The 72,089-nt window shown below is 31.9% G+C and overlaps 4 protein-coding genes across 9 annotated transcripts; 3 read left to right on the top strand and 1 right to left on the bottom strand.

The window, feature by feature from the left end:
- The first annotated feature begins 515 nt into the window (after nucleotides 1-515).
- Nucleotides 516-6,550, top strand: LOC112686841 (bleomycin hydrolase). The gene is made up of 9 exons (XM_025559301.1): nucleotides 516-788; nucleotides 3,280-3,437; nucleotides 3,508-3,660; nucleotides 5,113-5,205; nucleotides 5,290-5,427; nucleotides 5,482-5,730; nucleotides 5,791-6,020; nucleotides 6,090-6,210; nucleotides 6,291-6,550. Exons 1-9 carry the CDS (start codon nucleotides 770-772, stop codon nucleotides 6,498-6,500), a joined length of 1,371 nt encoding a protein of 456 aa, XP_025415086.1. The 5' UTR covers nucleotides 516-769; the 3' UTR covers nucleotides 6,501-6,550.
- Nucleotides 6,551-8,502: 1,952 nt separating this feature from the next.
- On the bottom strand, nucleotides 8,503-36,882 carry LOC112686843 (protein expanded). The gene is made up of 11 exons (XM_025559302.1): nucleotides 36,243-36,882; nucleotides 21,930-22,098; nucleotides 21,114-21,213; nucleotides 17,832-17,911; nucleotides 16,854-16,933; nucleotides 15,670-15,859; nucleotides 14,983-15,225; nucleotides 13,968-14,033; nucleotides 13,009-13,174; nucleotides 12,732-12,892; nucleotides 8,503-11,507 (listed from the first exon to the last, which is right to left on the bottom strand). The coding sequence occupies exons 2-11, from the start codon at nucleotides 22,047-22,049 to the stop codon at nucleotides 9,000-9,002; spliced, it is 3,714 nt and encodes a 1,237-aa protein (XP_025415087.1). The 5' UTR covers nucleotides 22,050-22,098; nucleotides 36,243-36,882; the 3' UTR covers nucleotides 8,503-8,999.
- A 13,992-nt stretch (nucleotides 36,883-50,874) lies between these two features.
- LOC112686828 lies at nucleotides 50,875-52,599 on the top strand. The gene is made up of 2 exons (XM_025559278.1): nucleotides 50,875-51,268; nucleotides 51,343-52,599. Exon 2 carries the CDS (start codon nucleotides 51,862-51,864, stop codon nucleotides 52,366-52,368), a length of 507 nt encoding a protein of 168 aa, XP_025415063.1. The 5' UTR covers nucleotides 50,875-51,268; nucleotides 51,343-51,861; the 3' UTR covers nucleotides 52,369-52,599.
- A 4,286-nt stretch (nucleotides 52,600-56,885) lies between these two features.
- LOC112686827 (RAC serine/threonine-protein kinase) lies at nucleotides 56,886-66,093 on the top strand. 6 transcript variants are annotated; one of them, XM_025559271.1, is made up of 9 exons: nucleotides 56,886-57,062; nucleotides 58,090-58,226; nucleotides 58,291-58,525; nucleotides 63,842-64,031; nucleotides 64,101-64,298; nucleotides 64,363-64,554; nucleotides 64,617-64,883; nucleotides 64,949-65,113; nucleotides 65,212-66,093. In XM_025559271.1, exons 2-9 carry the CDS (start codon nucleotides 58,136-58,138, stop codon nucleotides 65,440-65,442), a joined length of 1,569 nt encoding a protein of 522 aa, XP_025415056.1. In that variant the 5' UTR covers nucleotides 56,886-57,062; nucleotides 58,090-58,135; the 3' UTR covers nucleotides 65,443-66,093. The 6 variants fall into 6 exon arrangements, with proteins under 6 accessions (XP_025415056.1, XP_025415059.1, XP_025415061.1 ...); XM_025559274.1 differs by lacking the exon at nucleotides 56,886-57,062 and adding an exon at nucleotides 57,254-57,704; XM_025559276.1 differs by lacking the exon at nucleotides 56,886-57,062 and adding an exon at nucleotides 57,254-57,700.
- The last annotated feature ends 5,996 nt before the right edge of the window (nucleotides 66,094-72,089 follow it).

The raw sequence follows: 72,089 nt of genomic DNA on the forward strand, positions 1-72,089 counted from the left end.
CCCCCCTAAAATACGCCCGTGCCAACGGTATTGCCCGAAGACGCGCGTTTCGCGATAAATAATTCGCGTTTCGCCGACGATCACGACCAAAACGAAACCGATTAACGGTGCGCGCTTTGTATTCGAAAATAATCAACGGGAGGTGCAAAAGTGATGTGCGAGCGCGCGCGCGGAGGCAGATGAGAAAGGAAAAAAAAAATCCAAAACCAGAAAAACCGACACGTTTTCGCCTCCACGAGGTCGTACGAACGGTAAACGCCACGCCCGTGGCCTCCACACAGCGCGTACGGCGGCAGCGGCGATGACATAGCACCGCGAGTAGCATTCCGATCGTACGGCCGGCGACGTCCCCACCGCTTTCCCGAACGCACGCGCACGCACAACGTGCGGCAGAGCTCCTCCACAGTGTTCCCGTTTTGTTTTTGATTGTTTTTTTTTCTCTCCCCGCGTTCTTCTTTCGTTCCTCACCCGGTAACCGTTTTCCACCATTTCTCCATTTAACGCGCGCACCTATCGTCATCCTCTCGCTCACACTTACAACCTTCTCTCTCACTCTCTCTCTGTTCATTTCGCGCACGCGCACCCGCGCGTTTGGCGATATTCCTCTGCGCAGTCATCGTCGACTGTTCCCGATGCACCGTTCATTATCGCCGCAACTACCGCCGCAACTACCGCCGCAACTGTTGTACTGCCAATCCACAGTGCCGGAGCTATTCTTCCATTTTTCACCAGTCATCCGACGCAAGTTTTCATCCGCTTCTACCGAAACATGGCGAAAACATTCACTTGTAAGTATCTAACGTATTTACGTAAGCCGGTGTCGTCGTCCTCGTCCCCGAAGGGTATACGCGTTCCGACGGGACTCCGCGTGCGGTATCGCACCGTTGCCGTGCGAACCGGGCACGTCGTGTTCTTTTCCGTCGCCGTGTAACCCTCGCGACTCGTCCTCACCTAGCTCCTCTGCTCGTTTGTACATCGTGTCCGTAGAGATAGGGTCGTTCGAACCTCGCATAACTGTGTCAGTCCTGCACGAATGTTGATCGCAGCTGAAAACACTTAACGCTCTTCATTGGTGAAATCACTGTGGAAAGCTGTTCTCGACATTCCTTTTTTATTTTTCGATTGTACTCGTCTATCAAATCTGTCACTGCTACAGCGTTATCGTGCTTACCAGATGTACTGAAAAAATATTCGGTTCGGTACCGACTGAACCATGATATACCCCATATTATTTTTAATGTAAATGCGAGTATAAATATTCTAATCGACGATTCACCCATCACCATTTTTTTTTCTTTATCGTTATAGCCTAAATAACGTAAAATGTGAAGTTATAAATCGTCAGCGAAAAAAAACCACTAGACGTTTTGAATGGGCTGATAACAGTATTGTAGGCAGGCAGTCTGAGTAAACAAACCATGTCCATTTGTTTTTGTTTCTTAAAAAATATTATTCTATGACTAATATTTCTTATAACATGTTCATTTTTTACAATGTATAATTTTGTTTTATTAATGTGTTTACACATTCTCTTGTTTTTATCAACAATAATAGAAAGTAAAAAAAATGTAATGTTATTTATTTATGATCTTTTCTAGTTATTGAATTTCTTTATTATTTAAATATTATTCTAGTGTTTACAAATTAAATTGTATCCTTTTATCTTGAACGTTTGTATGTATATATATTTATTTTTTGCTATTTGTAAAAACTATTAGAGCTTGATATATTTATTTAATATTTTTATAAACCAAAGATAACACCAACTACTATCAAAGGTCAATAACTTTTATTAAAAGCTGATCTATATTACTTATTATACTGGATTATATATAAAATAAAATTAAAGTATTATTATTGTGATCTATAGACTTTTTGTTAATTCTAAAATTAAAAACTACCCAATTTTTGTATTAATTATATTTCTTTATCTAGTAAAATACTAAAGTCAGTGGCTCAGATAGATTATTTTGAACTCGGTTCCTGTTACCATTGCTAAAATAAACAATTTGTACATGTAATAAAATTAATTATATTTATTTTTAATTAGTTAAAAATGTATGACTGAATTCTAATCAATGGCATTATATGTATTTTTGTAATTCTAAATAGAGCGTTTTAAAATATTCTACAAACAATAATATGATTTTCTTCTGATATTCTATACAAATATTATGCACTTGTGGTTAATTTTACTGATTCAACTTTATTAAAACACAAATATAATTATACCTTCAATGTTTAAGATTTATTTTTAAATACATTTAAAATTAAGAAGACTCATTAACATTTGTAATAATAACATTATTATATTGTGTCATAAAATAACCTTAACTTAATCATAAGTATAAGTAAAATTAATGCCAATTCTATTAATACAAGGTATTACCTTTGACACCTATAAAAAGAATATTTTTAATTTTATTTTATGTAAAACAAATGTTATTAATTTTAAGAAATTAATTAGTTACTTAAAAATATTATTTATTTGGTAGAGCAATTTGATAAATATACACTATAAATATGAAAATATAAATGTATTATTTAAATTTAAAATTTAGTTTTAATATTTATTAGATAAATATCTTAAATATTGTTATAGTCCCTTGTAGATTCATTATTATACATGTATTGTACATAAAATATAAGCAAATATAAATTGCTTCTTCAATTGTGGTATGCAATATTTCTATAGATAAAAACTTTATAATAAAACTAATTTACCGTTACTGTGTCCAATAGGATACAGTGAACCTATATGAAACATGCACTAGATAACAATGTTCATCGTCTTTGTAGGTAGTTTCAAAAAATACAATCCTTTTGATAAGTTGTTGCATTAGCTGCGCATAAATTCGGTTTTGTTATATTTTCAAGAGTTCAAGGTTGAATACTATACATATATTGTCTTCTCAGTGAATTTTGTTTTGAAATTCTTTATAATTTGTTTGTTTTGTTCTTTAATAGCTTATTTGCTGTTATAGAATATAGCTATACTGATAATGTTATTTTAACTATATTTTATTAATAAAAAAAAAATTATCCTATGAATAATTAATAACCTGGTGAAATAAAAGTATTATACATCATACATAATTATACTAATAACAATTGATAGCTTCCATATGCTATTTATAGAATATTATGTGACTTTTTTTTTATTTGTTATTATTGTTACTATTTTTATTTTAGTCTAAAATTTTTATTCTTGTGAATAATGTTAAAAACATTATGCATTTTTATAATTTATAATTTTGATTTCTATATTTTGTATTTTAGCCACCATCAATGTAAACAATTTATTAAAATTCCGTGAGGCATTCTATAATGATGCTAAAAACGTGCTTGCTCAAAATGCCTGTTCTCGTGTAAGTCCAACAGAAGTAAGCACATCAAGAAATAGAGTTCAAGAATGCCATCATTATTATACAAACAAGGTTTGGCTGATTAATTTTTATTTTAAAACCCTATTACCTTTTTTTTTTTATCTTTTATTATTTTGTCTAGATTGAATGTGAAGGTAAACCAGTAACTAACCAAAGAAGTTCAGGTCGCTGTTGGATATTTGCATGTTTAAACGTGATCAGAGTTCCATTCATTAAACACTTCAATTTGGAAGAATTTGAATTTAGTCAAGCACATGTATTTTTTTGGGATAAGGTATAGTTTATGTGAAAATGTTAACAAAAATTCATGGTATTCATTATGGGGAAAAATAAGTATTTGTATGACCTTGGCCTCGTTCAAGGATCATGTTAACAATAGGTGGTCCCTTTTACACACCTGCACTTCATTTGATTTGTATTTTGTTGTCAATAGAACTGGTTTTGTTAGGGATACAAGATGCATCCCAATCACAATGAAAAAGGTTCTTACCATAGAATACATTGAATGTTCAGATATTTCAAACAATTTTTCATGGTAGTTGTCATGATGCTTTATTTGAGAGTATACATGTTGTATAAGTCCAATATATAGTACATACCACTAAATATTTTGATATATATTAGTTTCTTATATATTTCAGTAATAATGTTTTGAAAATTCTTAAACTAAGTGATAAAAAAAATTAAATATAATTTATCTTATCAATAATCAAATAAAAGTACTTCAGTGGTGAATTAATCATGTTCTGTTAGTCATTATATTTTTATAAATTAATTTTAGTTGCTTTTCTTTTATCTGGGGCAGTGACATAATAATTCAATATAGGTAATTGATTCTTAAGAACTACTAATATTTTTTTAACATTATAGAAACTTGTACGGTAGAAACTGAAATTATCTTTCATTTTTAATTAATTAAATAATTAAATTTTTTTTATTTATAAAAAATATACATACTGTACATTTTATATGTAGTTATGTACAACTGAAATAATATAAATAAAAAAAATGGGAACAAAAAAATATATCCTTACTAAACCAAGACATTCCTTTAATTATATAGATAGAAACTCATATGATATATATAGTAGTACTATAGTTATATGTAATCAATAATATGATCAAGTATTAAAATATTTTTGAAGAAACAAAACAATTCTAACATTTCTCTGTAGATTCAAATAACTGTCAAGTTCATCAGTATTTTTTAAAATTATAAAAGTAAATAATTTTATGTATTTATTTATTTCTTTAAAAAATTAAAAGCTCTGTTAATCAAAAGGTACTGCTGTTCAGTGGCGCACACAGGATTTTTTTTCGGGGGTCAATGTAAAAATATAACACATTTTACAATTAACAAAATTATGCAAATCCTTAATATATTTTGGCTTAAATAATAGCATTGATAATAGAATAGACTATTCTATAATCAATGATACTAGGTATTCAATACTACCTCTTCATATTTCAAACTTGTAAAATTTGTAAATTTTAACCTAGACATTGGAGAAAATTTCGGGGGGGGGGATACAACCCCTTAATCCTCCTGCGTGTGCCACTGCTGCTATTAAAATAATTGCATATAATTTATTAGCTATAAAAAAACCAGTTAAAATCGCGTTCCAAGTAATATTTATTACTAAATTATGTTGTTTACTTTTTTATTAAAAATATATATTTTGCTTTTTAAGAAACTTTTTATATGATACTTTATTATTATTTTTAGATTGAAAGGAGCAATTATTTTTTAAATGCAATTGTACAGACAGCCAAGCGAGGCGAAACAGTTGATGATAGAACTACTGCTTGTTTACTTTCTGTAAGTTTATTGATATTTGCTTATGTAAAAATTATTTATAAAACGAAAAACTTTACAACTTCTTATTGTTTTTGTTGAATTAAGAAACCTGTTGAAGATGGAGGTCAGTGGGATATGTTGGTCAATATTATCACCAAGTATGGTTTGATGCCAAAAAAGAACTTCCCGGAATCATTCAGTTGTGAAACTAGTAATACTCTGAATGTTATACTTAACAGCAAGGTAATAATTTATCATAACTTTTTTTGAATAAAATAATCAATTTAACATTTTTAGCTTCGAGAATTTGCTATAATTTTACACAAACTTGTGAGTGATAATGCTACAGACAATGAGATTAAAACGAAAATTGAAGAACAAATGGAAATTATATACCGAATCATAGGTATTTGTTTGGGTATACCACCAGCTACATTTGAATGGAATTACTACGACAAATCCAAAGTTTTTAACACTATTGGACCAATTACGCCATTAGATTTCTATGAAAAACATGTTAAACCATTGTTTGATGTTGCTGAAAAAGTATGCTCGTTTATTGAATTTATTATATTTGTGACCATACTTAATTATTTTTATTTTTAGGTGTGTTTAGTTTCGGATCCAAGGCCAGATAACCAGTATGGTAAATTGTATACGTTGGACATGTTAAATAACATGGCTGGTGCCCGCAAAGTTCTTTATAACAATCAACCCATTGAAGTATTGATAAAAGCAGCTCAGGAATCTATTGTAAATCGTGGTGAACCAGTATGGTATGGTTGTCAAGTCAGCAAAAGATTTTCTGATAAACTTGGATTAGAAGATTTAAAAATGTATGAATTTTAAAATAATTTTTTTAAATATTTGGTTAAGTAAAAAAAATTAATGTTTTACTATTTCAGTCATGATTACCAGCTTGTATTTGGTACTGAGATATCAATCCCTATGACTAAAGCACAACGCATGTTGTACGGTGAATCGGCTATGACACACGCAATGGTTCTAACTGGAGTTAATGTAGATGTGAGTTTTGCATATAATATAATGTGGAAATTTATCCTAAAACGATAGTTCATACTAATTAATTTTATAATATTATTTAGAATGGTGCTCCAAATAAATGGCGTGTTGAAAATTCCTGGGGTGAAGATCGTGGTGACAAAGGTTACTTGATGATGACCACCGAATGGTTTAAGGAATACGTATTTGAAGTGGTTGTGGATAGGAGTTTGCTCTCGGAAGAGGTATTGGCTGTTTTCCAACAAGAACCTCAAGTACTACCCATTTGGGACCCCATGGGAACATTAGCATAATGTATCTGAATTATCATTTTATTATTATTACTTTTTTTTTTTTATCCCTACAATATTTCATTATATATTTATAATTTGGAAACATTTTATACTTTTTGTATATATGAAAAAAACGTTTCAAATTATTTATTGTACCTTATAAACATGTGTTATTTTAATTATAATACACACTCATTGTACTCAAGGATAATATTTGTTCATTTTTACACTCAATTTGATACTCTCTGACTTGATTATTATATAAATATATATCAGTAGAAAATAAAATAATTGTTTTCGCCTAGTGTTGCATGAAAATAAAATCTACGATTTTTTTGATTTTATTTTCATATATTCAAAGTAATGTTCTTGATATTCGTGTGTTGCAATTAAAAGACATAAGAAGACTTGTTTTACAATAGATAATATTTATTCATATCAAAAATAATTAAGTAATATACATTTTTCATTTAGGACTAAACATTGTATGTATAATATAATAATACTGCCGTATTTTGTACTGATGTTTGCATAACTTTAATTTGAAAATAATAATTGTTCTCAAGCGTTTTAATACCTCTTAATAATAATAACATAAAATGTAAAGAATGATGGAGGCACTTTTCGGGTAACTAATAAACACAAGTAGGCACAAATGTGGATACGTTCAAGTATTATAATAATAATAATGGGGTTATAACTTATAGGTCCCATAAATAAAAAAAAAAACGGCAATTCTGGCTATAAAAATATCATTTAGTTTGTTCTGTTAACTAAACAATACAATTGTGGACCAATTTTGTTTTTTTGGCACATTACATTAAGTCTAAATAGTTGATTGAAAATTGTCACAAATACCTTAAATACTAAAATTACAAATATTTCTTATATTATGGCGGTGTGAAAAAAATAATAAAAAAATTCAGGGTCGTACAAATAAATAGGTAATGGTACAAATATGCCATATTATCATATACTATCAGTGCTGTGTTGCGCAACAAGTGCATTACACGTTTACCAAAAACGATCTTTTACGAAACAAGATTAAACACTCGGTCTTATGATTCAACGTGGAACAACAAACGTCGATGGTGGTTCCGTTTTCCGGTACGGCAATAGTTCAGAGTAACCTGGAACACGCCATGCGTTATGCTTTCGTTCCGATCGAACATTTACGTAGGACGTAAACATAAATGGTTTTTTTTTTTTTTTACAAAAATACATAAATATGCCTAGAAATGGTTTGTAATCCGTGCGGTGCGCGCGACGAGAGCATTCTCCGGCGTTCGCCGGAAACGATGGCACGACCCGCGCGTTGCGCGCACCGTACACGAATATACGTCTGGCACGAATAAATAAATATTTTAAGGTAACAACACTAAGCTACGGGTGCGAAGGGTGTCGGGAGTAAGAACCAGTAAGAACCGGATAAGTCCTGGGTAGGTGTGTGTGCACACGTTGATGTCGTTCGACCTACCGGTGACGTTGCGCGATCGGGGCTAGATGAATTGGGTCCGCGATAAGTTGGGTACATTTTGAAAGCGGTAAGTTGAGTCCCGGGTTAAAATGGTTGGTAGGTAAATTGGGTCCCGCGGATAATAATCAGAATTCTTTTCAACGAAAAAAAACGTCAATGTAATCTTTGATCACGCCTAATTAAGATACGTATATTATGTTTGGCATATTATATCGGTGCATCAGTTTTCACCGATTTTCATGATGGTTTTTTTTTTTTTATGGATATTTTGCGATTATACGCTAGATACTTGTACCACAACTGATGCTAAACTTTCTCCAAATATTTGATCTCAATTTTCTTCTAACACACTAAGCACAAACCAAAAAATAAAAGTACGCTCGATAAAGAATATAACCTAAGGGAAAAAATGACAAACTATACCTGCTAACAATATGATAATCGGATTTGGGTTTGTTTAATCCATATCATTTAAGTTTTTGCCAAATGTATAATTTATAATTAATTAATTTGTTTTATATCTTTTTTTTTTAATTTATTTTCATAGTTTATATTTTACAACACGCATGTTTTTAATTACATTTTTTTTAGTAGATATATTATTAATAAAATAAATTTGGTTTTGCCGGGACCCGATTCACCTACTTCGTACAAGAACAAGATGGCCGTTCTTTTCGGTAACAGAAGGGTCGCCCTTGGAGTGATGGGTAGTATAAATGCTAGGTGCAGATGTCTCGCGAGTGTCACTGCTGCGTTCGCCGAAGGTTATAAATCATCGGATCAACATCGGACCGGTACGAAAACGATGAGAATTTAGTAAACGGTACCGGGCAGCGAGTGACGGCGCAATGGACTTCGATGGTTATGCGGTTCGTATTGTTTTCGATTGTACACTGTTCGGATATATGGTAATTATGTAAATCACCGGACGACGCGTTCTAAGGGTCTCTCTATCACTTCGGCACACCGTTCTTAGTCCGACACCGTTCCCACGTACACTAACATAAAAATAAAAAACGTATTTGTCCCCAGTACTACTACTACTAATTCACGTTCGTGTTGGTTTTGACGTGATTGGGTTTTGATTTGGCCGGGTTAACGGCTGCAGCGGACGACGAGGAAGCAGAGGTAGACACGAAACTCGGAGGCGGTGGCGACGAAAACATGGACGTGCCGTTGTTGCACCTGGTGCAGTTCGATTTTACCGCGGAACCGTTGGACTGCTGCTGTTCCGCGGACAGCGACGGTGGCTGATGCGATAACGACGCGGTGGCGACACCGCCGTAAGACGACGCGGTGGCGGCACCGTAAGAAGACGCGGTGGCAGCGCCGCCGTATGATGACGCGGCGGCGGTGCCGAACAGTGACGACGCGACACCGACCGCCGAGGTGACCGTTTGCGTGGCTTTGTTTTCCATGGCCAGCGCGTTGGTCTGTTTGAGCAGCGTCTGGTCGTTACACAATGCCGATATGAGCGGCAGGTCGAGGTTCCGGCTCTTTTCCCGCAGCGATTCGATGTCCAACACGGTGAGCGAAGGCCCGGACGACGTGGTCGTCGCGGTAGCCGCGTCAACGGCCGACGGCCTTTGTTGATTGACGACGGCCGTGGGTTTCTGCAGTCCGGTGACGGGCGGCGGCGGCGGCGGCGGTCGCCGTCGGTACAACACTTTGGGCGGCACGGCCGGCGCCGCGGACGTGGCGGCCAACAGGTCGTCGTGCGAACACGTCCTCACCGGCAGCGGAAAGGGGTTTAGTCGGTGACGGTGGTGATGCACTGCCGTGTAATCGGCGGCCGCGGCCACGGTGGCCGGGAACAGCAGGTTCTGATTGGACGCGTACTTCAAGTGCGGTGGCAACGGCGGTAGCGGCGGTGGCGGCAGCGGAAGCGTCTGCTGCTGGTCGAGATGATGGTGATGATGGTGGTACTGTTGCTGCTGCTGCTGATGCTTTTGGTGCTGCTGATGGTGGTGCTGGGACAATGACGACGACGACGCGGACGAAGAGGGCGGTGGTGGCGATACGGCGGCCGCCACGTTCGGCGTGCTCCGGTACAGATGCGCGTTGGCTTGGTACGACGGCGGATCGCGGCCGTAGTACCGGTGGTACTGCTGCTGATGTCGGCGACCGTGGGCTAGCTTAGCGTCCACGTACTCTTGGCGGCTGACCGCGGGGTCTTGGAGTGGATACACGACGAAATCCACGTCGGACCGTAGCTGCTGTTTGTACTGCTCGAACTGCAGATCGAATCGCTTCGGCCTCGGCGGCGGAGGCGGTGGCGGAGGTTGCCGGGCGTGCACGAGCGGCGGCACAGCGGATGCAGCGGCCGTCGGGTAGATGTGATGGTAGAAAGCGGTGCCACTCTTGTGCACGTCCAGATAGTTGTTGCTGTTCACCACACACTGGTGGTGGTGATGATGGTGGTGATGGCCACTGCAGAATTTGATCACGTTGGACAGCAGGTCGAACGAGCGGCGCACGTCCCTGGGGGTACTGCCCATGGTGCCGGTGCCACAGTCGAAGTTGGTCAGCGACAGGTTAGACAGCGACGGGGCGCCCGTGACGAAGTTCATCGGCGGTGGCAGCGTCACGTAGTCAGAGTCCGAGTCGAGCGTCGAGCTGGTGGTCGGCCTGGACGGGTAGAAGCCCTTCCGAGGTGTTTGCAACGACTTGCGGCCGACGATTAGGTCGGACAGCTCGGCGGCCGACAGCAGAGCACCGCGACCGCCCTCGGACGGGTCGCTGCCGTCGCCGCGGAAACTGCCCGAGTTGCTGACCACCGAGCCACTTCGGCTGCGGCCACTGGCGCTGCTACCGACGGCATTGGGATCTGTGTAGCCGTCCAACGCGCATCGACTGCCGCAACCGGTTTCGCCGCACTTGGACGACGACGACGGGTCCACGTCGGACGTAGTGGTCGCGGTCGTGACACCACCGCCGACGCAATACGAACTGTCGCTGGTGGCCGTGGCCGACAGATCGTACAGCTCGTCGGTGCCGCCGTCGTCGTCGCCGCGATGGCCGACCCGGACACCGCCGTCGCAGTCGTCGACCGCCACGGACGCCTGTTTCAGACCGTTGGCCGCCGCCGCATTCTCGTCGTGGTCGTTGCCATCGTTGTCGTCCGTCGACGTGGACGATGCGGCCACTGTGTCGGGCGGTAGCGATGCGCTGTACGCCGAGTCCGTGTCCGCCGGTGCCGTGGACGACAGCGCGACCGATTGACGGCCGGACGCCGCGACCGGCTTGTAACCGCTGCCGCTGTCGTCGCAGCCCACGCTGCTGCAGTTCTCGGTAGTGTACGACGCAGACGCTGTGTCCTTGGACGCCGAACTGTAGCTGGCGCACGTGTACACGCCGCTGCTGGTGTTCGCCGATTGGTTGCTGTTCTCCACGTACGCCGCTCGGGCCCTCGGCCGCCTATATATGAGATACGTGACGCTCCCGTCCTGTATCGATTGCACCGAATACTCCGCATCGGACACGGTCGAATTCTGAGCGGTGTGACTGTATCCCAGCTCCACGCTAGACGATATGCTCCCGTTCGCCGTCATCTATACATCAAACAACGTTACGGTTAGTATGATAATAAGTTATTATTATTAATAACACACATCATTGTCACGTGATTATTAATAGTCCTAATAAAGTAAATAAGTCGTTTTTAAACGTTTTGAAACTTTTGTCACGAAATCGTGTACGACACAGGACGGTTACATATCATTAAACTGTAAAACAGAAATGGCCAACCCGCATGCGGCCCACATTGGAAAGTTAACGGCCCGCGAAATTTATCGAACATTTATAAAAAAAAATAAATATTTTTGTCCCAATAAAATATTTTGGGATGCTCGCACAACGTGGAATCCGTATTATTAACAACGTAATCGCAACAAACTGTTTGATTCATCAACAAAATCTTTGTTCCCAAATATTGTCGATGAACCATGTTATGCTAGTTTATATATTCTCAAAAGAATTGGATTCAGAATCCGTTGATGAAAACAATAATAATTCATTCTGTTTATTGCAAATAATACAACAAAGCTTATTTCATAATAATAATTAATTCTATGTTTGCTCCAAATATTTTTGTATTGGCGCAAAATACTAATATAATTTTATATGTGGCCCGCGGGATCGTAATGTATTTCTAAAGTGGCCTTCAAGATCATTTGGGTTGACCACCCTTGCTGCAAAATGTATTAAACATTCTCTCGTTCTCGAGAAAAATAATAACGTTTATAACCTTTGAACTAGGGCCAGGGAAAATCCAAATTTCCAGTATCCGAAACACTAATTTTATTCTAAATCTGAATTCTATAATTATTCAAACTTTGTGTTAGGATTCTTTATTGCATTACTTATAATTAAGCCAAAATAACTACTTACACATTTTTTTTAATTTAAAGTAATACACCAATTATATTTTTAGTGCGATTTCAAATCTTGTCCCGACTAGTATTTTATCTTAAATCAACAAAATATCAAAACCGTTACAACATTTAGGATAAAAATTGAAACACAATAACGTACGAAACACGAAATTTCGATTTCAAAACTCAATAACCCTGTTTTAGATTTTAAGATTCGGAAGTAGAATTTATTTCACATAATTTCTGAGAACGCGTGAGGAATAATGTTTTAAAAAAAATCCCTTCTTCGCTGTTAATTTTAAATTATTACATTTTTTTTCTACCGATTTCGCTAACATATGTATATGGTTTTAAATACTTTAACTAAATTTATAAATACAACACGTATTTAATAATATGTACCTTTTCCTTGAAAGCGGTAGTTTTTTGATCGGTCGTCGAAATTCCGGTATCGGAACAACCGCCATTCTCGTATTTCTTCCCGTCGGTCGCTGCGCCATTATCGTTGATAGATTTTGATTTTTTCTCATTTGTCCATTTCTGCCCATCACACGCATTCTTATCTACGCACAAAAAATTAACATCAAACCGATTATTATCATTATTATTATTAGCGTGTGCCACCACCACCGTCGGCAGTCATCATCCACTTCTATTTAATTGCATCGCGTGTACTTACCCGGTGCGTTGTTGTTCAAAAACGTATCCAAAAGCTTTGGGTGCACAGTCATGCAAAACTGATGCGTGTCTCTGCACAGCGCTAAAAGTCGCTTACTTTTCTCGTCCGAATTCGTGTAGTACACCAGTCGATCCGCATTCGACGGTCTTAACTCGAATTTCTTACGCTGCAACAAAACATCGTCGGTTAAAACATGAACGTTGTACAGAGTAAAAATGTGTACATATACAAGTGATGGAGAATGAAATCCGGATTCTTCGAAAATCTGCCAAATCAAGATATCGGATTTAAAAATCCGAGATTTGGGTTTATTATTATATATTTCTGTATTCTAATCATATAACTTTCATTGTACCACTTTTTAGTCATTATTTTAACTCTCGGACAAGATGATGGTGGTCTAAATAAGATATCTTAATAATCGATAAACACTTCAAGTCTTACGTACCATTATTTTTGGAAATACAACTAATAATAACTAAAATGTATTTTATAATATCCGACTTATACATTTAATATTACACAAAAACTAGTATATGAGATTTTTAATTAGGTTAGGTCAAAATATTATCAATTTTGAGAATGTTTAATTACTTTGTATTTACTAAAAATAATTCTTGAAAGAGTACTAATTCAATGTTTTCAAATCCGGAATTTCAAACTTCAGCCAATCCGGATTTTCGAAATTTCAAATCTGGATTTTTATTGTAAATTTGGATTCCGGATTCTGAAATCCGAAATCCTAAACCAACAACAAACTAACCATAAATAAACTAACAACAACTAACAATAAGTATCTTAACCACATATAATATATTTTATTAACTTTATATAATTATTTAAATATTGATGACAAATTTTAAAATTGAGATGATTTTGTATTATGATATGTATTGATTATATAATTAGAATAATAGTGTTTTACATGCACACTTGTAATGATAAATATATGTACTTACGTCGAAACATAACTTGACAATGTTATTCCATAAGAACAAACAACTGAGCGCTTGTGACAAACTTTCCTGTAGAACAATCATAGTTTTAATGATAATGTTGTTAACGTTCCTTGTTTTCAATAATGTATATGAATAATATTAATGATATAACGGAGGATGCACATTTACCGGATTGCTTTGCGATGATTAAGTTTTCACATAATTTACGTTAGTTTATTTTATATAAGTTTCCCTAATCAGAGAACTTTGACAACCGAATTTTTTTCCAGTCCCTTCGTCTTTAAAGTGCAATTAAATTTCAAAATGTTTATTGTATTTATGTATAAGACTAAATATATGATCTTGGTGTACATCAAGTGTAATGTGAAAGGAAATAGAACTTTAACGAAATTATCAGCATAAAATTATTATTACTATACTAATAATGTATGTCTGATTCAGACATTACACAAATCTTAATAAAAAAAATTTTATCGCCGGTTGATTGTGATTGCTGAGTTGGAGACGAGAAAGTATTGAGTCGCGTATCAAAGATTCGCATTTACTCGTTTTATTAATCTTTTCGTTTTTTAATCTTATTCCGTGAACCATACACAGGTTACGTAGCCAATGTAACCACGTGTTAATGGAAAAAAATTGATTGAATTTAAAAGTCGTCACTAATTCTTAACTTAATTCCACTCTGGTTAACTTTAGCAGTATATTACACTATATAACACACAGTATACTTCACCGTTGAATTGCAACGAAACGAACGATTATTTGTAGTCTTCGGTCCGCTAACGGTTATATATTTATTATATTCTCGATCCTCGGTCCGGACGACCGTTGTTCGCGTAAACGTTGCGCGTGTAGAAATGTTTAGGAAAATTAATAAACGGACAACCAAATGTCTTGCGGGACCGGTACGCAAAAATCGTTTTTTTTTTTTTTATATATATATACGTCCAGAGGGACCACGAGCGCCGGGACCACAAGTACGGACAACCGTGGTGGTTGTCTGGCGTAAACTCACGTGAAACAACTGTACGCCGTTAGTGCAAATGGCCAACCACACGCTGTTGCACATGGATATCGCGCTGCCCTGCGTCTGTTTCGGCTGAGACTTGTTTAACCGCAACCGGTACAGATGAGACTTGTGCACCAAACCGGCTTCCTGGACGAACATCGATTGCGCACGACTTTTTGACACGCCCTTGTGGCCCTTGTGCAGTGCGCATAGCGTCTGTTTCACCTTGTGCTCGTTGTTCTTGTACACCTAACAACAATTAACACGTTGGCAATTAGTAACAATGGCTGGTTGCAACAATCGTGTGACGGAGGATTATATTTAATTATATTTAATATATTTGCCTCGATTTAAGACAGTGTCGAGTGTACCGGAGACGTTTAAAGTGCAACGTTTTTTAGCCGTGAACAGAGATTTCAAAATTAATTTTGAATAAGGAACCACGCACATATCGGAAGATCGTTAAAAATAAAAATAAAAAGATTGAAATTTAAATGAATGAGGAAATTTTTTTTTTTATTGTTTGTAGTAAACTATTGTGCTTCTTTAGTGAATTAAGTTCACCACTGCACTCCATATACTCATCGTGTGCAACGATATGAAAAACGGTCAACGGCTGTCGGTCTTAAACACGTGTTGGACGGCATACGCACGCGTGTGTTCATCAACGCGCAACCAAACTCGTCGACTTACCTTTGACGGCAGATACTGTTCGAGCAACTCGGACGATATGTCCGTATCGGCCGTGTGGTCGCCAAGGTCCGCCTGCAGGCCGAGCGCCACCAGCGGCAGTACGTTCTGATCGCCATCATCCGTGCTCCCGCCCCTGTCCGCGATGTTCTTGCGCAGTTGAAGGTAATAGTGTTGCCGGGTGATGTCATCGCTGCAAAAGAACTTTTGTTTCACTTTCTCACCGATTTTCCTCTTTGCACGGTCGGTTTACTACAACCGTTCGTTTCTCGTCGAAACACCGCACTCGGCGTACGTATTCGCCGTACAAGTACACGTGCGCGCAAAGGTGGAACTAAGGATTTTCGCGACCGAGAAAAATGTTAAAATTACGCCCTGTCATAAACCAATAATCAAATACCCTTCTCGAGAATTTTTTTCTAACAATCAATATACAATCATACTTATTGAGTTTGATCCTAGTAGCAGTGTTTAACGAAGTTGAAAACATCAAATTAGTTGTAAATAATTACAAAAATTATACCCTCTAAAATTTTAGGCCCGGGGATGAATACCCGTCTTCCACCCCTAGTTCCGCCTCTACGTGCACGTCACATCACGTGTACATTCCCGTAAACCAGAATTCGATTTCGTTACAACCCCCGTGCGGATAAATTCTTCCCAGCTTGTTCGGACGGTTTAAATGTTTAAGATTAGCACTGCACACGCCGCGCACGGAAATTATCTATTTCGGCTACCGAAGAAAACGTACAATCGTACATCGGTATATTTGGTCTCTAGATCGATCCACACCCGTCGTAACAACGACAGTACGGTATTCAGAAATCATTGTACGCGCGCAGTGATAGCGAGTCCCGAAGGTTTTTTTTTATAATATTAATTGTTTAACGCATCATTTACCGGCCATCACAAAGATACAATACACGTATGTAATGTATTCTGCAAACGCATTTAAATAATGTTTATTTTTCTTTTTTTTTTTATTCTTAATAACTTCATGACTCGTTTCATATTTATTCAATCAATTGAAGTTTGTGTAATAAAATATATAACCCCTTATAATATTATATAAGGCTATCGAATATATATATATATATATATATATATATATATATATATAAAACTATCAAGAACAAATTTAAATAAACAATTTATGTATATATGTATTATATATACATTATAATTACCGCAGAGATTTAGTAGTGTCCACGTAGAACTTGACGCGTAAATGCAATTGCAGTAAAGGTTGGCCGTTTTGATCAAGACCCTGAAGCGAAATAAAACAACAAAAAAAAACACAAATAAAATACTTATACGTTTATTTGAAATCAAATCGTTACTTATACAAAAATAAATAACCAACGGAGGAGACAAATAAGGGATCAAACCCGTTTTCATTTGGAGTTACGTAATACTTTCTTGCAATCTTACTTAAATATTTAGCTCGAAGGAACGCGATAATCTAATGTGACCTTGGATCGGAACGAAAAAATATATACCTACAGATACGTATAACATAAATACATAATACGCATTTTTTGTTGTACGTATCAAAACAGCATATCGTTTTGACAACTTAAACACCAATTAATATGTATGCGCGTATTTATATCAACCAGAATAAATCGAAAAAATTGCTAATAAATTTGCTCACTCACCAGTATAATAGTTTACTTAAAATAATCATTATATGTAATTTCTATAATTATAGTAATCATATACATCTATAAGACAACCGGCGGTCTGGAAGAAATAACAAATTTAAAAAAACACTACTTTTTCTACTTTTTTATTTTTATAAAATTGCCCTCTCACTATTACAGCTAACCGGCTACATATAGACACTCTTGAATTATGTATCCGTATCTGGTCATATTTAAAAATTACATGATCAATCAGTAACATTGCACAATAATTATAAATCGTGTGATTTGACATTGATTTTCGTTTTTTTTTTTACTTTCCGACAATCATCATTGTACGTTATAGGTATTTATCGTTTTTATTGTAAAAATGTTTTCCATTTCAAAATAAGACTGAGCATTTATGTCAAGTGACAGCTTTTCTTTGCGTGCGTATCTTTACCTTTACAAGATTGGGAACATGATACAAGGAAACGGGGAAAAATCAGAGAAATATTTTCAATATGTTTTAAAAACACTTACATATGTCGAAGACGATTTCCAACTTTTCGGCGAATACTTGGACAGTTTACTCTCGGGGTCGGTGAAAAAATATTCTTCGTCTGAAAAAAAAACCAAGCACGTCATAAAATTATTAATTTCACTGGCAATTAAGGAATGCTCGAATACATTGTCACATAGTGACAACAACGCCCCTTTAAATTATTATCATACAAGATATGTTACAACAATTAACTAGTCATAAGTCTCGTTCCTGTACTGCTTGTTATTATTGTTGTTATTATTATCATAACTAATACGTGTTCGATGCGACCTACAATTCTATAAATTGGCCGTGATTTATATTACGCACATGTAATTTAATAAATTTCTGTTTAAAAAATTAACAATTATTATTAAAATCGGATTAGATTTATTTTGAAATAATATTAATACCGTATACATGTATTATATATGTTATATGTTCATATATATTAATTTTAACAGTTATTTATCATCAAAATAAACGTGTAGATATACCTACGTGTATACAACGCGTTAATGTTCATAACGGATTTATAGTATTATAAATGGTTTGTGAAATAGTAAAATTAATTTAAATTTAGATTATCGTGTGTAGATGAACGATCGTTTTGAATCGTTATGATGTATAAAAAAACAAATAACAATATTGATAGATTCTTCGATCATAGATTATACGTATGAATATATTATTATATTCACATGCTAGTAACAAGCAACATACCAAGTATGTATACATATATATATATAAGATTCTTTTTGTTTCAAACATAAATATACAGTGCGCAAACGCTAAGAAAACTCAACATCTCTGCGTAGATAGAGGCCCAAAAATTTGAATTATTTTTTTTTACTTGGTTTTTACTCGTATTACATAAAAACACACATTTTTATAATCTTTAAATTTTTTCAACTTAATTAGACAGGCGCATTACAAATTTTTTTTCTTAAAAGGCAACCAACTATTTTAACCGCTAATTATTTTTCGTCTAGTTTTTAATGAACTTTGGTAGCTTAACCAACTTTCCAAGTCTAAGATCGATCAAGTTACAGTAAATTCAAAAAACAACGGTAAGATGCGCGGGATTTTCAGTATTTTTACTGCAATTCTGAAAATAATAGACTTGACATTTTTACCCCTATTTATTAAGGTGAGATTTATACGTTATTATAATTTTAACTACTATTAATTTACACTTATACTAGTGCAAGAATTATAACTTATAGGATAAAAACTGTGAATGAGTTTGTTATTTATTTCATTACATTAAATGCATCTATTAGAATGAACAGAATAATTAATAACAAATTTAATTCTTATTTAAATTATAAATTTATTGAATTATTGATTAATAAAATTATAAAATTAGAATTTAAAAATGAAATGAGAAAATAACAGCAGCATGCAATCAACAGACTGATGAACAAATTACAGCTGCGAAAAATAAAGAATTTATGCTGAATCATGTTTAGTTCACGGTGGACAACAATTTGAACAATTTAAGCGTTAAATTAATTAATAATTAAATAAACTTATAATTGAAATAAGAATTGAATTTTTTATTAATTATTAAATACATTCCATTCATTCCGATGGATCTGTTTAACGTAACGAAATACGTAACGTGTGTTCTCACTGAGAACTTTGTACGAAATTATTTTTACGAAATTATTCAATTTCAAACATTTTTAAATTTAAGTAAGGCATCATTTGATGAAAGTGATAATTTTAGTTTATTAAAACGGTTTTATGAAAAATCATTGCTGAATGTATTCCCAAATATTTTGATTGCTCTTAGATTATATTTAACAATCCCAATTGTCAATTGTTCAGCTGAAAGAGAATTTTCAAAATGAACAAGAATAAAAAATAATTATAGAAGAAGCCAGACTCAATAAAATCTAACATCACTGATGATAATACAACCAAAATATGGTATTCTACAATTGATAGATATCAATGAAACTTTACAACAATTTGCAAAACATAAAGCAAGAAAAAATTTAACTTATACGTTTAGTAACTTATAAAGAGCGTTCTTTATATATATGAGTATATTGTGTATAATACCTAAATCATTACATTAATTTATCTGTCTTACATATATATATATATTTTTTTTTTTATATAGTATAAACTTATACAATAAATAATAAAACAGTCCTTGATTGGTAGTAATATAATTATTTTTAAGTTAGAATTGAAAGGGAACCCACTAAGCGTATTTTGTCCCAGGGAACCAATTGATCCTTAATCCGGGCTTGGTTCTCAGTTAGCGTTTGCACACCGTATAAATACAACACTACCGATAAATATGCTGACTGCCAGATTTATGCTATTATTCGTACGTGGTACGAAATCGTTCGCATTCAATATACGGGGCATGGCCGTTTTCGACCAAAAACGTACCCTTCCTTTTTCGGCCGATTCACTTTTCGATCAAAACAAAAATTTGTATAATAAATTTAAAATAATAAATTAATGATGTACAATTTTTGTCAATAATTATTAAAATGTTTATATAAAAAGGAACGATATTTTGTATCTAGTTTTGATTGTTTGCATATTTTTTTTCGAAAAATCGGAATTTTAATTTTAAAAATGTTAGGACTTCACTCGTTACGCCTGCCGGCTCCACTCACTAACTCGAGTGCCACTGCGTGACACTTTTTGGGAGGATGGGGCTTTGCCTCAAGGAGAATTATAGTTTAAGCCTAACCTAGTTTTTATACAAACCTTGATACTGTTGCAAATGGGATTATGCTCTGTATGTAAACCTAAAACCTCGCTACGCGAGTAAAACCTTGAATCGTCATTAATATATTATAGTAGTTTCCATCATAATCAAACATTGTTTATCATTATTCTATTATTTTAAATTTGTTATAAACATTTTTGTTTTGGTCGAAAAGGGAATCGGCCTATTTTAAATTTGATCGAAAGTTGAATCGGCCGAAAATGGAAGGGTACGCTTTTGGTCGAAAAGTGGATCGGCCGAAAAGGGAAGGATACGGTTTTGGTTGAAAATGGACTCGCCTGATATATGTAAGTGTATTTCAATACAAATACGGATATAATGTGGTCATTCCACGGCCGTGGTACATATCGTTAGGCTCGTCGTCGTCAACGTACGCAAGAAGAGCAGAGATGCGTCGTCATTATTACATTCTATACTCGCACGACACATACCGAACGATGTGCAGAACTCGCAGTATCGCTAAACGAACGTATCCGTAGGTGTATAATATTACGTGTTCGCAGCCACTAGCGTAGAAACTTACCTAAAATGAATGCTAGTGCCAACAGTTCGACGTCCTGCATTCCTTGAGCAATCATATAAGCCGACAGCTGTGAGTAAACTTCTTTCACCCGAGATTTACCCTGAAAAAAACAAAATCGCACGTATAATCATAAATACATTTCTCAAATCGTAACGCCCCGCGTAACATTTAGGTGAAGTCGTAAGGACCATAATACGATTTCATCTCTCCTCACATGCATCTCTCTCGGTCTATTTCTCTCGCGTCTACTCGTTACGATCGAAAAGCATTTCTTGAATCGTCTTTTAAACAAATCACCCAAAATGAATAATAACTAATGCGATCAACATACGACGATATTATTATATACACACGCTTATTTATATTATTTAGGTTGACCTTTTTCTTACACACACACACACACACACACACACGCACATATTTGTATATAATAAAGTGTGTGTATTTTCTGTCACAGATATACCGCGAATACCACACCGGTTTCCAGTGGTCCAGTTCTACCCAACAACGCATTGTGTACACGTATGTGTGTGTGTCGATATTTTTATGACGGTATTACGGTATGCAGTATGGCGGCCTCATAACTCGTGTGAAATAACCACCACAGCTACAATCAAAGTCCGAATTTGCGGACATAATATTTGCCCGGTAAACAATGTACGAGAAGTATAAAATATTTTCTCTTTCATCTTTCTTTCTCGTTCACATACATCTCTCATTTTTCATCTTATTTCATATTCTTCTTCAACAGCTTCTCCTTCTCCTCCTCCTTCTCCTTCATCACCACCACCACCGCAGTTGTCGTTTTACACTCACCTCGACAATGAAATACAATAATTGGCCGGTGAGCAGGTGGACGGCAGCGAACCGGTTTTGTTGGCTGGCAGGCGTTGAAACAGACAGTAGAGGGCCGCTCACTGTGCTGGCGCTCCGCATGCTAGCTCGCCCGACGCCTACATTTCGCGCGCCCACATAATATCTGCAACTGATTAACATGCATACATTACTACGCGAACGTAATCGACACGCTAGCTTTGGCGTAAAGTAAGAAATATTTATGTTTTTGGTGGCTGAAAAAAAAATCAAACAAAAATCAAAGCTTTCTTCAGAGATATTTCTACGTCCATAAACCATGTTCTATTGGTCTACATTTTTCTTTGTGCGTTTCTCAACGTTCCGAAAATGTTAAAAATTTCAAAACTATCTCGCATCGAGCGAACGATAATGGACAAAAGTGCGTATTCGCGTATGCGTGACACGTTTGTTGTGCGCATTGTTTCTACCGAGATTTTTCGTTGACGTACATTAAAGTTTATTCTTGAATAAAACTATTACTACTACGTCTTAGCGTACACCATACAGCCACGTAAAAAACGTTTTACATTTATATGGTATATACCTGGCATAGGCGTGCGCAGACTTTGTGCGCAGGGGGGGGGTCCTTAAAAAAAGTGAACCAAAGATTCTTGTACTAAAGACTACTAGTATTATTAAATATTTTAAATTTTATAAATTATTTATTTAATTCAATATGCAAATATAAAAATAAATACTATTTAAACTTACACAATTTTTATCTAAGAAATCCTTATTTACACATTATTATACTATTTAAAACTCCATCCTTCTGTCCACGGGAGTAAGGTTTTTGAATGTATCAATTACATCTTCAATTTTTATATTATATGCAAGTTCTAATTAGTGTGATTAATAACTAATAACTTTATTAAATTTATTCATAGATATCAATTCTGTACTATGAGATTAAAACTGGCTTTATTCATGTAAAATGTAAAATTTTCGCTATCTTGTATAGTATATATATACATTTATTAAAGAAAAAGCCAAAGTCCGCAGGGGCCGAGGCCTACCCGGCCCCTCCACGTACGCACGCCAATGATACCAGGAACGGCCAAACGGTCGATCGCGTACGATTTTAGAGTCGATCATGTTAGAATTTATTTTTAGGCCACGTGCACGAAAATTAATCGTGGTGGTTATGAACAAATTGTCGATAAGTTTTATCTGTATATCATATTATTTTTAGTAATTAGTAATTAGTTTATAACACTTGATGTATGTTTATATACACTTTAAGCAAGTATGTTTCTTAATAATTATAATTATTTAATAATAAAAAAAAATGTTCCAAGAAAGTCGATCTTCAAAGGTGAAGTATGTTTTTAGTAGATCGTGGCCGAAAAAATGTTTGGTCGCCTCTAATATATACGAAACACCCCGAATAAAATGTCGGAGTCGAATATTTCATCATGATGAATTCTAGTTTATTAATTATATAGTTCACTCGATAGTGGAATAAATTACATAGTTTTCATTGGTTCAAGGTCGGAAACGAATCTACCAGAAAAACAAGACCGAACCCGACGCATATTTTACGTCGAACGCCTGCTAACGTATTTCTATAATGAACGTATCCTGTATACCTGCCTACGTGCCTATACACACCGCGGGTAAATATATACACCCGGGTATATGTGTCCGTTTACGAATAAGTTGGAAACAGAAGAAATCCAAAGAATTATGAATCTCTTCGAGGAGAGACGGAGAGACGGAGAGAAAATAACCGTCGTCGTTTACCTGTTACGTGTGTACAACACGTATTGTGTGGGGGTACTTGTATACTATAAAACTGGTCGTCGAAAAATCTTCGAAATATTTCTCCGCGCTCGTACACACGAGTAATAACGTTATATAGGTGTATAGCGGCGGCGGCGGAATTCCTGTACATACACTCGGCGTCCACTGCAATACACTATTACACAGAGGTATGTATACCTATTCCACCGTACCCGCCGACTACTATAATTATAACGACTCACGCACTTGCACAAACATTACAGCTGTACATTGTTATTAATTTATTGCAGGTTTTTTCAACTTGTTGCGGAATCTTTGAGTCGCGATACGGCTGCGCTAATACTGGTTCGGTGATTTATGTGCTCATGTACGGCAACGATCGTCGCTAATCACGGGCCCCAAAACCGCGTTAAACGATGCTAATATTTCCTGTTGGATGAACGACCGCTTGGAATTTCGAACGTGCCGACGATTATTTGCTCTCCCGCGAAACACAACACCCACGGTTATGCACATGGTTAAGTCGTGTATACATGTTAATTACGTCTAGTTACTTACTCTGCGGTAACGTATTTTGCTTGTTGCACATCCAAGATACCGCCGCTGAGCGCATATAATTGCGCAAGGGGTTTTTTTTTCAAAAAAAAATCCCAATCCCAACTCTCGTTATTTTAACACGTACGGTATAAAACGTTTTCGGATACTACTTCAATAACGTCTGGATCACGTGAAAAATGATACCGAACGTGCTAACGTTCTAATATACATTTTACACCGATCGACGATCACAAATTATTGTTCCGACGACCGAGAACACGAGCAAGCTGTTATATTGTAACTTTAATACCTGCATGCACACCATATAATAATAATAATAACGAGTGTGTTTTATCGTAAGACCATCTTTATCGTCTTCTTCGCAGTACTAGCTGCACCAGATGGGATACAACATTTTTGAGCGCAGTCGTGATTTCTCTTCGATTTCAAGTACAACTCGAATGGTTCGCGAGAAACCACATATTGTAATACCAATTACTAATATACTATGTAATTTATAAATATATATATATATATATATATATATATAAACGTGCAATTAAAAAATTTCGAAAATCAATTTCGAAGTTTTGCGTACGATTATTACGAATATATACATCTATAAGTAACGAACTTGTTTCCACCACGTTTTTATGTGATTATATTTTAATAAACAGCTGAATAAAAACGAAAGTAAACCCGTACAAGCCGAGGCAGTATATGTAGGTAATATGCATACAGTATATGTAAACATATAATACGTACGTGAATAGTAATAATTAGTTTTAAAAAAAATAACCGATACGAGCTTAAATTTAAGCCAATTTTTACCATTATATGTTATGTGATCTAATACTACTACTACTACTACTACTACTATTACTACTACTATTACTATAACTAATGTTACTGATTACCTACTCATCAATTATGTGGCATCAAAACGCGCGGGCTCGTAATTAACAGCATTAAAATACCATAAAAATTGTTTTCTTTTTCTTTTTTTTTCAAATGAAAGTCTTCGATTTTTTTTTATCTAAAATACGCCTCAAGTATGTGTAGCGTATAATATGATATGTAACAATAAAAAAATCGCAGCTAGATGACCCCGCCGCGTCGTCGCCACAACGACGTCTTTATAGAACCATACAATACGTGTAACTATTATGTATATATAGTAGGTATACTGATAATATGCACTCATCGTATCCGGCCAAGGAACGCGTATCATTATTATATTTTCGAGTAATTATTATCATAACGACAAGCGGTATAAAAGTTGAAATAAGGTTAAAAAAATGGGAACCTATATATGCATTAAACGCATAAATACACACACGAATCGTAGAGATCTTTGTTCGTTTCCTGTAGGAATACGTATGTCATAATGCAACACTAAGACGGTATAATTTAATACGAATTAAAAAACATCACATCACTAAATATTTGAGATTATTGAGCTTATGACCAGTGGAGAGTTTTATAAAAAGTTATAAATCTTAAAATCTACGAGTCACGCGTACAACACATACGTATAACATATGTATAACACTATGCACATCATACTTGTAACTGACTTTTAGAGTATTCGTAAAGTATATTTTTATTATTGATGTGTAACCGAATACAAGGTGAGTACCTCATATTATTCTAATCTACAAGTGAAAATAAAATTTGCCGGAAATGTCGGCGGTGTGGGGTAACACACGCGTGCCCCAAAGGACCTATAACACTGATGAGATAAGTATGCGCTCGTCATTGTTAAGATATTTATATGAATATATATGTGTGTGTGTGTGCGCGCGCGCGCGCGTGTGTATAAAGCGGTATATACATTTGTACATAAATATTATACTGGTACCCCTCTAACGCGTCCGCGGAGGAATTCCGTTATTCTAGAACCGATTTTTTTATCTGCGCCGACGACGATGACGCAATGAATATTATACGCTTGTGTGCTGATAAAATATACATCTAGGGTCACCAATTAATATTTTCCTATGGTCACGCGAACAATTCAGAAAATGCTCGCGGACTATGGAAATTAACAGTAAGTACCTACGTATTGCGCAAACATTATATATTTATATATTATAGATTTATTATCGTAATAATGTCGTCGGGTCAAAAAACTTTATTGTTGATATTTCTGGATATAGAAAATAAGACCATGTATAAGACTGAAACTAATGAAATACGAATAAATTTAGTAAACACACGAAACGTTAAAAAAAAAATGATAATAAATTAATATAAATTTTCTAACGAAAAAAATTATAGGTTTTTTCCTCCTCGTATGTGGACTGGTCGAAACGCATCCGCGTGGGCCGCTATTTAGTGACCCCCGATTTACATATATACGCGTACGTCAAAACGAGAAGACGGCCGGAGATAGGTGGTTTAGATACACACTTGTATCGTGATATCATCCGTATGTGCTTGCCGCACAGTAAGCATTTATAAAATATAATATCATTGATCGTGTGTTATTACGTATTTTATACGTACGGAAATCGTGTACGCGAACCGCTGATGACCGACAACAATAAATTATCGATATGTATTCCGGGCATGTCATCTTTACACGCGGACGATAGGCCTTACGTTTTCTATCCGCGCGCGGCCCGTACGCGTCGCCGCCGCATGTACACGTACAATCTATCGGGTAGTACGTAAAAATAATACTTAATAGTAATCTCATCGTCGTCAATTGGGTTTATTAATAACCCATTGTCACGGTTTTTTTTTTTCATTTTTATTATTTATTATTATTATTATTGTGTCCAGGAAGTGTTTGAATACTAATCACGCGGAGTTAACATACTTCGGGAGAAAGTAAAAGACTGGCATTTCACAAATTCCATCGTTTAACCAATACACACACATATATATCTGCAAATATTTACGTTTTATAATCGGAGATCAATATTATATTATTCGATTTCGTATATGCTGACGATGGTTTTTTCTCCTTTTTATAAAACGCACAATACGATCTACATCGCGACGGGGACACCTTGTAGTACGGATTTTTTTTCTTTACTCACTCGTACTTTTCGAACGATTCGTAATTCGACGCGAGATACTTCATGAATTGCATGATGTTGTGGTATGCGCCTTTTTTTATGTTATTTTATTGGGTTTTCCGTGTATAGTTATTAGGTTGATATTCTTTGAAATTATTTGGTATTTTATGACGGGAATATATTTCAATATAAGTATTATATTACATACGTGTATCATAGTAGCATATTTTAAAAATTTTTGTGGCAGCAGTTTTAAATTTTTCTAAAAAATAAATGATTTTATGATTTAAAAAATACATATAAGGTATGAATTTTTATTTATTTCTTATATTATTCTATAATCATTATAAATACAAATTAAAATTTATTTATTCTCTGTACGTTCGTAGCAAGTCATTTATGACTTTTGAATCTTTTTTTTTCTTCTGGAAAATACGCCACTGTGTGTAAAAGTATTGACCATAATAAAATAATTTTTTTTAGCATTTAAATATAACATAAAACGGCTGAAGTGTGTTATAATTTTGATAGCAATAAGAATAACTACGCGGAAAATGTCACAACCTCATTGCAATCACGGGCGGGTTTAAGGGGGTGGTTAAGGAGGCATTATCCTCCCCCCTTGGGACTAAGCTATCTATTTTACAAAGCAAAGTATTACTATAAATTAATAATTATAATAAAATATCGTCAATGGTCATTGATGAATATGGTACCTATTTTATATATTTTTTTTATAAATAAATAGCTCATTTTTGTTGTTAATTATGTGTATTTACCTATATTTTAAAATGGTTTCAGATTAAAATTGATACCAATAATGTAACTATTTAAACTTTGTCATTATTTTGAAAAAAATGACTTACTTATGAGGGACTCATAAACATATTCTGTAATTTAAAAATTGATATAGATTTAAAAAACCAACTAACTACATTTTTAAACCTCCATTAGCCTCTCCCTTGGTTTGTAATAAAACCCGCCCCTGATTGCAATGGAATTCATTGCTATTTAATCAAGAGTGTATAATATAAAATAAAACACGTTTACAAAAGAAATTACTGATACACTGCTTCTGCTTCTGTCACAGCTCCCGAGTGATCGCACCTTAAATTATTATACATTTAATTTACCATTTCCGCGAGTCGAACGTTATTTATGTTATGTTTACAGAATATGCAAATTCTATAAGAGTTTTAAATTTCTTCGAGATAAGAAAAATGTGCACTCTCAAACATAAATATTCTGAGTCGTAAATTCATTCAAACGAGTAAATACCTAAAATGAATTAAATTATTTTTAAAATTAATTACGGTTTTTTTAATTAAAACATACTCTTATACGTATTGGCGTATTTTTTTGCAAACAAATCGGTGAAAATATTTCTTATATTAAATTATTTACCGTTAGAAAAATTAACAATTTGACATTATATGACACTGAAATCAACGCATGGAAAACAATGAAACTACGTAGTAAACCATTTATTATTTTTAACTATCGACGTGTGTAGAGAAAAATATTGAAATTATGATCAAGAACCAAGATAAGTATTTTGATGAATAGCATGAGATAATGTATAGTGAAGTACGCAGACAATTTTTAATTAATTTTTTATTTTTTCATCGTATTGTCTAAAACCTTAAGTAAAATAACCATTACAATAAAAATAATAATGAGAATATACTTGTTTATATACATTAAAACGTAATTGTTCAAATTATATACTGCGTTAAAATTTCTGTTGGCGATCATTAATTAATATTTTAAAACGAACCACCCAATTACTACATAATCTATCTCTACTTTTTGACAAAACTTCGTCTTCACGAGGTTTTGTAGTCGTGTTGGTTTAACTTTCGATACACATATTAATATGTTTTATTGCTTACATATATACATATAAATTTACGCTAATTTATTCGATCTCAGATTATTTAAAGGGTTACCACAGTAACCAGCATCATTTGTTGTTCACAATTAAAAATATTTGATTTGTGATAAATTTGATATTATTATTTTAACAAATAGTGAAGTGCAAGGAATTTAATTCATACTCGGAGATTGAAATCACAACCAATGTTTTTTTTTTTTTTATCTAATAAGATATAATATAAAGGTAAACATTTTTTTCGCTCTTCTCGAATTCAATGTATAATTATATTTTTGTAAAGCCTATGAGCGGACCATAACTGTATTAATCAATATGATTTTTCATTTATTGTTTAAAACGCCCCATGTGATCTTACCCAATGTTATGTAACGTATAAGCTATTAATTCGTCCATAATAATAAGTAGATAATCGCCGCAGGCTACCACCAAGCTATGGCCTAGACCTTATCCGGGAAACTCACATTTCCATCTCTTCATCGCCCGACCGACAGCAAATTGCTTTAAACAGATTTCGAAAGAGTACAGTTTTATAACTTAAAAATTATACACAGTTATAGTCTATGATGCCTGAATACGTTTTAATATGTAGTTTTGATAGTGTCGGAAATTTTATTGCCTACTTGAAATTAGCGCGCAACACGAAAACTATTTGAGAGTAGTAAAGAATTTTATACGTCGGGATATTATTAGTAATATTTTTTTTTATACATACGCCTTTTCTTTTACATGTATCGTTATGAAAAATTCTTAACGTTTTTGTCCGTACCTAATTATATATATAACCCACAATATTGTTTGTTGCGCATTGTTGCGCTTTTATACGGATCGTCGTACGGGTATTTTTTGTGAAACAGTTTTAAACGAATTCGAGCACTGAATCTATTTTAGATTAATTGTTTAATTGTCGAACGCACAACGCACAGTACGCTTGAAAACTCTCGTTCCGAAGCTGTAAACAGTTTTTAATACAATTTAACTATCTTCGTACGCGTCGAAAACCGTTCCAGTTAAAATCTCAGTGTTCGTTTCAATGCGTCTGTCGTTATACTACCGCTGAGTATATAAAGTGCCGTGGAAAAGTAATCACACCGGTATAGGTTATAAAAATGTATAATGAATCACCGTGTAGTGTGTTAAGTGTACATGCGATCATCGCGTCCGACGACCGTTGACATACCAACAGCGTAAACGTACGCGCGCACGGGTCTTCCACTTGACCAAGGTCCCCCATGGCCCGTTGGCTTAACGGATATTTCCAGCTCGTACGCTTGTAACGCGCGTTATTACTTTCTCGAATTCACGCCGCCGCGCGCGCACGGCATTCCGATTTAACGCGTTTCGGGCGCGTAGTATACATTGTATTATAGAAGGTGATCATTGCACGTGTTTAAAAAAAAAAAATCAAATCTGTCGTTCGGATATCATATGTAAAATATAATAATATATGCGCGTGGCCCACAAACAGCATATATAAACCCACACACGCGACTCCGGTGTTGGTTCGGGGCGGCCGCGCGCGGAGAACGTTAAACCGCGTACGTCTCGTGTCGAAAACATTTTCGTTTTTCCTCGACAAAGTCTCCTCCGACAACCCATACCTGCATAACAATAACATATGATACGCGCGCGCACACGTTTATACACCTGTAACGTATATTGTAATAAAAATAACGTGCGGCTGCTGTTGAATAAAAATTATATTCCTTACCGAGCGTGTACGCGCGTCATATACATCGCGTCGTCCGACGCGAACGTACGTAAATATTTCCCGCACCGGACCGAACCGGTTCTCCGCGCGGTTTAAAATGTGATTCAACGTTTTCGTATACATATACATTATATTACACCGGTACGACGCCGATCGTTCTTCGATTTATCTACCCCGGAATGTGGAATGTTATTGTGCGTGCGTGTATGCAGGAGCGCGAATCGTTAATAATTACCGCGACTTTTTAATATGTAAATATTTATAAATCCGCATTACAGTGTCGTGTCTACCGACGTACGTAATGTATGCGAGGATTTGTTTACGTACCGGGACAGCACCGCGACGACGTTGAACCGTAATTTTTCGTTACAAAAATGAAAAACTCGTAAAGTACACCGACCGTGGCCGCTGAGTGCATACGTGGAATCTCGGAAGGAATAAAAATTAAAAAATATCGTCGAGGTGCGGGCGCATAGATCGACCGTAACCCTACCGTTGCTGACGACGGGTCGTGGCGGGAACAGCGAGAGAGAGAGAGTGGGAGAGAGAGAGAGAGAGAGAAAGATTAGAAAATAAAAATAATAGTAAAAATTCGAGAAAAAAAATAAAGAACGTAAATACATGTTATATTATTATTATTATTATTATTATACGTTTATATCAGATCGAATGCGTGTGTGTGTATGCGTGCGCGTGCGTACGTACGCACGCGTATACATTTATATATCGGAGAACGGGCGGGACCGGCGATGTTGGTGAGAGGGGTGGCGGCCGTAGTAGCGATGGACGCGGGGGTGTAGAGGGGGCGGGGTTACGAGCCGACGACATTCCGACGTGGTTTTGGAGGGAGCGATCCGGCCCTGGAATGCGGTCGACCTTTTTCCCGCCCGTCTACACACACGAGCGCGCGCGCGCACGCACACACACGTACACACACACACACACATCATCGGAGCCCCGGAGACCAGGTGCGTGACCAGGTGCCGACTATACAATACCTATACAGAATGTACGCGGGCACGCGTGTATATATACGTGTAAGCGAACGCGTAAACACACACACACATAAATGCCGTCCGAAGAGTATTCGTACCGAAAACGCAAGACGGTGTGTGTGTGTGTGTGTGTGTGTATATAGGGTTCGTGCGCGCGCCATCACGTGTTACGGTAAGGAAAAATTCTTTAAAATGCTGTGCTGTGAAAAAAATTCCCCGCATCGCATGTTGGTGACGTAAACACAAACCGATTCCATGGGGTGTTCACGTATTCGTAAACACTTTTACGTAAGGGTGATGATTAATAATAATATCGTTTTCGTATAAAGGCACACGTACTGCCATAGCGCAGTTACATAACACACGGTACTGTAATACAGTGTTTAAAAGAAGAATATCCAATATTCATGTGTTGGTGAACAAAAAATGACGAATTTGGAATAATTATTTAAAAGACTTTCGTTTCTATGATAGCAATACAATGGACTCTCGATAATCCGAAAGATATGAGATCAGAGGACTGTCGGATTTACGGAGTCTCGCATAAAAACGCATCTTAACTTGTTAAACAACCTTAATTGATCTTTTTAAAACTTGTAAAGAATACATACGTACATGCGTACTCATTTATGACGTACTGTGAATTAATCTATTGACTGCACAGTTTGAAAAAAAATTTATAGGTATTTATCAATTTGTTTTTGTTTCATATTATGCTTTTAAAACAAATGTTTAGATAAAATACTACCGGATCTTTGAACGGTTTATCATACAGCCCGATTACCGAGCATCTACTGTATTATATTATTAATACATTTTTATAACGTCAAATTTGATACGTAGTATACGTATACACACGTAGTACATATGGTTTATTTGTATACCTATGGCAATATCGAATTGTTCAAATAATCAACTTTGTGTACTCTAAAGTACGAAATATAGCACAGTTTGTTGGAAACAATGCAATAAACTTTGCTACCAGTATCAAACACAAGCACGACAATTATAATACATGTATGTAATAATATTTTATTTCTTACGAATTGTATCATCTCAACATATATAGTATCTGATAGTATCAGCTGACCTCTCTTGCCATCCGATTTTTAAATTTTCAAAAAAACGCATAATATATATTATCCTTTTGGTTAGTCTAAATTAGATATCATAATCGGTAGATCTATTAGGTCATATACCAATAGTTTCTCAAATACGATTAAATGCACTCTGACATGGTAATGTCAAATCGCACTCTTTTTTAGTAGACTCAACAACGGTAGTTTTTTATGTCCTTCGTGACCACCCGAAAATAATTGTACTGAGTGTCGAATTCTATAATCATTATACGTTAAATAAACAATTTTTTAACGCTTTGACAATAACGTTTCCCATTAGAACACCCGACACATGTTCTTACATGGTACGCGAACCAACAAACAGAAAAAATATTATACACATTATACGGTTTTCAGTAAAAAAAAAAATTATTTTTTTATTAAAATTTTTTAACGACAACATTTCGTACTATGGTGCGTTATACATCGTTATATATCCCCTTATGTGTATTATGTAAGTACACATTTTTAGAATTTATTGCTTGTACTGTTAACCTTGAAAATTAAATCCTGTGATCCGACATGACGTGGCGGAGAAAAGGGGTTATTATTACAACGTTAAATTATTTGATACACCAGAAAAACAACGAAATATCAATGGAATGTTAATTGAGCTAGGCCAAGCCCGAAAAGCTTGTAATAGCTTAATGGTCGCGTGCATATTACTTCATACCTGAAAACCAACAAACCGTGCAGCACGTGGCTAATTAGGTATTCTAGAAGAGAAAAAACAGATTTGAGAGACTACTAAGCTACGCAAGTACCACTAATGCACGGTGCTCTTTTTATTTTTTTTCGGTATATATTTATTTATTTATTACTTATTGAATCCATACTAAGTGCGTATTTACACATAAACAGAGTTATCGTATTATATTATCGTTGTTACCATTACACTCATTGCATCAAGTCAAGCATTATCTTATTTATATTTACTAATAAGTTGTAAACATTTAAATGAAACACTCATTGTCATATTTAGGGAACGGATTTTATTGTAAATACATATTTTTATTGGAATGAGATATATTTTAAATCTGATAAAAAATGTGTATGATTTAGATCATTCTAATTGATATAAACTCAAATTTATTTTACATATTTCGTAAAAAAGTACATATTTTGTACATATTTTATGTAATTTTTTATTTTTTTATTAATTTTTGACAACAATAAATATTTTAAACTTTGTCAACATTTTTGACGACCACCAAATGTATGTTATTTAAATGACATTTACGAACTGATTTCTTGCATTATCATCAGATATGTTTTAGTAGAAAAAAATCAACATTTCTGGATTTCTGGACATTGAATTCACTCCTGATTTAGCAAATATGAATTACGACCCTATCACATCAGTTGATATGGAACAGTATCAATAAGCAGTAAAATAAGCATACTTATATTTATTAGTGTTAAAAATATTACAATGAAACAATCATATGACAATTACTAAAGTCATTAATATTCAATATCATCAGCAGATTTTTAAACATTTTATTAGCTTAAGAGTATCTTTATAAACGGTAAAACATACGCACGTACGCTTATGTATGCGTAAACATTTTTGTGGTTGTTGTATGAGCAGTCATCATACTTGTACTTATGCTACATGCAACTGTGGTACGAGGAATGGTGGTACGAGGAAAGAAGAACCATAAATCTCCATCAGATCGAGTTACAACGATTTACTGCCAAAACAGGTATTTGTATTGAATAACTATTTTTTCGTTGAACGCGAAGGATCCGCCAAAACGACCTCTGAAAGGCGACGATCATTAAATTTCGGGACATAGAAGTCCTATGGTTTTAACCATAAAATGAAACCCATTTATTTTACGAATGGAATTTTTTTTAATACGTTCTCGAATATGATTAAATATAAAGTATGTGTCTGTGTGTCTATATATAGCATACAAGTTATTCGTGCTAGAGGTGTCTGATGGTGTATAACACAATGAATTCGCAATAGATTATATTATTATTAGATTCAGTTTCCAAATGTTTCAGAAGAGAAATATATTTAACTCCGGAGAAGAATTTCAAATCTGCCAGCTAGTTTTCTGTACAGTAAATATCCGCGGTTAATATATTTATACACTTTTATGTTTCTATACAAACGACTAATATATTAGTATATTATATATACGTATATATATATATTATGTAAAGTATTGAGTTTTATAAAATTAGTTGACACCTTGTTATTGAGATTCAAACTTAATTTCCAATTATAGAAACGAGTTTATTTCCTATGTTTTGACATTTGGTTCGTAGACAGGCCTACGAGAAACTATTCTAGATGGTTGATAGATACGTACCAGTGTAAATTATTATAATAAAATCCAATATAATACTCCATTATGGTACGAGTTTCATGGACAATTCTAAAACACTAGATTGTTTTTCATCTCTCGATAATAATACCTACACTTTCTCAAGACCTTTTATCGGTGTTCAAACCTAGACGTTTTTCACTTCCTCTGCATATCGCATGTATCCTCACGTTTTTTATGTACCATTGTACTATACACGATTCATAACACACCGCATTATACCGGCAAACACACGTGTGTTGGTCTTGGCTTTTGTTATTCCATCGTTATAATATGCATGCAATACAGTCGAGTCCAACCACTATGGTCAGGTTAGGGGCGCTAAGAAGAATGAGCAGTCTAAAAGGAAACAAAGCACAGGAATAAGTGTAAATGCGTGTTGGAAAACCAAAACTGCTGTAAAATGTTAGTCAGATTTAGGTTCTCGCGATGTGTTAGTCCTAAGCCAATTATGTCGTTGATCCGGCTCTAGTTCGACGCTCCGTAAATAGTATAATAATACGTTCAAATAGAAATCCACTTGCCGAGAGTATAATAATGGTATCGTGTAATATTTATTTTTCAGCGGATATGGCAATTGAAACGTGCCTACAGAAGCCGTACGAGCCGTGCGATTCGGAATCCATCTCAGTGGTGAAGATGCGCGTGCAGCGTAGTTCGTTAGATGATTTTTTTTATCGATATACGCCTACGGAAACGTACGTAAGTGGTCGGACCCTGCAGCGAGTTAACACTGTTCCGAGGGCCGTCCACACGTGGTGTGCCCCCGTGTTGATAAAAAGGTTTTACGACGGAGCGGGGGAAGGATAACCGTTCTGAGCCGCGTCCCCGTCCACGACTGTACGTGCCACCACCTTTACAAATGTCTACACGGTATTCGTTAAATGCATTCTGTTTAACGAGCGCGTCCTTACCTTCATAGGCCGTGCGTCGGGCTTTTAGAGGCCGAGATTGTTCCGACGCTCGTGATGGCGCATCGGATATTGTGTGCGGATGGTTTTCACGCACCACGACCGTTTTCTGTTTTCGGCGCGCACGTGCAGGACGCGGCGGCGATTGGCGCGCGCGAGCGCACTCTTACGCACTGGCTGCGGCGATGATTTTCGACGTAGCGGGAAAGCGTCGGCGTTCGAGAACCGTGCAATAACGGGGGAAGAGGGGAAACGATTTATTTCGAACACGTGACTCCGGTCGACCGGCGCTTTTGAAAACCACGACAACGGGCGAAAGGCACGCGAGCACATACACGCATGGAACGCACTCGTCGGGAGAACACTTTTTCGCGCGTTTTCAGCTCGGACGAAGAATAACGCGACGACGAAAAGGGAAGGAGAGCAAAGGACGCGCGTAAAAGATCGAAAGAAAATGGGCGCGAAATACGGCAAATGGCCGACGAGAAAACGGACGGCGACGCGCCGCGATTACATGCGTGTCTGCGTGACCACGGCGAGCGGTCGTCTGACGCGCGGCACCGAACTGGACGGACGGGCTCAGCGGCGGCGGTGGAGGCGAAGATGACGAGGAGGTTAGTAACTACACACACACACGCACGCGCGCGCGCGCCTAACTACTACCACTTATACTACTACTACTACTACTACTACAACTACTACTAATACTACTATAGTTGAGGACCGGTACCAAACAAAACTGAAACCGAACGACGACGGCTACGTGCGTATACGTGTACGGCATGCACGCGCGGATAATGTGTAATGCCCCCACGACGGTTCTCTGTTACGTCGTCGTCAGACGTTCTCAGAATGGACACGCACGGCTTTCGACTGCTCGCACACGCGCTGCACCACGCCGCAGCTTTTAGATGCGCTAGGCGCACCCTCCAACGCGTAACGTACGGGAGGGGGGGAGGGCACACGTCGATGTTCCTGTTGTTATTGTTATTGTTATTGTTGTAGGATGCGGAACCTGAACTCAAATCTAACTTGGCTTGTTCTGGACGATTTTGTTCCTCGAGACGTAACGAGGTTTGTATTGCATCATTCGACGTTTTGGTGCGCAAAGTGCACGAGTGAAAGGTGTACACGCGAACCCGATCTGTAAGTTTTTAGATCGTAACGCGGATGCAGCCTATGATGCGGATACGTCGAAGAAGTACATGATGATGACGTTTTGCTCTGGTATTCGTCAGGAGAAAAAAGAAAAGGACACGATCAATTATTTACAATCAGATGGCTATCGTGAGATAATTATCAACGGTCATCTGAAAAATAAAAATAAGCAGTCAATGACAAAATCAGTGTCATATCATAATTGTTTTTCTAAAACAACTAAACAATCGTGACGCCAACGAATGTGAATCGCCGATCGTGATCGCGCAAGGAAAACCGACTGGATTTAATTTACACAATTTTCACACTTTATTAATAGTCGCGCCATGTTGGGGTGCGATCGCGTTAAAGAAAACGAACTTGAACACGGTAGTGGCGGGTGCGTGAAATCATAGTCGTATCTGAGATAATAACACGATAATAGTCCGGCGGCGGACCCGAATCTCAAGAAATCTGCAAATTTAGGCTGGACATCACGGCGAGCCACTTCATTTTATATTTTTAACTTTTTTTTTTGTATTAATATCATAATATTTTTCCTTTTTTATTTGGCACGTGGTGAGACGAGAATAAGCAAATGCAGTAAGAGTTGTTATGAAAATGAACGCTGAAGGGAAAATATGTGGTTGGATATGATTGTGAATGATATGAAGGCCGTTGGTGTGTACGTATGAGATGTAGGAAATCGAGACGAGTGGATGTTTAGGACAAGGGTGGTCGATCCCAAATAGTTGGGAGGAAGACGAAAGAGAAGAGGAAGATTTTTCATTATTCATTAACAACAACAATATATTATTTTTATGTTTTGAGTTGATTAAGATCATGTTTTCCGGATCGAAATCACTTAACCGATCCCCATCACTACGATAATCGTACGTAAACAAATGTTGCACGTTGCAGGGCCGCAATTTTATCTTTTACGTCATCTTGACGGCGCTAATTACGTCTAATCGTTGCGATTTCAAGTTGTTCAGATTGTCATATTTAATAATATTCATAGATGCTATTGATATTAGTTGGCTCATTTTGTTTACCAAGTTACCTTTTCACAAATTATAACATTACCCGTAACATATACACATATTAATAAATAGTTAAACAATTTTTCAGTAAAATATTCGTACATATGACCTTAAAACCCCTTTTTTTCTTAAAATTTCATGTTTGCAGTTTTCACTGTACTCAAATGCCTTGCGTTTAAGTTACCAACAGTGTTTTTTTGTTTCTAATAATTAGTAATATTTTTCAAATCATTTAAGTTATAATTAGATAAAAAATTACACAAAAAATTGGAAAATATAATTGAACTAAAATATAACAATTATGTGACGATTTAAAACAAACGTTTGGTTTTATTATAATATTTATAACATATCATAGATTGGAATTTTTTCAGTCATCTTCTTTTCTACAATAATAATTATTATTTATTTATTATACGTAGTGCTCGAATTGGGCCGTGGGCAGACGGAGTCCCCCCTGGGGATGTTTACTTGGGGGATCATACGTTTGGGCGTATTTAACCAATATAGAAAACTTTAGGACGTAAATCTATAAAAGGTTTGGGCGTCATATTTCCCTTAATAATAGTACGTTTATGCGCATTTATTTCTTTACAACATTTTGTACTAATCTGAGCCTATTATCGTTACCCAGAAGCAGGGGCGGATTGGCAATTATTTTCGGCACAGGAAATATGAAACAAACCGGCCCATGAACCGCAAATTAAACTATTTTACCCCTTCCCCCTACCAAAAAAATGTTTTATTTTGCATCAATTTCAAAATTTGTTTAATTTTACCCCTAAATTAGTAAAATCTACAGTAACTTTACTATAATTATAGCTATAATAGTTTTGGGTAAGTCACATGATTAATCAGTTCCAACTTAAACTTGAAGTTTGATCTTATTGCATCTTTAAATATATATTTATTTTTTTAATGATTTTTATTCATTTTACAAAATAAAATATTTTTTGGGGAATTATATAATAATATAGAGCGGCCCAAACAAGGACCTGCCCATCGGGAAGATTCCCGATTTCCCGATAGGCCAATCCGCCCCTACCCAGAAGACACCATGAAGAGATTGGCTCAATAGTCTTCCAAAAATATTTTGAGATTTTTTTTTATACGTCTTAATTTAATTTTTGTTTACTTTTAGTTAATTATTTACTAATACTATTCTATATTGTGATATTTTTATGTACAACATTTTATGTGATTAATTCATTTTTTTTCCCCGCAAAACGTGGTCCTAATTTTTTTATGTAATTCAATATATTTTTTTCAACTATAATTTTCCCAACATTTTTATTCAATTGTTTGTTTTTCTTCAGTTTATTATTTTAATTTATTAGTTTTTTTTTAATGCTCTTTATTTTTAAATTGGTTTCCGTTCAAATTTCAATCAAGACGTTGATAACATTTTGATGATTTGGATGTTGCTTATAAAATTGTTGCTTATAATTTGAATGGAAATATTCTGGTCCAGTAGTTGTTCTTGGGTATGTTTTTGGCTCTTCGGCCAAAGTAAGAGGTGGAAATTGTGAATCTTCAGATATGTAATTGTTAATTATATAATCAGTAAATTCTGTCACATCGGACGGCGCTATAGACATAAGCTCAACAAAACCAAATTCAACCTTATTAGACAATGTTGAAGTCAAACCCCAGTAACTGTATCGTCGGTGGAATGTTTCAATAAATGTTTGCAACTTAGTATTTTAAGAAACTAACTCGATTATACTAGACTTTCGATTACTAGTTACAATACCTATTGTGCCCAAAAGTGTTTCCATATATGCACCCAACCGTTTCAGGTAAATTTCTTATACTGAGCCCAAACGGGTTAACCCCGTTTACTTTTGAACGGTGTATTTGGATATTATTTTCGCTTATTTTTATTTTCTATATCAAACTGCAAAGTAATGGTTATTTTTTCCTAGAAAACGGTTATCGTTGATGACAATCACGGAGTAAGATAATAATCATGGCTAAATAACTATATGATTTTGAAGCGATTTCGGTTGTATAGATGTTTCTACTTTTGACAACCTTTTGAGAACTTTTTGTTTAATTTTCCACCAATTGACAAGATTAACACAACAAAATGGATTAAATCGTGGATTAAGAAAGGCAAACAGGAGAGGAAAAAAATTATCCTAAAAGGATAAAAATTACTGAAGAAAATGCATACAAGTCATTGTGGAATTTAATTGAATAAAAATATTTATTTCTGTAATAAGTATTATTATTTTGCTATCAAATAATATTATAGTAATAAGCAAATAAATATTATATAATAATTCTACCTTTGTAGTGCCATATTATATGTTCTGGGGGTAGGGAGGCATGGAGTCCACTACGAGTTACTTTACAATTTATCAGCTATGGAATGGTGTTTTTTTAACTAAAACCCGGATCCGTAATCAAATTGTTTTCCAATTCGAGCACTGAATGAATATACGTATCCCTGATGCTCGTTTAATTTTATATATTTCATATATTGTACTAAAGCTGAATATAAATTTAAATATTTTGTTTTGTTGAGTTTACAAAAAAATCAAATAATAAAAATATTAAGTATATATTTTTATTTTTTATATTATTTACATTTATTTTATATTTTTTTTTATCTTTGTTATTGATTAAAGCATTATTAATTTTAAATGACTTTAAAAACTAAATCAAACATGACTTGCATTTATTGTTTTCAAATATTTATCATTTAATGTAATTAACGATATATATTCTCTTATTATTATATAATATTATGTATTTATCATTTTAATAAACATAAGTTGTCAATACTATGTACGATTAACACAATAATTAGCCGATATTTTTTAGTTCAAAGCTATTCCGATATCTGGCCTCACATACTTTTATTTGGTTAAATGTATTTATATAATAATTGTACTTGTAAAATTTTTAATTTTTAAAATCATCTAATTTTCAATACTTTTATATTGAAGTTTGGTTAATGATTTGATTTATTTTGTAATATTTTTAAACTACAAGTAAATTAAATTAATTTGTCCAAGTTAATGCGGACATAAGCATTTGTCTTGCTAAAATAAATAATAGTTACAGTTAGATATTATGAACAATAAGCATTTTATCTTTCAAAGGTCATTTTAAACAATGCTTTGTATTATATTTTCTTCCTTTTATATGATGGCTAACAATTTAATCTAAAAATCATTCATTTCTATGATTCAAAGGCTTATTTCAAGTTTAACTACAATCCTGACCAATATTATAACGATTCAAATCAAGTATAACTTATATAACAATTATATGAAAAAATAATTTTTATTTTTTATGTAAATGAACAGTACTATTTTGATATTTATAGAAAATTATCCTTAATATAAAAATTCCTAAATGCAATTCTGTCCAAAATTCTTATTTAAATTGTGAGATGTAGCTTCGCTTTTTCAATAATTGTTTGTTTTCGACAGTTGGTTCTGCAAAATAATAAAATTGATGTGATGCATCACCTAACGATTTGCACGAAAACCTAACTAGAAAAATAATTGCATAAATTATTTAAAGTAGTTTAACGAATCTGATTGTTAAATACATTACCTACTTACTACATCGTATAAAATAACCAAAACCAAATCACTAATTTTAGTAAATGAAATACGCAAAAAAATAATTCTCAATTCGTTTTCGTTTGAATTTTGAAATTTTATACAATCTTACTACACAATGGACCATATTTAAAAAAATTTGCATAAAATAATAATTCTAATGTTTTTGAAGATTACATGTATTAAAAAGTTTTTGAAGGTTATTGTTTTTTTTTTTTTACGTAATACAAATTAAATGTTCTATTATTTTTTTGAACTCAGAATCTTAACATAAAAGTTCCTTGAATTAATTTTAAATATATTATAGGTAAAATCATTGATTATAAGTACTAATATAATATATAATAATAAAAATATAGTCAATGGTATAAATAATAGTAATAATAATAATAGTAATAATTTTTAACATAAGTAATATTTTATTTTATGATGTCAAAAAAAGGTAAGCATTCATACAGCGCTATCTAGTGTTTGTTTTCAACTCAGTACAACTAATATTTCCTTACAAATACCTCAATGCAGTCGAAAATGTCATAAATATTGTTCAAGTCGTTATCCGGTTCAAAATAAGCGTTTCTCATGACCTGGCCATCCTGTTCTCTGCGGGTTTAGAAAATAAAATTCTTTAACTAATTAAGCACTTATTCTGCACTAGAGCTGGGCACCACATAGGAAATTATGCTTTTCATGCCTCCAATAACCTTTACGAACTTAAAATGCTTCTATCAGACTAAATTATTTCTAAATAATATGTATCCCTCTTTCTCCCCAATCGAGGAGTGGAGTATTAACTGTCAAGTGACACAATAATTAATTAAGAAGTGTTATTATAAGAATTACTTGTTATATTGACATTTGGAAAATTAATTTTGATTAATATACAACTAAAATATTATCAGATTACAAACTAATTTTTTTTAAATTTTTTTACGGAAAGTCGAACCTATATTTCAGGAAATGTCTACTTAAAAAACTACTATTCTTATTATTTAAATTAATGTGATCACAATAAACATGATGGTGTAGACCAGGAGTCGTCAACCTTTTGAATCACGCGGGCGACATTTTTTTTCAAATGTTTATCAAGGCCCACATTAAAAAAAATTTTTACTTATGATATATACTAATAATTGTATTGCTATTATATTTGATTATTTTACATAGATTTTGAGTGTAAAAAATACAAATATTATTAGAAAAATTTGCTTTTAAGAAAAAATGTAATTTTTTGACAAATTAAACATAATGGCTTACCTTTGTTTTTGACGAAAAAGTATAAATGAACCCAAGAATTATTAAAAAAGCGATGTTCAACACAAATTTTTCTTTTTTTAGTCGCCATAATGTTTGGATTTACTTGTAAAATGAAACTATTACAAACGCAAACAATCACACGTACGGGCGTAATCAAGTTGTAATACTAATTGCTTCAAACACAAAGTAACTATGACCATAGATTATATATACTAGATACATATGTATTAAATACATAGATTAAATATATTTAAAATTTTAATTTTTTAATATATATATATATAAGTATATTTAATTTATCCTATGACTGAGTAATGCAGCCATCATTATCTTCGACTCCGATTAGATAATAATAACAATTTTATTTATAAAGAAAAAAGAATTTGATAGTATTGAAAATTTTTATGAAAAATGTATTGAACAAAAATAAAATACAAAAATTAACCACCTTTGTGCGGGCCATAAAAAATTGCTTCGCGGGCCACGGATTGCCGGTCCCTGGTTTAGTCATTTTCTTTATTTCAAACTATATTTAAGCTTGTTTATCATTGATTTTAATTATATTAATGTTGCTGTTTGTATTAAAAAAAGTTTTTAATATCTAGTTTATTTCTATGTACTTTAACTAATAACAAGAAAACATAACGAATGTAATTATATTATATTTAAATTAAGTTAAAAAAACTCCACCACCTCTATGTTTGTGGTCAGAACAATAAAAGCTGCTACATCGCCGTTTGCGTTAGACACTTAGTGTGTTACTTTGCTCCCGTCTAACTTCTTTGAGTTTTGGCCGTGTTGGTTTGAGAAATGCACATCGTAAGGGATCCAATCTTCTGGTGGTCCTTCTGTTCGTCACACGTGCTTATCGCGGTCTCGTGGGAGCTACCGCTCGGACTAAGGCCACGGCTAGGTACCAACTCTTGCCCATTGTCAGATAGAGCATTTTATATTTGTAAATGTTGGCTCTTTTATTTTAAGTTTTATATTTTGCTATCGCGTTTTCGTGTAATTATTATTATTTCATAAAATAACATATCTGCGGCACATGTTGATATACATATATTTTTAATTTGTAAAGGCGCCTCCTTTTTTCTATCCTTTTTAATGTAATTTGTTATTATACTTGTCATAATACATGAATTGTTATTGTTCTCATAACTATTGAATTATTTCCATTTATTCTATCGAACTAATAGTTACCTTTCCTTTTTTATAATAAATTTAGCTCAGTCTTATGTTGAAATTGTATGTCACATCGACTAAGTAAGGCAAGACAAACCATTCTGTTTAAAGTTTAAGATTAAAGTTATTTCTTGTCAGATGGCACTGCTGGGAACCTTCCTTCTATATAATTAATGTTATTTTAAACTTTTAAGTCATCACACTTACTCAATATACCTTGGTTGTATAGATTGTAAATATACTACTTTTAATAAAAAAAAATAAAAAAAGATTAGAGTTATAAATACTCTTTAAACTTACAGTTATTACTATTTGAAATGTTTGAATTATTTACGTCCAAATTAATCTTTGAACTATTTAGAATTCTTAGTTTTTAGACAATGAATTTATCAGGATAATTTTAAACTTATGTTTGACGTCTTGATTTACTCAAATTTAAAAATCATAATATTATGTTTTTCGTTTGTATATATAGAATATATAATGAATAATATAAATAATACGATTCTGTTTTATATAGCAGTGGTGTCAGTGGCGTATCCATGAGGGGGTCAGAACCCTCCCCCCATGAACCTGAGATGGTAAATTAACTTTTACATGAAACACGATTTTTTCTTTAACATTTTAATATTTTAGAATTTTGACTATACATATTAATAGTTTGTATAAACATTATAAACGTATTATACACACACTGCGCACACACACACACACGCACACACACACACACACACACACACGTCATAATACTGTGATCACATTTAGATACTTTACTACTACTTTGATCATTTTTGCTTGGGAACATATTATTTAGGTTTTTTACAACGGTTGGTTCTAAATCGGTCTTCTGGTCCCGATAACCGAGATAAAAGCGATATTATTGTCTGTATTTAAAGTTTATTTTGGGTATACCTATTGCATACTCGGCTCGCCGATCATTCAACACAAGCACCTTATTGTGAAAAACTAATAGTTATTACTAAATAGTTAGTCGTTGCTCGTTGGTGTCTCACTGTTTTACTTACTACTCGTTTATTCGTTTATATTTGACATTTGTATTCTATTATATTTGTTTTATTTTAATTTGATATCATTCTAAGACGTCTTAACTTTTCATTATAGTAAGATATTTTTAAAATTTAATTTTTAGTATACTTAAGTGATTGGACAGAAAATATTCTAATATTTAATATTTATGTTCCTATATTAATTTCTAGTTCCTAAATTGTTATTATTATTATTTATTATTATAGGCGAATTCTCTAACAAATAAGCAGACTAGAAAAATTAATTATTTTTTTTTACCCGAGTCAAAAAAACTAATGTCATCCAGACTTAAAAATACCGAAATCAACACAAATAGTAGTAAAAATTATAGTGATAAGATTAAATATATATAAATTTACTGAACCCGCCCTCATAGAAAGTTCTGGCTACGCCAATGAGTGGTATCATTTTAGGGGGGGGGGGGGTAACTCATGCATTGCAGTAGTTTATAGTTTAACAATTCTATAGTCAACACATCATCAAATTATAAAAATGTCTTTTATAAAGCCATTGGTATACAATAAATCAAAAAAATGAGACGTATAATATGCGAATACTTATTCAAAAAGTACAATTCATTATATTTTTGGTCTGGTTTCACGTCCACCTCCTCAAACGTTTATCGGCAATTTGATGAAATGAGCCACCGAGTCGACAATATAATAAGAGTGTGCAAACTGCCCAACTCTAGAAAAAACTAAAATGACGTCACTGTTTTTAAGTTCGTCATCATTATCTATATAGTTACTTTTTATAAATTATATATTAGGTTGGTATGTACAATAATCAGTAGTACATACATAATATGTACCACTGATTATTGTATGTATATATGTACTACATATACCTACCGTATAATGTCACATGCATTAATTAATAGATATTTACTGTTTATCGGGTTCAATACAATATATTAACAAAATATACTATTGGTATTTGGCATTCGAAAACATTTAAAATTTTTTGTTTCGCGATTATCGTCACGTGTACCATGGTGATAAATGAAGGTGGAGTTGTAGAGTATGCCAAACATGTTGTGACGACTGACGACAGGTATCCGAACTAAAAAAAAAGTTATACTTGTTTTGATGATAAATAGCTGTAATAAACAAAATTGTTTGGTAGTTTAATAAAAATGAATGTGTAATATATAATTTTATAACGAAATTTAATATCTTATAAGTTTGTCTTTTGAAAAAACATACTTTTATAAACAGTTACACGTACAACATTTTTATTCAATTAACTTATTACAAATAAATAGATAGTATGTTAAAAATATTATGTTTTTCTTAAACATATAATACCAACAAAGTATTATATATATTATAAATATGTTATAAAATAAATCTATAAGAAAAATATAATTAATCGAATAACGATTAACATATAACATACTGAGAGTCAACAAGTTGTTTCTAGTTTATACTCGTTTATATTATTATCTATTCCATACTTCACACATATAAAAATTATATCCAAAATTATCGCGTAGGAGATACTATTTGTATATTCAATTGATAAATATAGAAGTTGTATAAAGGTTGTATAAACACATATGTATATTTCTAAATACAACAAAATTATACTTGTCTAAGAATTCAGCACATTAAATATTTTTTCTGTACCTATACAAAAAAAATGTATACTTAATAGAAACAGCCAAATTGTATTAGTTGATAATGATTATATCTCTTTGAGTATCAACATAATAATTAAGTAAATGATATGTTTGCATTTATATAATACTATGACATTAATATATTATAGATGTTACGCGAAATGACGAAACAATCGACGACAGTATACATGTACCCATGTCCTATGCATAAAATAATATTTAGAGAGTTATTAAATACTACCTAGTGTAAAAATATTTGTTATTTATTCATGTAATTATTTAATTAGGTTAAAGATCTTTAAAAAATAATCAATCACATGCTCTTTGACCACAGTCGCGGACCTAGAACTATTATTAGGGGTGGTTATTTTTTCGAAAGGACAAAAATGTACTATACGGTAAAAAAAAAAAATTAGAACTTTCAGAATTATTGTTAATTTTAAAATTAAATGACAAAGCTTTATCCCCTTTGTTTTATTGCATATATTAATTTATAAATAAACACGAAGGACTTAATCTTGATTGTTTTTTTTGGAAGGTCATGGCTCTCATGACTACCCCCCCTCTCGGATCTGTGCCTGTTTGACCAGAGCCAAAGTATATATAGGTTAGAGTTTCAAAAAAATTTTAATTGTTTGTAAATGCGCATATCTAATACTACATTGAAACAATAAAACGATCTTATGAGATGTAAAATAATATAATTGATTTGATATATGTTTTCCGTTGTATTTTAGGAAGTACCTATATAATCTGAGCATAGTTCAAAAAAAAAATGTCAAACATGATATTATTATAATAATAATAGTTACCTAATAGTTACCTACTATTCTGGTCAAATTAATAAATACATATTCACTAGGTGAAATATAAGTGGTACATAAAAAACTTATTATCTGTTTGGTATCATGTAATTAAAATTAAAATGTGTAGAGGTTACTGTAGATTTAATTAATAAATAAATATTTACTTTGGTCTGGGATTGTAACGAACTACTTTCTTCGGCATCCTTAGGTTTTTTTTTCTTTGAAAAATATGAAGAAAATATGAGTTGTTATTCTTTTACTACTGATTACAAGAATCTAGTTACCACAATGTAACCACAAGGAGAATAATGTAAAGCTTATAATACAAATTTTAGAAATTAATGTTTATATTCAACACAGTAAGTAGTAACGCGACGAGTCAACAGCAACAAACTTTCACGCATTAACACTTAAAACTCAAAAGTATAAAAATACGACCAGTAAATGATAAATACTAGTACCTACTAGAGCCCTGGCTTGAGTCAGACCCGGTCCATTGGTACACTGGGTCGGGCAGGACTGCATATTTCTTTTAAGTGTATGGGTGTGAGTAGGCTTTGCGTTTTAAAATCAATTTTAGGTGGACAGGGGTTTAAAAAACTAGATTAGTGTTGGGCTTTAATAAGCCCGATATTTTATATCAAGACACGGGCTGGTTTGGGCCTGTATTTTTTAAATATATTAATTTAATACATGCACTACAACTTGTAATCTACAAGATAATAGTTATGAAGTATAAGCACTATAAATATACCCGACCATTATTGGAAGTAGCCTTCGTAATCGTAATATAAGGATATTTCTATAAATAATAATAAATTATTATTAACTATAAACCACAAATATCAATATCTAATAAATATATGTCATATAATTATCGTTGTATGATAATTTTGAAGAATAATAATAATTTTGTATTAAAATATTACTACAATAATATAGTTTGTTCATTAACGTCATGACTAGGGTTCGGATTTGAAGGCGAAAGTTTTTTTTTATTATTAATAATAATAGAAAAATAATGTTTGTATTAAAATGTGTTTCAATTAAAATCCAAGATGATGGATGTATTTTTTTTGCATTTTTTTTCTTATAAATATTTTTTTTGCTTTTTTTTTGTGGCCTATTTACTTATAAATACCTTTTTTGTGTTTAATTTTCAACTAATTTAAAAAATGTTTACACAGTTTAGGTATCATCGGTACAAATCGATAAGAGCACTGTCGATGTTATGTTTAAAATTATTAGTAATCTTAATTTAGATAATTATTTATATATGAAGTACTCCCTAATAAATTCGGTGGACGTCGAAAGATCATTTTCTATGTACAAAAATATTTTAAGCCCAAACCGTCAACGCTTTACTAAAAATGGCTTATCTAAAAACATGATAGTGGATTTTTTTTATTACTAATTAGTTAGTCTATTTAATTTTAAAGTAATTATTTTAATTGCTTTCTATATAAATTAAATGCCTTTTTTAGCCTTTTTTTTCTCATTTTAAATACTTTTTTATTAATTATATTGCTTTTGAATCCGAACCCTAGTCATTACTCATTTGTCTTTTAATCATCAAACATCTAACAAATACAATCTGTATGTATAAAATTACTAGTCCAGGGTGATTCATCATCGCCTAGCCGGAACCGCTGAAGCTATCAATATGACATTTGGACAGTAGTTTTGTTTTATGTTTTAGACACCCACTAAGAAAGGATTTGTCAAAATTTAACCCCTACAGGGATTAACAGGGTAAAAAGAAAAAAAATTACCTAGCCAGAATCGCTAAAGCTATAAATTTGAAATTTAGTCAAAGGGTTTATTTTATGATGTCAAAAATCTCCTCAGAAAGGATATTTCAAAATTCGACATCTAAAGAGGTTTACAAACTTCTTTGAATCTCCTTTATATTTTTACCAAATAATTGTTTCTTCTTGATATTGGTTCTAAGCTACCCTACAACAAATATTTATGTTCACTTATGTCAGTTACAAATTAAATATATCTCTACTTAGTTATATATATATGTAATAAAAATAATATGACTATGTGAGTGTATTGATATATGATTCATTTGCAGTTGAGGTTTCCCCATTACCATTCGAAAGTTAGCCAGAATATTTATTTATTTATAACTGTTGTTTATAGGTATGTATATTGTAATCGGTCGAAGTTAGGTATTCGGTTTACAAATTAAAATCGGTAAAATTCCGCATAACTACTATATTTGTTTTCAATGTTTTATCATTTAATTAATATTTAATAAAAAAAATAAGTATAAATGTTTACTAAAAGATTTTGTACAAATTATAACATACGCGTTTTTAGTCATAGATACCGACTACAGCTGAGTCACATTCAATAAAAACACAATAGCTTGAAATATTGAATTGCTTGTGAAAAACTAATTCGGTCCATCTAAGAACCACAGTACAGTTAAATTAATCACGTAATCCGACTTGGTATTTTTTCTTCAGGTTTAAATAATTTTGCGCATTTGTGTCATTATTAAGTGCATAAAAATGCGTAAAAATGTTTTTTTTTTGTTTTTGTTGCAAATAATATGTAGAGTGATCAATATAATAAATACACACCACTAATAAAATAGTTGAATGTTTACTATTGGTTATAGGTAGAAACCGGATTCTCGTGCAATTGCAACTTTTTTTCCTTTGCTTTAAATCATATTTAAAAACAAATTATAAATCCAAATCATGAGAAACAGATTTAAACATAATTTAAACATAATTTTATTTTACACGAAATTGCACGTTTTGCATTTTTTATCCTAAATTGCACGATTTTGATTTTCGTTGCATGAAATTGCATATTCAGCATTTTTAAAATTAAACTAGATAATATATATATATATATATATATATTTATGTATATAGGTAGCCGTAGGTATATACAATTATATTACCTACATACAGGTATGTACATAAATATTTGTTTATTTCGGTTTTCAACTAAACAAAAGGAAAAAGTGAACCCAAGCTGCTAATATTCTTAGAATAACATAAATTTATTAGTGTTTCGTGGTAAAAATTTAGATAATGAAGAAGATAATGAATGAAATCTCCGACCATTAGCACTTTTGTTTCTGTCTGACTTTGTGTTTGAGTGTTTCTTAAATTAGTTAGTGTCGTGATAGTTTCATTACGAATAATTTACGTAAAAAAATATAAACAAATTTATAAAATGCCAAAAATTGGGTCAAGTCTGTCGTCAAAAATTAAAACCTGGATATCAAATTACCCGGAGTTGAAATCTGATGGAAAATCTGTTTTCTGCGCTTCTTGTGAAAAATCAATCGGATGTGAAAGGAAATCTCAAATTGATGCTCATTGTAACAGTGGTAAGAAACAATATTTTTATTTAAGAATTAAGCATCAATTTTTTATTATTATTTTTTCGTTACCTATTCACCAGAATAAATTAAAACTAAAAAAAAAACAAACCGATACAACAACAAATTACAGATTCTTTTGAAACACCAAGCAGTCAAAACCAATTTTATATTGATTTGTGCCAGGCTTTAGTAGGAGCAAATATACCATTTTTCAAACTGCAGTCCCTACCGTTTAGATCCTTTTTACAAAAATATACAAATAAAAGTATACCTGACGAGAGCACACTCAGGAGAAAGTATCTGCAAGTTTGTTTCGATTCGACTATGGTTAAAATTCGTCAAAAAATTGGAGAACATTATATATACGTCATAGTCGATGAGACCACTGATGCTAGAGGACTTTATATATGTAACCTTTTGGTTGGAATTCATCACCAGGAAATTGATCACACGCCATTTTTAATTGCCTGTAAGGTTCTCCCTAAAACAAATTATGACACTGTCTCTCAATTTATTAACGACAATCTGATGAATTTTTTTTACAAAATTCAGATTATCAGTATAAAGTGCTTCTCCTTGTAACAGACGCGGCACCTAATATGATAAAAACTGGACAAGCTTTGAAAACATTCTACCCATGTACTACCTACTGTGTAGCCCACGGGTTAAATAGAGTATTAGAAAAATTCCGCGAAATTTTTCCAGAAGTAAACAAGCTGGTAAATAATGGGGAAAAAATATTGCTTAAATCACTGCACCGAGTAGAGGTATATAAAAATATTATGGAATGTGAACTATCACCAGAGCCTGTGATCACAAGGTGGGGAACATGGTTGGAAGCAGCTTTATTTTATGCCGAAAATTTTAATAAATTTAAAATGTTTATTAATGCATTGGATGAAGACGTACAGACTATCAAAAAATTGAAGAGAATCATAACTTCGGCGTTAATAATTTCTGATTTGACTTTCATAAAATCACATTTGTCAACTTTTCCCCAGTCATTAACTCAGTTAGAAACCCGAAATATATCCCTCAATAAACAAGTTGAAATATTTGAAACTATAGGAGAAAGTTTTAAAAAAATAAATAACGAGAAAGGATAAATTATAGCTCACAAATTTAACTCCGTTGTGGAAAAAAACACAGGTTACGCTCTCATAAAAAAATACAACGACTGCATAAATGGTACGAAAAATATAAATGTTGAACAACAGCCTGCAATCGTCGCTTGCTACAAAATGAGTCCTAACACTTGAAAGTAAAACTAAAGTAAAAGTTGAAGTAAAACGAACATTTTCTAAATTAAAAGACGTATCGAGTGATAGAAGGCACAATTTTTCTGCACACAATTTTGAAATGTATAACATTGTAAATTTTAACTCAATAAAAAAATACATTTTTTTATGTATGTATAATAGTTAAAATTAAAATTGTATAGCTTAACTCTGTTGGTATGGTTTTTTTTATATATGTATATATTTATATCAATCTTTTAATTATTAATTACTCATTAATTTTTTGCTAATCCTATAATAGTGTAAAAAACTGGAAAAATAAAGTATAATTCAAGCGTTTAAATCAATGTACTTTGAATGTTTACAAAATTTTTGAAAGTATTAAGCGATTTTAGGAAAAAAATACATTTTTGCACGATTAAGGCACTTAACTGCACGATATTGCAATTTTTAAGTTATTAACTGCACATTTTTTTGATTTTTACTGCATGAAAATCCGGTCTCTAGTTATAGGTATATTCAGTGCCGGCCCTAGGGGGGGGGGGGGGGGGGGGGGGGGCCCCCCGCGGCCCCGTGCTTTTATGGGGCCTTACAGGGGTATATTTGTGGGGGGGCTTAGGGGACTTCAGCCCCCCTCCCCGAAATCCAGGAATTGTTTGTTAAGTCTGCTTATTATGTCCTATCAGATGTAAATCGTAAAAGTTCAATATAATTTTATAAAGAATTATTAGTAACAACGATAAGTTATTTATGTAAAGGGTCCGACGATTTTGATCGTAACGATTATGCCATTTAGATCGGTACATTGTGCTTAATTTTGACGTACGGTACTGCTGCATTATCGTAATTTCGATTTCTTTTACCTAGAATTGATTTACTGATATACACGAGTTGTGGCGTCTCAATCACTGTACAATTTTTACACGAACCCCTGAGCTAAAAAATTTCTGAGAAGTGACGGCGACGACCGATAACACTATCACGGTAATTACGTCCGGTTTACATCGTATAGTTATTACTTGTTTTCGCTATTATAGGTAATTTTTGTATAATAATTTTCCAACTTTTGTTTTTAATAGGCTGAATTGAGGAATTTGGCCCTTGGGGCCCTACAAATTATAAATAACGATTATTACTTTATTTGTAAATAAAAATAATAAAGTCCCAGTACGCAAATCGCCACCCGCGTGGTCGTGTGGTCTTCTCAGTAAACGGGTTGTTATCAATGAAAATTAAGATGGTACCAATTACGCATAGCTTTGAAGTATTATAAGTGCACGCACTTATAAAATTGTTTATCGTCGACGACAGATCGAAATACAGTTATAGTATATATTTAGTTATATAATAATATGAAAAAACATAGATTTATATAAACAATTAATAAATTAATAAATTCATATATTTGTATGGGGTCCCGCAAAATTCTGCACCGGGCCCCGAAAACCGCCAGGCCAGCACTGGGTATATTTTAACAATTTTAGGGGAGGCAGTTTTATTTATTTATTTATTTATTTATTTATTTATTTATTTATCGATTATAATAACATTTAACAATATTATTTTTTTTATCACAAAACGTATACCAACATTGATTAACATATATTGTATTGCAGTTTTTGATTAATCAATGATTTTCTGATAACGGATTATCGAATAAAATAATTTTGAGTTGAATGCTATTTATAATCAATGGTGATACGAATACGACTGATAACGTTTAAAACGAATTATTATTAAACGATATTACGTATATTTGTACGTAATCTGTAGTGTAAGGCAGGGGCGTATTTAGGGGGGGGGGTGATATGGGTGTTAGAACACCCTTCATCGACCTTATTTTATGGTATTTCTCCAAATTGTAAATTTACTTTAATCATTTGAATAAACGTTGTATACAACTTGTAGGTTTTACATATGCTGTCTTAATGTAATCATTTTCATTTATGTAAATACATGGAATGTATTTATGTAGTACGGGGGAGGGGGCAGAGGCTCTACTTACCATAAGTCTATTAAATTTTAAAACGCCCCCGTTAAATGAATCCTGGATATACCACTGGTGTAAGGTGTAACGTATACTCATTTTTTGTGGTTTTTTTATGATACCTATCTATTTGCGTAAGCAAGAAAAAAATTGTAACTAAACTGTTTACTAACATTTATTTATATCATTATTTGATATGTTTTTTTAATTAAAAAAAAAAAAAACTTTGAAATTGTATACTGTTAAACTCAAGAATATACATTTTATTAAATTATTCAAAACTAGTAAAGGGCAAATTTTTCATTGATTTGGGTTGGTAAGGGAAGGTCTGAACAGGGCCGTCCCGAAGATGAAAATCAAGGGGGGGGGTGAATAATATGAAAAATGCCAATTTTTTTACTCGATATAAGTAATATAATTAACTATAAGTAATCATATTTTTACTTTTTAACATGTATATATGTGTCAGTGTCGCACGTTATTATAATTGACAATTTAATTATATGTATAAATATATAAATATATAATAATATTTTATATTGTATAATAATTAGTACCTAATATAAATTTTATTTGTGTATACACTGTAATACGAAATATGTAATATTTGTTTTACGTAAGTAAAATTAGGTCCTTCTAAGCTATAATGAAACAATGTCGAGTGCCGACTGGTGTTTTCATTGAGGGGGGGTGGTGAGACATCCCGCCAAGACCCTCCTTCGGGACGGCCCTGGGTCTGAAATTTTAAGAAGTAGCGATAAACTGAAGAGGGGGAGGGGGTGGCGAAAAAAAATTTCTTGTTAATTGAGCGTGGTTTTTAAATCTTCATATTTATGGCATTTTAAGTTCAAGAATATTCTTAAGCCCTTTAAAAATTACATTTTTATTTCAAATTAAATTATTGGATCTACTAGTGTTATGAAAAGCATTGAAAATTTCATTTATTTGACATCATTTTCAATGTACATATTTTAATTTTGAGTTATTTATTTTGCTCGTATATGACACATAGGTAAACACATTTCCACTGGTTATTAGTGAATTTTCGGTCCTAGTTTTTGGAAAATAAATAAAATTTATGTTTAGCTTTACTTATCCGTGTTAGCGTTTTATTATAAATTTTAAAATTATTTCACGTTCATTATTATTGTACTTTAAAATTTTCCAAAATGTATTAATAATTGATTTAATGAACTAATTAAATGTTTTACTTACAGTACAAACACTTTATCATTTTATCACAAATATTTTTCAAGTATACCTGGTGTACAAGACTTTGAATTCTTGGAATTGATTGACATCGTAAGAAATCCAGACATTTTTTCTTATCTAAAATTAAAAACATGTTTAACGTTTATAAAGACAGGTGTAATCGTGATTTATTTGATCTAATTCTTAATAGCGTCATAGAGGGGATGTTGAATGTCAAACTGTCACTTATTATTGTTATCAGTGTTTGTAATATCTATGTATGACCAAAAAAAAACATTATACCTAAGCCACAGGGACACCCGGATGGGGGGGCCAGTGGGGGCCATTGCCCCCCTGAGATTTTCGCGTCACTTACAAAATCGGAAGTTATTTTACATAAAGCTGATCTTGGGTATTCAGTGACTATTCGACAATCCTTGTATCTAACAAGTATCTAACATTTTTTTTAATCAACAAATAATGATTCAATTAATTTATTTGCTTCAAACAAAAGGAGATTGTCATTACTTTTTGAATAAAATAATAAAATATGATGCGAATTCAATCAAATAAAGTTGTTTTTTGTTTAAACTTTATTATATTTTTTCTTATAAATATTAAAACTAATAACTAATAATGTAATTTTATATAAACTTAAATGAGTTTTGATTTTTAAAAAATTATTAATGATAGTAATACAAAATATGAGTAGATGAAATATGTAGCAGTAAATCTTCCTATAAGTATTTAGGTACTTACAATTTTTTTGCACCCCTGAGCTACATTTCTGTGGGCGTCCCTGCTAAGCCACATAGCAACTGAATAGTTTTCTTCGTCCAACAGAAAATAATACTTTACTGTTTTAACTATTATTGCTAGTCGATTCGATTCGTAAGCATTGATCAATGGGAATTAATTTTACTCTTATTTGAGATATTATCTTAACTTTAAAGCATTTTAAGCCATTTCTATAGAAAAAAAAAACATCCAACGAAGAACCATTTTCAAATAGTGTCACGGGCGGTGAAACGATGCAGCTGTCAATAGCTACAGTGTATGTATGGATTATTAAAAAAGGGGAAATGACGTGTAGCGTCATCGGTGACACTGTAAAGTTCAATCCTCTCTTTCTCTCTCTCTCTCTCTCTGCGTATGTAGAGCTGTTCACCGCCGCCGCCCTAGTCCACGTCCGTCGACGATTACTAAATGGCGATAAAAAAACAACAACAAACCGAGTTCGTTAATAATAATAACAATAATAAAAAATTAAAAGAAAAGGATCAAAACAAAATGACTGTGGTGTTAACTTCATAACGTCGACATCGAAGGAATCCCAGTATCCAGTATCTGTGAATCAAAACCTATAAGAAACAAAATAATAAAAGTAAGAAATCTAAGAACACGTATGTAATAGTAGTGGAAATCGGTCTGGCGGGAGGCGGAATTCTTTTCGGCGCGCGCTGCTCGACTCATCGGTCCGGTTACCATATTATCACGGAGACACTATGACTTAATGTAATGGTACTATTCTCATTATAATTGCATAGGGCAAATATGACTTTATTTAATAAAAGACGAGTATTGTATATGGATACACACGAATGCTCGTTTAATCTCACGAAAAGAGAATATTAAATAAATTTGTCGTCGTCTATCCGAGAAATGACTCCTGACATCGTGTATGTGTACCGTGCGACTTAAAACCATTTTGGTCTTCTCATTGACAAATCGATCCGCGTGAAACAATAATCGCGCATCGGCAGTGTATTTTCTGTTTCTACGAAACTCGGCGACAACCGTCGTGAAGCCTATTTCGTTTGAACTCTCGTTACACGCACACACTCGCGGGAGCGCGGCGCTTACACGCACACATGCGCACTTACGTTGCTACCTATATATACCTATATAGTTATAGTACACTCGACCGCAACTGGAACGAGACACGCTTCGATCATGCCTTCTGCGTCGTACTATTATCTATTCGGGTAAAAACGAATTATTGCATTGCACTACAACAATTGCGTTGGTATTTTGGTTTTTATTTATTTATTTATTCATTTTTCATTTTAATGTCGACCGCGACTACAACTCGTGTGGTGGTGGAGGTGGTCTTAGCCACCGTTGTCTGATAATCGCGTACGAGCATTCCATGTTATTTTAATTGAAATGTTCTTCTATCCCTCTTGTTTTTCGTTGCTAAAATTCTGTAAGATTTGTCCAACGGCTGCGTAGTTTCGCGTGTACTCGATTTGTGTTATTAATCTCCAGCGGCACCCGCGTATTATATATTTATCGCTATCCCGTCCAGTCTCCTCGTACGTCAAAAAATCGTGGTGTGTGTTTGTGTGTTTATTTTCTGATGACATTTTTTTAAATTTTTCTCATTCGTTTCATGCCCTCGTGGGTTCCAGATGATCTGATCCGACGGAACCGTCGCCAAGTGTCAAGCGTGAAACCATGGCAGACGTATTGCAGTCAATCTGCAACCCATTACCCTTGTCATCCAGTCAATCATCGATTGTCAAAGAAGGATGGCTATTCAAAAGAGGTATTATTGCTATTATTTAGCATCATTTTTACAATACTTTACTATTTACCTATAATGTTTTTAGGCGAACACATCAAGAACTGGAGGTCCAGGTATTTTATATTGTTTGCTGATGGATCTCTCATGGGCTATAGAAACAAACCTGAAGGTCCCATGACTGAACCTCTTAACAATTTTACTGTCAAGCGATGTCAAATAATGAGTGTTGATCGCCCTAAACCTTATACATTCACAATCAGAGGATTGCAATGGACTACTGTTATTGAACGAACATTTCATGTATCTTCTGAAAAAGAAAGGTTAGTATATTATTATTTGAATTTCAAACTTACCGGGTCAATGCTTAGACTTACATTTATCATCCTAATATTCACTTTTAATAAATTATGGTTTTTAACAAATTTAAACTTTTATCCAAGTAGAATAAAATTGCTAAAACTAAATTTGAAAGTTGAATTTATAGGTTAATGTTTCATGAAATAAAATTAGAAGTTGGATACTTTTAAGTATTAATAAACAGCAACATTAAGTCTTAGGAATGTATGGATTATTACAATTTTAACATACTAGATAAATAATATGATCAGTCGTTTTGGAATTGATTTAAATAAGTTTACTTTAGTTGAGTCGTAATGATGTTATGTTCCATCCTATTGTATTTACTGTTATATCTATAAAATTAAATTAAGAAAAACATATTTATGACATTTGTCATATGTTATTTTTGAATGATGAACAATTAGTTAATTAGTATGTTTGTAAATATTTTTGTTATTCGTTCTGATTCAATAGTTTATCTTACTTAATTTGTTTTTTTTAATAATAACCCTAAATATCTTATTGTTATTAAATTAGATTAGAAGTACATTAGAATTAAAAGTATTGAATATAAATAAAAGTTCATATTTATTTTAAGTTGCTATGTTTGGTCCTTTAAATTAAATGAAAAGTTGGGTACATTGATTTAAAGATATTTTTTTATGAGTTATTTATATTAATTTTTAATATTTCATTAATAAATTAACAAGTAAAATTGTAATATTATGTTCATTAATTCATCATTAATATAAATTAAAACAAAACAGATTACAACTTTGCTTAAAATTCATTTTTTCAAAATCTAGTAGATAATCCCAAAAATATTGGTTTATTTCAATTTCAGTAAGCATGTTTTTGTTACTATAGAAGAAACTATACTGCATTGTAGCATTCATGAAATTACTTTTATGTCAAAATAATTAATAGAAACGTACAACTTTCAAAATCCTAATAATTATCAATTTTTTCTTTTATTAGCATTAACTCTTCATTGCTAATACTACATCATGCCATATATTGCTGTCTTGTACCTCATTTCTATTTCTCCTCTTTAAACCCTCAACTACATTTGTTTATTTTTTCTTTGAGCACTTTTTCTAAGACCTTCATTCTAGTACTATCCTAATAGTACCATCTTCATTACATGTTCTTAATAAGCTAGTCACTGGTGCCACGCCTAAAATACCTTTCTATTCCTTTGTATTTTTTTTCCCCAATATTTTTTACTTTTTTAAGGAAGTATATGTATATTAAAGTATACAAGATAATACCCATTATATTTTTATTAGAATATCATACATATTTATTACACTATAAAAAATAAGATTTAATCAGTTAAATTCTGTTTTTTAAAGATTTGTGATATATTAGGTGTTTACTTCTTATTTAACATTTTAGTTTTAATATTAAATAACAAAAGTACTTATATCGTTTAATAATATATATATATATATATATATATTCTTTGATTTTAATAATTGTTTGTGGAAAAATAATTATTTATATTTTAATAATAAATTAGTTAATTTTCCATATATATATTACGTGTTCTCTTAAAGTATGTATGTGTTGTTTTAAAACTAACTAAAAAATATTTGATAATATATTAAGGATTTTATTTAATTTTTTAAATTAGTGGCTAAATTAATTAAACAATTTGATAGAAACATTGTTATTAAAAACAACTTTGATAGTTTTATTTTGTTCAATAAAGGCATAAACAAACAAATAAATTAATGATAAACTAGAGGTTAACAGTTGATATATTAATATTAAAAGTATATTATTTTTGCTACTAATATGATTATAATTAAATTTGGAACAAAAATGTTATAAACAAGTTTCTTTGAAGCTAATAGCACTGATTAAAAAAAAATAACACATGTTAAATAAAAGAAATATCATATTTTATATTAAGCTTGTTCTCTTATGGATACAATAATTTTTTTTCTTACATAAACTTTTAATCATTTTTAAAAATTAGGTTCCTTAGGGTAACTTTAAATTGTTCCTTATGTATGTATTAATTATTACTTACTGTGATTCAATTAATTCAATACTAACTATAATCATTTGAATTGCATTTCATTCATTTTCGTAACCATCTAACCATTTATAATTTATTATATGCAATAAATAAATATTGAGCAAAAATTATTTAATGTTAATACATACTTTAACCCCTTAATAAAAAAAAAAACTGCTTTGCTAACAAATAGTGATGAAATAAAAGTTTGTTTTTTTATAAAATCAGTGTACTATAATACTATAAACTGAAATCGAAGTATTCATTTCATAAATATTTTCATAGTGTTTATTGATTTAAAAAAGATGTATGACATAGTGACTAAAGAAGTTTAGAAGTGGACATTAATGAAAAACGAAATCCCAAAAATACATAAATTTGATTCAGGATATGTATGAAGAGTCGAGAACTAGTGTAAAGAGTTTGTGTGGAGTAACAGAAGATTTTAATGTTGTACTTAGTGTATATCAGAGGTCGGTTCTAAATCCTTATTTGTTCTCTGTGGTAATGGATTAAGTTATGAAAGACATACAGGCCGAGATACCATGATGTATGATGTTTGCTGATGATATAGTTTTGGTAGGACAAAATCTGAAAGAAGTTAATGATACATTGTATCAGTGGAGTAGCTCTTGAAAGAAAGAGATTGAAAATTATTAGAAATAAAACTGAGTACATAGAGTATGATTTTAGAGGAAGATACCAAAAAGTTGAGGGTATGAGAAAACCAATAACAATAAGCGGTGATAGGTGAAGTCAAAAACTTGAAATATTTAGGATCATTTGTACAAAAGTACGGAGTCTTCAGAATGGATTTAAAACAGGATTAAATGCGGTTGGATGAAATGGAGAGAAGTGTCGAGTATTTTATCTTATAAGAAAATTCTAATGAGGCTGAAAAGTAAATTTTACAGGAGTGTAGTGAGACCTACTATGCTATATGGTTCAGAGTGTTGGATGTTTGACAGGAGAAGAAAACAGAGTTAGAGGGTTGCAAAATTGTGAATGTCTTTATGATGCGAATGAATAAAGTGACAATAGAAGATAGAATAAAGGATCAATATGTGAGAGGTAATATTGGTGTCGCGTCTATAGTGAACAAGATGAGATAAAATATACTGATATGGTTTAGGCATGTGATGAGACAAAAGGAAACAAATGTAGTGAGAATTGTTATGAAAATTATTATTGAAGGAAAAATTGGAAGAGAAAGATCAAAAAAGAGATGGTTGGATACAATTAAGAATAATATGATGGCCATTGGTGTGTGGGTAAGGGATGTAGAAAATTGAGACTAGTGGAGGTTTAGGACAAGGGTGGCTGACCCCAAATAGTTGAAAGAAAGATGAAAAAGAAGACTTATACAAAAGTATTCAGAAGAAAATTTTAATATTTTCCATCCAAAATAATTTGATATCAATTATAAGGGATTATTTTCACATTTAAAACTCATGAGAATATCAAAATTTTATTTAAAATAGTAGATTTGTAATTTTTTAACAAATTAAACTTATTAACTAAATATAATAGTATTTTTTGCTACCTATATTTATACATTTATCCTAAATTTAAAGTTACATCATAATACATTCAATTATATAACTTAATAAATTTAATTAGGAAAATACAGATATTATGATACATACATTTTAAATGAACATGTTTTTATTATTATTAATGCTTAGCCATTATTAATTTTGCTGCACAATTTCATTGATAAAACTAATTTATTCAATGAAATATAATTAATAAATAAATAATAGGTTTAATTAATATACAAACTATTTAATAACTATACTGAGTTATTAATTTTTAATAGGTTCCAAAAATATAAAAACATTAACATAGACGTAAACACAACAATTATATTATCCTATAATTTACATAAATATGTTGATCAAATTTAATATATTATATATATTTAAATCTTTAAAAATAAGTTTTAAATTTGAATATGAATTTTTAATAGTTATTGCTTAATTAACAAACTTATTTAAACTTAGCTTTAATTAATAAACCACATGTCTATTTGTATTTAGAATCTACAACCAGACTATTTTAAATATATATAAATAATATTTTATATTTTGTCATTTATAGTCATTTAAGCCTAGCTTTTAATATTCATTATATTTATGTTCAATTTTAAGTTTTAACCATGATCTTAGTTAATTCAAAATTGTTTTTAAAATCATGAGAAAAACCGTTAAATATAATTGTTCTCAATTTTGGGGCCCATATTATCATATTTACCTATTTAAATATAAAATTATTGATAAATTATTGAACTATATATATGTAAATTAAATATAAATATTATAACTTAAAAATTGTTTTAAACAAAAATGAGAGATTATAAATAGGTATTTGAATATCATACTTATATGCCTATTGTCTTTTTTTCAAGATATTATTTTTGATTTTCAACGAATGTCTACACAAAACAAACAAAAATCTATTAATAATTATTTATAACATATTTAACACTTATTTTAAAAATTATGGAAGACAACTCACTGTTGTCTTTAATTATTAATTAACAGTGTTTTTAAAATTATAGGTGTTTTCTTCTAATATACTGAGCTGTATATTTAAACAATTATGAAAACTTATAAAAAAAATTATATTTATTGTTATTCAAATCATATCATATTCAATCTTAAAATGCAGAGTTCATTATTTATTTTTTTATTATAGTATTTTTATTAAGATTCTAATGTTAAAAATTAAATTATACTTTCAATATTTGTAGAAATATAATTTTTTATTTCAAATAAATTATTGCAAAATTTGAGACTTTAGAAATCTAACACCTTTTCTAAATATTTCTAAGGAAAATCCTATCTAATTAACAACTTCACTTTTTTTTCGAAAATGGCGGATGTATAGATTTTAGTTTAATCCTCTTATAATAAAAATGTAATAGACAGAAAAATCTTGCCTTAATGGTTTTTTAAATAAAATATCCCTCAAAATTAAAAATGACTCGAATGTGGAGCAGTTGCATCCACATAGGATTATATTTTTTATGGATTTATATATTTACTTGGTATGATTTCATGCATTTTAAAATTAAAATAAAAATGAACAAAAAAAAGTATAATTAATATAAATGGTGATGTTATAATAATATTTATTCTGTAAAATACATAGCTACTTAATTAAGGTGTTGCCTTTAGATGATGATACATATATTCTTAATTTTACCTCAAATTTTATATGGTCTTAGATTTAGTAGAATAATCACATAATCTATTTTTCCCTCATTTAGAGAAGAATGGATGACTGCCATTAAGGGTGTATCAGAACGTTTGTCCGATGTTGATGAAGTTGAAATGGAAGGTGTATCTCATTCAACTAGTATGTCAAGTACAATGTCTGGACCAAGTTCAGATGACTTCAGTGCCAAATTTTCTGTTCAAGGAACGTCTTCAAGTAAATCTACTGGAAAACGAAAAGTGGTATGTATTGCTAGAGTTAAAAACTATATGCTAATTGTTATATTTTTCAATTCATTGTTTATTTTTTAGACTCTTGAGAATTTTGAGTTTCTTAAAGTACTTGGCAAAGGTACTTTTGGTAAAGTTATTTTATGTCGAGAAAAAGCAACTGGTCACTTGTATGCTATTAAAATTCTTAAAAAAGAAGTAATCATCCAAAAAGATGAAGTTGCTCATACACTTACTGAAAACAGGGTTCTCCGCACTACTAGTCATCCTTTTCTAATAGTAATTATTAAATTAATTTTTGTATTCTAATTATATAAATTATTTTACTATTGTTATTTTCTAGTCATTGAAATACTCATTTCAAACTGCTGATAGATTATGTTTTGTTATGGAGTATGTAAATGGTGGAGAACTATTTTTCCATTTATCTAGAGAACGAGTGTTTACAGAAGATAGAACCCGTTTTTATGGGGCTGAAATTATATCTGCTTTGGGCTACTTACATTCCCAAGGAATTATTTACAGGGATTTAAAAGTAAAAAATTAAAATTATTATTAATATTTTGTACTTGTTTTTATTTATAATTATTCTTTTAGCTTGAAAATTTACTATTAGATAAGGATGGTCACATTAAAATAGCCGATTTTGGACTGTGCAAAGAAGATATCACCTATGGATCAACAACCAAAACATTCTGTGGTACACCAGAATACCTAGCACCTGAAGTGTTGGAAGATTTAGACTATGGTCGAGCTGTTGATTGGTGGGGAATTGGAGTAGTTATGTACGAGATGATGTGCGGACGTTTGCCATTTTACAATAAAGATCATGACAAATTATTTACTTTAATCTTGATGGAAACTGTATGTTATAATAATTTCTATGGTTTCTGTAATATATTTTTATATTAACTATTTTAAAACTTTAGGTACGATTTCCTAGGGGTCTTTCTGCTGCTGCAAAATGTTTACTTTCAGGCCTTTTGATTAAAGATCCCAAAAAGCGATTAGGTGGAGGCCCTGATGATGCCCAAGAAATTATGAGTCATGTTTTCTTTAGTAGTATTAATTGGTTGGATTTGGAACAAAAAAAAGTAATATATATATATATATATCATTTAAATAGTAGTCTTCAAAATTAATTTATCATTTTAAGAGTGCACTAAAATTGGTTTTTTTAAATTTATTATAAATCCCTCCTCCATTCCAACCTCAAGTATCATCAGATACAGATACACGATATTTTGACTCTGAATTTACTGGAGAATCTGTTGAACTTACTCCACCTGACCTATCTTCTCATCATTTAAACAGCATTGCAGAAGAAATGGAACAATCCCAACCTTACTTCCCACAGTTTAGCTATCAAGATCTAGCTGGATCAATATCAATTAGTGCCAGTTCGTGTTTCAGTCATACGTGAACAAAAAAAAAAAATATGTAAGTGATTCCGTAAAATATTGCTTAACAATTAATCAATTTACTATAAATGATAAACTGACTTTACTCTTCATATTTTTTCTTTTTGACATTAGGCTATTTTTTGTATATAAATTATATTAATATTATACAATGTTTTGAACTAGTGAATTTTTTTTTTTTTTTTGAACGTTGGTCAAATACTTATTAAAACTTAACTCACAAAAAGTCACACTGTATGATCGTTCAGTATTTATTGAATTTTTTCAATTATTATTTTCTGTTCTGTATGTAGTCATTTATTATAAATTATTGCTGTTTTTTTTTTCAATTATTATTATTATTATTATTATTATTATTTTTTACCCATCTTGTTGAAAGTGTTTGTTTTGTGTACATATTGTTGAAAATTTATTCTAAAACATTTTACCGGCCTCTCTTATGTGCAGGATATAATTTTTATTCATAAAAATTGTATAGCTTGTTTTTTTTCTTGTTTTTTTTTTTTTTTCTTTTTTTTTTCATCAAATATTTCTATGAGAAATATAATGTTTGTCTTAATTGTCTTAATTTTACATCATAACAGTTCTAAAAATTGTATAGGGTTATAAGGGAGAATGATAGGGAAAAATTTAAGGTAGAAAATTTATACAAGCGGGATTGTACTCTAGAAATCATTTAAAGACTTGTTATCAAGTTATAATAGAATTATACATTTTTAATTATATTTTGTAATATAGCCTTTGCTCGTTTTGTTAACTTAGTGGCAAATAATCATTTTTAACTAATTTCCATTTGCCAACAATTTTTATTTTAATCTTATTTATGAACTATATGCATAATTTTGAGGACTAAAATTTAAAAGTTATACTTAATTGATCCTACTTTTTAAAAATTATTCTGTTTCACCAACATTCTTAAGTCTTTAAATTATTATCATAGCTAATTTATTTTAGGAATGTGGCTTGTATGAACTTTCTTTTTAATAATACAGAATTATTGCTTGTTATAATAATTTAAAAACAATATGTACATCTTAAAATTTAACTGTATTAATATCAAACTAAAATGTTAAATAAGAAACTGCAGTATATGATTGGTTTAGATACCTGGTTTAATCATTCAACTTTTGTAAAACATAAATAGCATTTTAATAGTGTAAATAATTTTGTTTTAAAATCAGTTGAAAATATTTTAATGACTTATTTTATATTCAATTTAAAAACTCATACAGTTGTTAATTAAATTACTCATTATTATATTAAGTATCATGGAGTGAACACTAACTAAATATAATAACCGTCTTACCTCTTATGAAATTTATCAAATATTTTATAATATTTAAATTAATTATCAGCAGATTTAAAATCTCATTAGAAAGTATCTAAGTTTATTTTTATTTGATACCTATATAATGTGATTACCCCCATCGTATCTTATCAATGATAACAAATTTTAAAATAAATCATATATATACTTAAGTATAATTAGTTGAATGTTAACGTAAAAATTAAAACAATTAATTGAGAATTAGTATATTTGTATTACAGAATTTTTTATAAATGTATTGATTATTTTTAACCAAAGTTTTGGTTTGATTTTAAATGTTCAAATATTTATTTACTAAATAAATTCTTATACCATTATTCAAGCTGTCAAATAATATTGGTATTATATTGATACATAGAATGATTTTATATTGTTCACTCAATTTTGGTATACAGATACTTCTAATTAATTGTTTTATGCTAATAAAAATAATTGTGTATACGTGTTAATTATAAAATTGTCTATCTTTGAATACATTAGAAAGACTAACTTATTGAAAAATGCAAGGTATGATGGCATTTCAGGTGAGAATCACTATTTTGCCTATTGTGTATCAACTACGAGTATAAAGTAATTTTTTCAATTGTCATAAAAAAATGCTAAGAATTGCCTCGCATTGCTGTTCATAAAATTTTTTTAAGAAGTCCGAATTTTGTTTTCTTTTACAACACTATTTTTACAATACATGTATGATGGATACAATTTTTTAATTTAATATAAAATACTGCTCAATGGTGCACATGCAGCTGTTTCAGCAATACTTGTGGCGTTTATAATATGTGTTCCTATATTACTGTTTATTATTACATTCAGATCTGAAACAGCTGAATTATCCGACTAACATTAGAATAACTTGAATTTATTGTATTAATAAAACAATTTTTTTTAGGTTTATGTTGTTTTAAATTTTGCACTGTCAATAATATTATTTAAGTTCTTAACCATTTTATTATTTTGTTAAATTACGTAATGTTATTCTTCCCTAAGTGTCATTATTATGTTTGAATTCATATTTTTTACAACAAAAGGAAAATTTTTAAACTTTAACTATAGACAAGGAATAAAAAAAATTGTTACCTAAAAACAAAATAACATTTACCAATGATTTCTATTTGTATAAAGTAGAATACTATTATTTATGTAAGTTATATCTTTGTGAAATTTTTTCGCCTACTATTATTTGTTAGTTGTTTAATCATTGTTCAAATAGAATATTATTATAACTTTTTTAAAATTGAGCCTTCGGCGGGATAATATATTTTTGTTTCCTTATAAAATAACAATATTATAACCTATACAACAGGTTCTGGATCATGAAAAATTTGGTACTATTTATAAGACATCAATGGGGACTATTGTATTTTTTTTTTTTCTTTAATGTAAAATTTTTGATGTTTATAAAACCTAAAAGTGTAAGATAATTAATGTAGACATATTATCATTAGTTTAGTAAATGTTTTTTTTTTGTACTTGTGGTTTTACTATTTAAACAGAAAATTCTCCTACAGAATTTTTATACTCTCGACAAACTTTCATTTTCCTAGTCCTATTACTAAAGATTTAAGATTAGAAACTCATTGACTGTGAAAATAATTTTTACAGAAAAAGGTTCATAATTCAAAATGTTTAAAACATACATTAACATTTGAATTCAACTCAATATTTTTATATTATATTATTATATTTTATTAAACAAATATATATATATATATATATATATGTATATGTATATGTATACATATATATGACAAATCAATTCTAACATCTTTGTCGGTGTTAATACAAATAATGTTTACATGTTTTTTGTACAAAAAGAATGTATTTATCAACGCGCTATTATTATTAAATCAACTAATGTTTATAGTGTCTGTGTTACTGATAATTAATCAATTATATACCTTCATTTTATTAGGAGTTTCTCAAAAAAAGAGTAATACAGATTAGGTTTTTGTTTGCGAAAAGTTTATAAATAATTAATAAGGACATCCAAAAGAGGGATTTTTTATTACATGGCCATGATTAGGTTCTATGGTATTAGATTACCCACTTAATTTTTGCACAGTCTATCAAGCATTGCTTAAGTTGTATATCAATATCAAATTTATCTATAAATTATGTTTTTTCAAGATATCTTAAATTATTTACCATTAATTAAACAAAAAAATTACAAGTATATTATTTTTTTTTCGTGATATTAAAATTACTAGAGCCCGAAATTGTATGCATTTGCATATTTTTATATATTAAACTAAAAAGTAGCTAGGAAAGAGAAATTTGAATCTTAATCTAATGTTTTGGTATGCGAAATTAAATTTGACAAATTTTTGCATATTTGGAACATTTCAAATTATTATCCATATTTTAGCATTTTTCTGAAATATAATGCATGTATAGAAAAAAATATTAAGAATTTATTAATATTATTATTTATTACTTAGCACATGTCCATTGTAAATTCCGTGAATCGTGCAGTTATATAATTTCATTTTTGTGTTATAATAAGATAAGATAAGGTTTACTAAAAGTATCAATACGATAGTAACTCTCCAGGTAATTAAAAATATTATAAAAATCCGCCTGATTTGTTTAAATTTATTTTCGTTTGTGACTTTGTCTAGATGAGTGAGTGTTCAAAATACAATTTAATTTCAATACAACATACAGTTCCATACAGTTTAATAATATATATAAATTTTAAAATTAAATAAATTTAATAAATAATAAAAATGCATTTTTGTTTCCATATTTTCGCGTAAATGTATGCATATTTCGTACGTTTTTAGTGCATATCTTTCCGGGCCCTAATAATTACATATTTTTTCTCCTTTCAAATCAAAAGCATTCTTAGATTACCTAAAGGTGTTTTTATTAGAGACAAGCATTTTATCTATTATCTACCTAGCACCCTCTTTCATCATTGTTATACCTGTTTGACAGCACACCGAATTTTGAAGTCATCCTTATATATAGTAGGTATGTATACAATGACAATACCCATTATTCACTCTGTTCAAAAGCCTGTTTTATTGTAACTGATACATATCTATTATTTAATTATACTATATTTTATACTTATATCAGTATATAAAATATATGTTGTATAATTTATACATTAGACGTACAAAATTTAGTATTTTTTCGCAAAAGTCAATCCGCGAAACAACATAAAACTATATACTACTACAGTATAAATGAAATTTAAATATAAAAATAAAATAAATTACCTTTATTCTGCAATACTATTTACTGTACTTGACCACTGCTGGAATATTTCAGGATTATTGTGCATACATACATTATTGCAAAGTGGAGCGTATACGCGAATAAACGGAGTATAATGACTGACTTCTTTATATTTTGGTTGATGCGTATACTTATAATTGGTTATACGCGAGTATATGTATACTATAAACAGAGTCGGAGTCATTGTGATTTCAGTAAATGGAAATTGTCTTGCGGAAAGAACGCTTATAGAGTTATAGAATTTGATTTTTTTTTTTTAATAGAAGACTTAACAGATCGCATTGCACTTCAACATTTTAAATTAAAATTATAGAAACTGTGGATAAGTGCCTTAATATTTCGAAATTTTGTTTTTTTAACATAAAGTAAAATTATATCAAAAATTGCAATCCGATGCGATCTGTAAATAGTTGTCTTCATCTTCAAAAAAAAAAAAAATGTTCAAAATTCGAAACGTCATTGTTTTTCCTTTAAAGTTATTTTTGTTCAACTATTTTGAAATTTAATTTTTCCATACGGCTGCGACAACGCCTTTACTGACGTGTGTTCGTTGATTCCTGAACGCAACGCCGACCTGTGCATTTACTTTTATCTTATACACAAACTATATTTGACAGTGCATTATCTGTCGCATTGACTGTATTGTCTTTCTTGATACAATAAATGCAAGATCTGTTAATGAACCCTACATGTTATTTAATATTATTGTACATAATAAAATCCGTGTACTAACGTATAAATGTATTATACAACAATACAGACAACGGTAGGTAAGTATGTATTATTAATTATCAATTATTTATACTGTATTTCAACTAATTATAAAATATTAATTTTTTTTATGTTTTTTTCATTTATTCAATTTTAAAAATCATGAAGTATAATATACTCGTATGCACTCAAAAATGTAATAATAAATTGATTAATGTTCTGTCTAGTTAACAATATATCAGATGTCATGAATATACATAAAGAAGTTAGGTACCTATAGTTCCGTATTTATGGAGGGGCACGGGTAGGCACATGCCCGGGGGCGTCATGTCTCAGGGGTGGCAAAATATTTTAGCAAAATTAATTTTAAAAATGATATACCTAATGAAAAAAAAAATAGTATGTTTTATTATGTTATAATTTGTTTAATTTGTTAATTAAAAAAATGATTTTCATTTATAAGTTATATTTTATTATAGAATCTCGATTATGGACGAAATAATAAGTGTTATATTATTATTATTTATTTTTTACAGGGGGGGCATACATTATATGCCCGGGGGGCGCTAAATTTTTAAATACGGACCTGGGTATCTATAGAATACATGGTAATTAACAGTAGGCAATATAAATTGCATACATTTTGTTGAGAATATACTACGCCAAAGAGTGTTTGAATATGGATATTTTTATAATTTAGATGGAGGTGGTGGAAAACAGTTGTAAATGTTGACAGAACTTGAAATTTTTATTTTTTACTGAAATAGAAATTAAAATTATTTAAATAAATTGATACCATTGTAAATACATTACATACCGTCAACATAGGCGCAACTAGGAGGGTGCTATAGCACCCCCAGGCTCTAATTTAGGATCCCCAGTTAAAAAATTAATAATGGAAAAATTGTGTGAAAAAATAGTGTTTTTCTTATTTTATATAGTTATTTGTATTTGATGATTTTATCAAAAAGTTGAATTGTTCATGACTATTTGTTAATTACATCGTCAGAATTACTTGAAAAATATTCCACTAGTCATCGCAAGATAATACCAATATAAATATTATATGTTTTATATTGTATATTTTTTTAATTTGTATATTTCTTAAAGCTGTATGGCCTAAATAAATTAATATAATATACAATATAAAACATATAATATTTATAATAAATAGGTATATTACAATTTATGCTTGTTAATATTTATAAATTAAAATATTAGTGTATGTGTGTTGTTATGATACATTTAATGATTAAATTGAGATAAGGTACTTGGGGTGGAAGGAGTTTTGGCGTAGCCACCCAATATTGCAATAGTGCGAGCTATGTAATTTCAGCACCCCCAATATTTGGGCTCTAGTTGCGCCTA

The sequence above is a fragment of the Sipha flava genome, unplaced genomic scaffold, assembly GCF_003268045.1.
Source record: "Sipha flava isolate LNK unplaced genomic scaffold, YSA_version1 325_pilon_pilon, whole genome shotgun sequence".
Lineage (NCBI taxonomy): Eukaryota > Metazoa > Arthropoda > Insecta > Hemiptera > Aphididae > Sipha > Sipha flava.

What these genes read in the sequence shown, in the direction of transcription:
- LOC112686843 (XM_025559302.1), bottom strand. Translation starts at nt 22,049, where the DNA reads ATGCGGAGCGCCAGCACAGTGAGCGGCCCTCTACTGTCTGTTTCAACG. An exon ending in TTGTCAAGTTATGTTTCGAC is followed by an intron (nt 13,175 to 13,967) that starts GTAAGTACATAT and finishes GTTTTGTTGCAG; the next exon opens with CGTAAGAAATTCGAGTTAAG. An exon ending in TTTGAACAACAACGCACCGG is followed by an intron (nt 12,893 to 13,008) that starts GTAAGTACACGC and finishes TTTTGTGCGTAG; the next exon opens with ATAAGAATGCGTGTGATGGG.
- LOC112686841 (XM_025559301.1), top strand. An exon ending in ATCATTATTATACAAACAAG is followed by an intron (nt 3,438 to 3,507) that starts GTTTGGCTGATT and finishes TATTTTGTCTAG; the next exon opens with ATTGAATGTGAAGGTAAACC. An exon ending in TAACTGGAGTTAATGTAGAT is followed by an intron (nt 6,211 to 6,290) that starts GTGAGTTTTGCA and finishes AATATTATTTAG; the next exon opens with AATGGTGCTCCAAATAAATG.
- LOC112686827 (XM_025559271.1), top strand. Translation starts at nt 58,136, where the DNA reads ATGGCAGACGTATTGCAGTCAATCTGCAACCCATTACCCTTGTCATCC. An exon ending in GTATCTTCTGAAAAAGAAAG is followed by an intron (nt 58,526 to 63,841) that starts GTTAGTATATTA and finishes TCCCTCATTTAG; the next exon opens with AGAAGAATGGATGACTGCCA. An exon ending in CTAGTCATCCTTTTCTAATA is followed by an intron (nt 64,299 to 64,362) that starts GTAATTATTAAA and finishes GTTATTTTCTAG; the next exon opens with TCATTGAAATACTCATTTCA.
- LOC112686828 (XM_025559278.1), top strand. Translation starts at nt 51,862, where the DNA reads ATGATAAAAACTGGACAAGCTTTGAAAACATTCTACCCATGTACTACC.